The sequence below is a fragment of the Aristolochia californica genome, unplaced genomic scaffold (assembly GCF_029961685.1).
Source record: "Aristolochia californica isolate CCGP_79_NKW_82.1479 unplaced genomic scaffold, dmAriCali1.0.hap1 SCAF_12, whole genome shotgun sequence".
Taxonomy (NCBI): domain Eukaryota; kingdom Viridiplantae; phylum Streptophyta; class Magnoliopsida; order Piperales; family Aristolochiaceae; genus Aristolochia; species Aristolochia californica.
This window is the reverse complement of record NW_027181793.1, coordinates 21,937,836-22,009,346: the sequence shown is the minus strand read 5'-3', so window position 1 is coordinate 22,009,346 and position 71,511 is coordinate 21,937,836. Positions and strand designations below refer to the sequence as shown.

General features: G+C 36.6%; 5 protein-coding genes across 9 annotated transcripts; 1 reads left to right on the top strand and 4 right to left on the bottom strand.

Moving 5' to 3' along the window:
• Positions 1-263: 263 nt before the first annotated feature.
• On the bottom strand, positions 264-1,082 carry LOC137946966 (early nodulin-93-like). Its single transcript, XM_068793254.1, has 4 exons — positions 889-1,082; positions 726-787; positions 543-618; positions 264-463 (listed from the first exon to the last, which is right to left on the bottom strand). The coding sequence occupies exons 1-4, from the start codon at positions 1,010-1,012 to the stop codon at positions 363-365; spliced, it is 363 nt and encodes a 120-aa protein (XP_068649355.1). The 5' UTR covers positions 1,013-1,082; the 3' UTR covers positions 264-362.
• A 15,245-nt stretch (positions 1,083-16,327) lies between these two features.
• Positions 16,328-18,290, bottom strand: LOC137945412 (protein kinase PINOID 2-like). Its single transcript, XM_068791296.1, has 2 exons — positions 17,554-18,290; positions 16,328-17,381 (listed from the first exon to the last, which is right to left on the bottom strand). The coding sequence occupies exons 1-2, from the start codon at positions 18,120-18,122 to the stop codon at positions 16,508-16,510; spliced, it is 1,443 nt and encodes a 480-aa protein (XP_068647397.1). The 5' UTR covers positions 18,123-18,290; the 3' UTR covers positions 16,328-16,507.
• A 2,387-nt stretch (positions 18,291-20,677) lies between these two features.
• On the bottom strand, positions 20,678-41,166 carry LOC137946471 (uncharacterized). Of its 2 annotated transcripts, XM_068792779.1 has the most exons (11): positions 41,062-41,166; positions 40,833-40,951; positions 37,658-37,783; positions 37,339-37,426; positions 37,051-37,136; positions 36,683-36,865; positions 28,341-28,522; positions 21,600-21,758; positions 21,406-21,486; positions 21,256-21,310; positions 20,678-21,173 (listed from the first exon to the last, which is right to left on the bottom strand). In XM_068792779.1, exons 2-11 carry the CDS (start codon positions 40,941-40,943, stop codon positions 20,961-20,963), a joined length of 1,284 nt encoding a protein of 427 aa, XP_068648880.1. In that variant the 5' UTR covers positions 40,944-40,951; positions 41,062-41,166; the 3' UTR covers positions 20,678-20,960. The 2 variants fall into 2 exon arrangements, with proteins under 2 accessions (XP_068648880.1, XP_068648881.1); XM_068792780.1 differs by lacking the exons at positions 40,833-40,951; positions 41,062-41,166 and adding an exon at positions 40,625-40,693 and having other exon boundaries at positions 37,658-37,776.
• A 729-nt stretch (positions 41,167-41,895) lies between these two features.
• LOC137946718 (late embryogenesis abundant protein 7-like) lies at positions 41,896-48,538 on the bottom strand. The gene is made up of 6 exons (XM_068793032.1): positions 48,479-48,538; positions 48,335-48,403; positions 48,181-48,262; positions 47,317-47,456; positions 47,131-47,211; positions 41,896-42,018 (listed from the first exon to the last, which is right to left on the bottom strand). Exons 1-6 carry the CDS (start codon positions 48,536-48,538, stop codon positions 41,896-41,898), a joined length of 555 nt encoding a protein of 184 aa, XP_068649133.1.
• An 8,629-nt stretch (positions 48,539-57,167) lies between these two features.
• LOC137946536 (protein AGENET DOMAIN (AGD)-CONTAINING P1-like) lies at positions 57,168-59,997 on the top strand. Of its 4 annotated transcripts, none has more exons than XM_068792879.1 (4): positions 57,168-57,266; positions 58,325-58,749; positions 59,007-59,096; positions 59,176-59,997. In XM_068792879.1, exons 2-4 carry the CDS (start codon positions 58,360-58,362, stop codon positions 59,191-59,193), a joined length of 498 nt encoding a protein of 165 aa, XP_068648980.1. In that variant the 5' UTR covers positions 57,168-57,266; positions 58,325-58,359; the 3' UTR covers positions 59,194-59,997. The 4 variants fall into 4 exon arrangements, with proteins under 4 accessions (XP_068648980.1, XP_068648979.1, XP_068648978.1 ...); XM_068792878.1 differs by having other exon boundaries at positions 59,007-59,261; positions 59,512-59,997; XM_068792877.1 differs by having other exon boundaries at positions 59,010-59,997.
• The last annotated feature ends 11,514 nt before the right edge of the window (positions 59,998-71,511 follow it).

Genomic DNA, 71,511 nt, shown 5'->3' with positions numbered 1-71,511 from the left:
CCCTAGGAGTTGGGATACCCTCTAAAGCAACTCTGCATGACTTAAACCTATCCACATTGGGTCCAGTTCTATATCCAACTAACGATGCTCAGCAGGCTCTAAAGGTTATGTGAAGGAACATATCAGCCCGTTGGGCTTTTTGAAGCAATAGCCCACACAAGTGGGATGCGGCAAATGGTGATGAAATTAATGAACTCAAGAGTTGCTGCAAATGGTGATGAAATTAATGAACTCAAGAGTTGCTGCAAATGGTGATGAAATTTATTAATTTTTACATACAAGGTTATATAAAAAGTAAAACACAGTGGGTTTACATCAATCCTTCGTCTTTGATTCTTAAAAAGTGAACTAAAATCTATGCTTCAAACTTCAAAGCCAGAGGCGTCAATCTGCTTGAATGAATTCCTCCGGGCTGAGGCAAGGACTGTCTTGTCTGCAACTATGAAGTAAGCAGATCCAGCAACTGAAATTAACAAGAAGAAAACGTTACCACTACTACGAATAATAGTATAAGATTGTTCAGTATTGATAAAAATCTTAACCAGTGGAAATGATGAGCGCCTGAGCGGTGGGATTTAGGTAGGATCTTGCCCATGGAAGCATTCTTGCGCTAGCCACCTGCATAACGAAATGAAAGTTAATTGGAGAGTACGGGAAAGACATACATGTCAATATTTGTCGTAGGCAGAGAAGAAGAGGAAAAAGAAGAAAAAAAAAAGACTTACAGTCGGAATGGCAGAGGCCAATCCCGCGAGGACGGCAGCCTTCGCTCCAGCGACGACTCCCTCTGGTTTTTCTCAATAGAAGCACAAATCACTTGCAAGAAAATTATCAAACTGAAAAGGGACGTTACTACGTCTAAATTTAACACAGAGCAACCGATGGTACCATGTGAGCATCTCTTGGCGATGGCCAACTTCTGATCAAGGGAAGTCAGCCCGTTCCTCTCCATCGGCGAGGCCGCGACATTTTTCACCATTGAAGAGGAAGACGAAGCAGCCGCAGAAGCCATTGTCGATCTTGAAACAATGAAAATCAGACTGATCAAGGTGTACTTGGTCGAGATAGGTGTGTGAAACCAAATATTTATAAGCAGCTTGTTTGCAAGTTTGATCCCCGGCGGTTTTACAGAATTCCAAGGTTGGAGTCACCTGTTTTACAACTTTAGCTGCCGTGGGATCTGGTAAAAGTGAGCTTCTCAGCTCACTGTCCCTGGAATTGAACGCAAAACAGGAACAATTCTGCACAATAGAAGTGTAAATAGTGAAAGTGCGAAGGGGAGTTGTGGGTTGGTGGGTTATTTCATACTAACCTGACACATCTTGATCCCAGAGCAGAAAGAGTAGCCATTAGTGGTCGACAAGCCACTGGTATAGATAAAGGTTTGAGAAGAAACAGTGGGTACCGGTGAGGTTCTCACATCCTGACGATGTTGACACATTTCCAGAATCCAACGGTGCCATTATTCAATTGATTCTTTGATTCAGATCACTAGAAATGGATAAGAGATATCCGACGGGAGAGATTTTTCCGGTACAGTAATCTCACCGACCTAAATCCTTTTTGTCACTTTCAACGATTCTGCCAGTGAATTTGTTTTTTCCATATAGGAGGTGACTAGAGGTGGTATCGAATTGAACCGGTTTGCGAGTGGTTCGAGGTCAGCTCGGTTCTGGCTCGGTTCGATTCGATAGACTCGTTTAAATTAATGAGCAGAGCTCGACCGAACCAAGGTTCGGTTCGAAAGCTTGCGAGTCGGCTCGTTAATTTAATGAACAGCCCGAGATTCGGGGGATTTGAATTTCGGGGGAGTTGGGACTCAAGAGAAGAGTGTCGCATCGTGGGACTGTGGGAGGAAGGTTTCAATTTTCGTCCTCTTCAATTCCATCTCCTCTGGCATTGGCAATACGATTTTCTCACGGAAATCATGGATTAGAGATCAGAATCGTTGTTCGTTAGGCAATGATTCATCGAAAATGGGGGATTTGGGTCTTCATTTCCCTCGTTCTCCCTCTCCCTCTTCGATTCCTCACTCTCTATCTTAGTCATCTTCGATTTCTTCGTCTGCAATTTCTTCATCTTTTTTCTTCTTCTTCTTTGATTTCTTCATCCGAAGTTCTTCCTCGCCGAGCAAAGTGACGGTCCGACGGAAAGAGGTAAGATGTTTATTTAATCTTCTGTTTTTTTGGTCACCGACCTAACCCTTGATTTTTTTTTTTCATTTTTATCTTTTGTATTCCTTTATTTATTTTCGATTAAGTGCTTTTTATTAATGTTTTAACTCACCAACTCTCTCTCGCTCCTTTGATTCGTCACTGTGCATGTTTCTTCCGACCTTTTCCCAACAAATTAAAATGTTCGGAGAGCTCTTTCTCGAATCGTATTCTTTGAAGCTAAGATCAATCAAGACTTCGGTAAGAAACTCTTCCCTCCGTTCGATTTTTTTTTATTCCTATACTTTGAACTCTATGTTCTCTGAAATTTTCTGAAGTCAGTATTTCTATTCCTACTCTTCTCCCTTGAAATCCTATTTCTCTTTCTGAGAAGAGAAGACTAAGAGAAAAAGTGAGATTGAGAAGAAAGAAGAGGGAAAGGAGAAGTGTGTGCGTGTGAGAGAGAGAGACAAATTACTCTTTTTGAGAAGAGAAGACTAAGAGAAAAAGTGAGATTGAGAAGAAAGAAGAGGGAAAGGAGAAGTGTGTGCTTGTGAAAGAGAGAGAGAGAGAGAGAGAGAGAGGTGGATCAAGCATAATGAGATTGAAAAATAAATCATCCAGAAATAACAGAATAATGACTACCTGATATGATTTTTTTTAGAGATATAAGAATGTTAAAGGTCAGGGGTATTTGGGTAATTTTTTTTAGGATATTGTGTTATGAAGTTATAGTTAATGTAGATACCTCCCTAAGGAGGTACATACAAGTTCCTACTTCAGTAGTTTTGATAATCTTACTTTGTCTTTTCCTGTCAATGTCATTAAAGTGTTCCCTCTAGAATTGTTAATCTTTGTATGCATTGTTCTCCTTATTGCTGATAAGTATCTTAAATTATGTGGAAGATTTTTGTTGTTTAGATTGCTTTCTTTTCTTTATGTTTTTAATTTGTAATTATGTTTTTTTTTGTAGAAGTAAGAATATCAACACCTCCTCCTCAATTGACATCAATAATTAACATTAGTTCTAGTGTGGCCATAGATAGTGACTCAACTCCACTAGAGTCACTACCCTCTAGAACTATTAATGTAATAGAAGTGGGCCCAGATGAAAGTACCCTAAATGAGGATGAAGGTGACTCTACCCATATTTCAAAAAGACAAAAAAGGTCTCATGTGTGGTTGGAATTCAAAGAAGTCTCATTTAATGGTACAAAAAAGGCTCAATGTGTTCATTGTAAAATCAATTTGAGTGTTATTAGTAGTGGAGTGACCACACATATGAGTCGATATTTGAAACATTGTCCTAGTAGAAAAGGGACAATGAGAAAACAAAAAATCATAAACTTTCAACCAGTGGGAGTGGGGTCTAATGTTGATTAGAGTCCATCTAGACTTCCTTTTATGGATTTTGGAGGCAAATATGATCAAGCTAAAATGAGAGTACTCATTTCTCATTGGATTCTTATCCATGAGCATCCATTCATGATAGTAGAAAAGGAGAGATTTAATTTTGTAATGAAGATGGTGAATGTGAATTATGAGAAAATATCATGTAAGACCATTAAGAAGGAGTGTATGGAGAAGTACAAGGCAGAGAAAAAGAAATTGAAAATTTTATTAAAAGAGATTAACAAGATTAGTCTTACCACGGATCTTTGAAAGTTCCAAAATCAAAAGATTGAATACATGGTTATTATTGGACATTTTATTGACAGTAATTGGAAGCTACAAAAACGAGTTTTGAGTTTTGTGCATGTTCCTCCACCTCGTGGCGTTGATATAGCAGATGCTATTTACAAGTGTTTGAAAGGTTGGAAAATAAAAAATAAAGTATTTAGTATCTCAGTTGATAATACTGCATATAATGATGTTTGTATGAGAGTTTTGAAAGAAGATTTTTCAAGAAAAAAAAATTGGTCTGTGGTGGGAAGTTATTTCATGTGCGTTGTTATGCTCATATTCTGAACTTATTAGTCCAATATGGTCTTGTTCAGATTAAGGATATCATTGAGAATATGCGTGAGAGTGTCAAATTCATAAATCTGTCTGAGGTTTGACCTTCACACTTTTTTTGAAATTGTACAACAACTAGAACTAAGTGAAAAGAGGTTGGTTATTGATTGTCCAACTCGTTGTAACTCCACTCATGACATGTTATCTTCTGCATTAAAATTCAAAGATCCATTCTCTAGATTTAAAGTTAGAGAACCAACTTATGATTGTTTACCAAGTCTTGATGAATGGGAAAAGGTTGAAATCGTGTATGAGATTCTAGAAGTTTTTAATGTAGTTACTAATATAATTTCTGGGAGTGACTACACCACTTCTAATTTGTACCTTAGTGAGATATATAGGGTAGAAGAAGTTCTGAATTTTCATTCTACAAATGAAAATGTTTTCATTAGGATAATGGTTAGTAGAATGAAAGAGAAATTTGAGAAGTTCTGGGGTGAATGCAATTTATTGATAGTTGTTGTTTCAGTTTTGGATTCAAGGGTCAAATTAAGGTTGATCAAAATATGTTTTCCAGAGATATATTCTGAGGAGGAAGCTACAATGAAAATAAACTTAGTTTGACGCACCTTATATGAGATCTACGATGAATATGTATCCTAATATAATGTGGATATTAGAAATGAAGAGATTGCTTCAAGTACTAGCTCTATGGGTGTTTCCACAAGTCGTAGGTCATATTCTTCATCAAGTTCAGGTTGGTTAAAGTTAATGACTTATGTGAAAGAAGTGGAAGTAGTTAATTCACCAAGGTCAGAATTGGAAAATTATCTTGAAGAAGGTGTATATATTTATGAGGAAACTTCACAATATGATTTTGATGTTTTAGAATGGTGGAAAGTGAATCATATGAAATTTTGGGTATTATCTAAAATGACAACAGACATCCTTATAATTCCCATATCCATAGTAGCTTCAAAATCTACCTTTAGTGCTGGTGGTAGAGTAATAGACTCATATCGTTCTTCCTTGGCACCAAATATAGTTCAAGCTTTGAATTTCTTTGAATAATTATTTATTATGATATTTTTTAGTTTTATTTATTAAAATTTTGTTTTATGATTATAGCCTGAGAAGAAGATTGTAGAGATAAATGCTACCAGTTATATGATTTTTCATGTTTTTCTCATAATGGTAATTTTAATATTTTTCACTACATTAAGTAGCTAGTAGTGGAAGAGTATTTTTTTATCTGAAAATAATAAGTTTTATTTTTTTGTTTTTGTCATAGGTGGAGATTTTGCTCATGCAGGGACATATATTATTTTCTAGCATGAAGAGAAACAACTATAGTATATAAATTTATAATGGATTTATAATTTTTATTTGGGTGATTTTAAATTGATATTGATATTTCATTTCATTTTTTTGTGTTTGATTATTGTGTGGAGTTTATTCATAATATTATGCAGTGTATGGAGTGTTTAGACTATTTTATGGAGTATATGGAGTGTATAGACAATTTTATGGAGTGTTTATGGAGTATAGACAATTTTATGGAGTGTTTATGGAGTGTATAGACAATTTTATGCAGGTCTTATGTATATAGATTATGCCTAATTTTAAGTAGAGGTCATGCCTAATTTTATACAAGTATTATATACATAGGTTATGCCCAATTTTATGTGAAATGTATGCATAATTTTATATACAATTTATTTTATATGTATTTTTGAAAAGTTTTAAACGAATGTTGGAGCTCGAGCTCGGTTTAAATTATTGGGCTCGAGCTCGATAACAATTTTAGGCTCGAGGCTGGGCTGGGCTCGAGGTCGAGTTCGAAATATTAAATCAAGCTCGGCTTGAACATAGGCAGGTTCGGGCTCAGCTTGGCTCGATGCCACCCCTAGTGGTGACTTCTGGACCAATATGGTCTGGTTGAAGTAACGCTATGTGGACATTTTCGGTCTGATCCAATTTGCTCACACCCATTGCTAATTCAAGTTGACTCAGTTGAGTCATGGATCGACTCTCCAAGTTGGAACACTATGGTTCTACTAAGAGTAGCTATTTTGATATAGAGTACGTGCAATTAATAAAGTGTTAGTTTTGACGAGTTCAAGTGCACTGGAAAACAGATTACAGTGTTAGTGCCCCAAAATGAAAAATATGACATAAAGAAGAGAATGGGTAACTTTTTATAATATAATTAAATAGAACATATACCTAAACAGATAATTAACCAAAATAAACATGGTTACTACACTTATAAGTGATTTAATGTGTAGTATTAAAATATATTAATAAAATAATTAATGAAAGACTATATTATATTACTTAATGATTATAGTTTATTATAAATTAATATAATAATTATGTGTGACTAGAATAAATTATAAGAATAAATAAATAAATAGAACATATACTTAAACAGATAATTAACCAAAAAAAACATGGTTACTACACTTATAAGTGATTTAATGTGTAGTATTAAAATATATTAATAAACTAATTATTGAAAGACTATATTATATTACTTAATGATTGCAGTTTATTATAAATTAATATAATAATTACGTGTGACTAGAATAAATTATAAAAATAAAAAATAAAAGTAAAAAATAACAAAAGAAAATATAATAAATAAATAAATAAATAAATAAATAAATAAATATTTTTTTAATAGCATAAGATATTTTTTAACATTAAAAATTACAAATTTAATAAAATAGTAAATAAATAAATAAAATAAATATATTATTTTATAAATAACATAATATATATTTTTACGTATTATTAATTAATAATATATTGCCAAAAAATTTAAAACCATTGGTTTAATTAATTATAGCAATGGGATAATTAAACCAAATTTTTTTATAAAATATTTACTTTAAAAATATTTTAATTACGACTATTAAATCACTAATTTAATACACTAATTACAAAATGAATATACTGAATAAATAAAAATTATTATTTTATAAATAAAAAATATGAATTATTTTACAAAATAAATATAATGAAGTTATGACGTTGGTTTAATTTTTCCTATTAGGAAAAATTAAACCAATGTCGTCTTCCTCATGGCGCTGATGCGTTGTCTTCCTCACAGCACCGATAAGGGTGGGAGATAACGGCAGGCCAATAGGCAACATCGACGGAGGCGGCGCTTCGATGGTATGCCAAGAGGGAGGCCGAGAGGCTCTGCGATAGAGGCTCGGCCTCCTGTGCTCTGCGATGGCGGCTCTGCGACAAAGGCCGAGAGGGAGAAGATAGAGGGAAAAAAATTTGGGGGAGGAAGGCTGAGAAGGGAGAAAAGTTGATAGAGAGAAGAGAACGGGAGAAGCAGACAAGAGAGGGAAAAAGGAGAAGAAGCCGAGAGGAAGAAGAGAGCGGGAGAAAAAAAATTTGGGAGAGGAAGGCCGAGAGAGAGAATGAATAGACCGAAATGAGGAAAAAAAATTCATCGGGGGAGGGAGAGACGCGTCTCACGCAATCGCTTCATGTGAATGATTTGCAAAATAGGTATGAAACACGATTCCCCAATTTTTGCTTGAGAAAATCACTTGGCGTGATTCAAATGAAGATGCGCTCATTCACTGCTAACGACCTAATCGAATGAAATGAGTAATGCACATGTAATTCATCTCTGCTTCATTTTGGACTAACCCCCCCCCCCCCCCCCCCCCCCCCCCCCCCCCCCTGTTATAACTAGAGTAAAAGTAACCCCCTGTTATAACTAGAGTAAAAGTAAGTCCATCTCTGTCAACCTTATATTTGGAAAACATGGTATCTCTTTGGATAATATAAAAAATAGAGTAACAAGGAGCTATTTTTTCAAGATTATAAAAATTATATGTGTAACTAGAATGGTCACTAATTTGATTTATGGTCTATTAGAGAATGTTTTTCTGGAAATCTTAGAAAAATATTTCCAAAGGAGCAATATTAGGCTCTGTTAATGCCTTTTCCAAGAAAAATGTTAGAAATACATTTTTAGTAGAAATACAATTTTCGGGAGCATTAGTACCTCATGTTTACTTAAAACACTTTTCTAGCTAGAAATTCTTACCAGAAAAAATCATATAATTTTCCAGGTAAGATTTTTGGGCCAAGATGGGTCATTAAACTATATGAAATTTTTTTAAATAAGTATTTGACAAATGATACTATCATACTTTTAGCACAAGGCAATTTTGTGTTTGACAACTTATGTTACTGAAAATTTATGGGATAAATGTGGTAATGTATTTGATTGATTATTAATTTTTATTTATTTCCTAGAAAAAAAGCACTAACATGTCCATTTAATTTTCATTGATTTTTTTATAAATTTCATGAAATTTCCTTGTCAGGTACTAATAGGATTTTATCTGAAGGTTTCTTGGAAATGTGTACCGTAGAAAAAACATTTCAAGCTTTTCTTGGGATATAAATTTTCAATCAGGGGTGCTAACGCGGCCTTACAATTATCTCATTTCTTTGAAATACGTAGCTCCTTGGAAAATTTTGCTTGTAAAATAACACAGTTTTTCAGTAAGAGATTTCCAACTTGTAGATGCCGAAAATCCATCTCCTAAAAAGTCATTGGGAGAGGGTGTTCTTTGAAAAATCATCAGACAATATCGGTGGTGGTTTCTTCATTGTCCATACCAGAGCAAAAACAAGTGGGAGGATTAGGGGTGGGTACGAGTCAGGTCGGGAACTGGTTTCCCAGAACCCGAATTCGACCCTAACTCAATTCCCCCTTCCCTGTCCCATTCCTTTCCTAACCCCGCATTCTTGATCAATCCCCGTCTCATCCCCTCTCGGGCCATAAGATAATGGACCATTAATTTTTTTATAAGCTATAAAAATTATAAAAATTTTAATACACCATAAAAATCTCACAACAAGTTTATACCTCTAAGAAACTTATAAAATTACATCATTGTATTATAAAATATGTCATTGGTATACTTTAAAGGGTATTAGGGGTAATAAAACCATGCGGGTCGGGTTTGTCATAGGTCGGATTCAGGGAAACCCGTCCCAACCCGAAAATCGACGAAGTTTTTTTCCTGCTCCATCCTTGGCCCATGGGTTAAAATCTAAAACCCATCCCAGGGTTTTCAAGATGGGTCGGATGGGGTTCCTTGTGAAACCCAGCCTGGTGCCCACCCCTAGGGAAAAGGGCGTTAACTCTCCCTCCCCCTATTTTTATTTAGTGAAGGGGCCTCCACCTCTCATTGCTCGTGCATAAGGAGAGAACACCCCCCACCACGCTCCCTAGCCATCCCCACGTCGGCTCCCTCTATTCCTTCTACTTAGGTGGGAAGAAGATGTCCATTGTTTGAAAATTCCTTATGGCATAAAATATTTTTAAAAACATCTAGATACTATAAATATATTTTTATTAAAAGCTTTGATATTTTATAAAAAAATAATTATATTTTTACCTAAAAGTTATATTTAAAATTTTGAAATTTTATAATTTTTTTTGTTAAGTTATATTTTTGTATACTTCTATATATACTATAATAAGATTGGATGTCATATAATTTATAAAATTTTCTTATCCTATCTACACATTGCAACTAAGAATGAAGCACTTATGTTGAATTGAAACACTCACATTAACTTTGGAAAGACATATTATACTCGTTATCACTGTCCATATATTAACCATCATTGAAAATTCTTTAAACACATCTACTAATCTTTGTTTCTTAAAATAAATACTTGCATATGTTAGAGGATTTCAAATGTCAGAATGCATTAAATTTAAAACCTTTTTTTTTTTTTTGTGTGTGTGTGAAGCAGAAGCTCTAAAATGAATTCTAAGGCATTGACCTATCTATTAAAGAATATTCTACATCACTCAATGAATGGAACGATCTTATGTTATTAGGTTCATTATTTTAAAAGGAAGTTTCCTAACTTAGCTAACCATTTTGAGATGGATCTTGAGGCCAACTTTAATATTGTATTAGAGAATGTGTTTGTACATGTGTCTCCATCCAAATTCTATATGTGTATGAGCCACAAAGAGGATCCATGCATGAAAGAAAATGTTAAATAATAATCTCAAATGGATCAATGAGTAAAAATACCTTGAATTTTGTTAATTGACACAGAGACTCCTAATCTGGCTAGTCATTTTGGGATGAGTTTTGGACCTAACTTTATCCCTACCAATCTATTGAATTTCTGGAAAAGAAAAAAACTTCATTGACTTGTTGTAATTTTAGTACAATTAGTCTCTATTTACAACTAAACTACATTTGTCCTAGTTACACCCAAAATTATAAACTAAAAGATAAGTCCGAGAATAATTGAATAATTGAACATAGATAGAAGAGTAACTTAACTAAAACACTTTTAATGGAGACTCTTCTATGAGGCCTCCTCCCGTGAGACTCTTGTAGGACTCCACCATATTAATTCTTGCTCTGTGAGACTTCTTACTATGAGAATCATATAAGACTCTTCCATATCATATCTTTAACACTCTCCCTCAAGATAGAGTCTATAACTTCAACTTGCAATGAAAAAAATTATTTGTCTTCAACCTTTATTGGCTAAAAACTTTTTCATAGATGTCAAATCTTCATCATTTGTTCTCCCCCTTTCTTGAATATTTTGGTAACATAAAAATCACTACAACAAGTAGAACAAAATACTTATTGTTTGCACTTCTTCTACTTCTCCCCCTCAAGTTGGGGATAAAAAGGACATAGAGACTAACTTGGATAAAACACAATGGGGAGAAGAAAATCATTCCTAGCCATATGACAAAGCTTCATCCACCAGTCAAAACAGTCATAGTTTGAAGCACACTCCGCTCAATTTTAAAGGCAGAGAAACAACCCAACTTTAGGGTTTAATAAAGAGACTACTCACTTTTTAAGGGTATCTCAAATACAAATCACCTCTTAGGTGAAGAATAAAAGACTTGACTCAAGTTGGATGTAGGGCACACTCCTATATTTTTAGGTAATGGGTTTAGGCATTGATCTAAAGTGATGAAAACACAAAAATATAAACTAAAGTAATACTAAAGGACAACAATTTTAACTTGAAAGAGGCGACTATGCAACACTCTTACTTCCAATTAATCTAGAATATGACATTTAAAAAAAAATTAGGGGAAACTATAACGGTAGAACTTAATAAGTTTGGCCAAATATATATTTTTTTAAATGACCAAAATTTTGGAGTTGACAATGCGTAAGATACAACCAAGTAACAAGAACGCAAAACTTGAAAACAACATCGAAGTAGAATTTTTTTCCAAACCTTGAACAAGCACATCATGGAGTGATTAATGTTAGGAATTAGGCGCCCTAATTCCAAACTAACGAGAGCAATAATAATAAACGCAGAAGAAGGAAAAAAAAGGCACAAAAAAGACAACAAAATTTATATAGATTTGCCTCAAGGTGAGACTACGTCCTGTCTTTCACAGCTGCAGTAATCCACTATGAAGATGAAATAGTTTACAAGAGAGATCACCCACCCTTATAGGTGTTATTTTTTTCTCTAACTTCTCTCACCCGCAACTTATGCTCCTCGGATGATAAAACCCTAATAGCGGTGCTCCAAATATAAAGAGGAAACTAGGGCAACCGCGATACAAGAATAAAATTCCAAAACTGCCCTTAATGAAACAATAGTTAATATATCGTGGATTGGGCGGGGGCGTTGATTAGGCTCCACAACTTAACAATTAATTCAGACCAAAAACCCTTTGATTAGAAGAGAAATTTGGCTAAAAAATAGGATTCTCGTAGAAAATAAACTCAATTCACTTATATGCATGGAAAGAGAGCAGGAGAGAAAATAGGATAATGAGAAACTTTTGGTAGAACTGGCCTTTAGTACTTTTGATATCGATATCTCCAAAAATTTAGCTCAAAATCACAAAAGGTTTGTTGGTAATGAAAGTAGACTCAAAGAGATTTAAATTTATACCAAATTTGACATAAAAAGCTTCATTCTCAAATCTTTTATGACCTCTTAATTTGCTTCATTTTATAGCTTGACTTTTTCTAACTCCAATGCGAATATCTCCTTAAATATAGATCAGATTGACATAAAATTTTCTCCTAGTGAAACTAGAATTTGAATCTTTCATTCAAGTATATTTTCTTGTCATATCATATACTTATTGTGAGAGAAAGAATTTGATAGGTTTTTTATTTTGTAATGTGGCAAAACTGAGTACTCTTTCTTCTGTGGCCAGCATGACCATTGACTCTTCCAAAATCGATATCTCCCCCTAGAAAACTCAGATTGATAATTGGATGAATAGGTAAAAAAATGGACTTACAAATCTATCTTTTTCTATATAATTTTCCATATAAAATATCGTTCTTAATGGCATACAACACCTTGAAATTTGAAATTTTCTACTACTGATTGAACGTCTCTTGCAGTCTAACCTTCGTTGCTTTAAATATTGATTTTTATTTATATAAGACTCCGATTTCAAAAATTCTTTTTGTATTGAAAATTAGACTCAAGGATCTTTCCGTTAATATATAGTTTTCAATATGAAAATTTTTAGTATGGATGTGTGAAGGTTATGGAAACAACGGGTATTGGGATAAAAAAGAAAGAAAAAATATAGAAAACAAACTTAAACTACTAGAGATGATAAATCAGAAAAGAATCACATTATCTTAGTGGGTTGACCAAGTCAACTTATAGATCCCACTTTGAGTACAATGAACTTCTATTTATAATAGAGTAAACAAGTACAATCTAATTACAATTAAACTACCCTTATCCCAGTTACACCCAAAGTTAAACACTAAAAGATCCTCGAACAATTGAGCAACTGAACACAAATAGAAGAATAATAGAACTAAAATACCTTTAACTGGGACACTTATGTGAGATCTCATCTCACATAAATAAAAGACTAATATAACTAAAACACATTTAGCAGAGATTCTTCTAGAAAACATCCTCTTGTGAAACTCCCGTAAGACTCCACCATATTAATTTCGGCTTTGTGAAATTTCTTTCTGTGAGAGTCATATAAGCCTATTTCATACCTACTCTTCAACAGAATCTACATGTAATCATATATGTTCCAATATCTACTTTAAAAATTGAATAAAAACTACTTAATTCCCATATTTAGAGCTTTTAATTCTTAGTCACCTAGACCAGCCTTTTATGCCCTGTCTATAGAAATTTCATCTTTAGCTAATTTCATTTCATCCTTGTGCAATTTTTTTTTCATTTTTTATAAATTTTTATGTTATATGATATCTTTTTGGTAACCTTTACTTCTTAGTTACTATAGTAATTACTACAACCATTTTCATCTATCTACTCTGTTGAAATTTTTGTTATTGAAATTTTGCTAACGTGAATGTCTGAAATATGTCTCACATGAATTCGACAACCTGTTGGTACCCACAATTTCTTTAAAGCCTTACTACCCCTTTATCTTAAAATAGCTTTTAGACGACAAATTTTAAAAGATTACAAATCCCTCGCTAAAAAAAGTGCAAGAGAATTTAAATGTCTTGATCAAGTGATATGAAGATTTGAAAATTCATGAACACTACACAATCAAGTCTTTTTCAAAACCATCAATATTGACCATTAATGCACCAATTCTCAATATGTCCACTTCGTTGTGCCCAACAGAAAGATCAAAGCAATTTCAGACTTTAACATTATCATCTAAACTAATGTCAACATTGCCTGCCTACATAAGGTTTTATGACTCATACAACACCAAACACAACTTTCCAACTTCTAATCCTCACCACAACATTTTTTCTCAAATAATTTGGGGTAGGACTGTCTTACCTAGTCAAGACTTGACCCAATTGTTAAGATTGTTTGATTAAAATATACCCCAATGTAAATTGCCTCTGAATAGACAAATTTTAATAATCAAAGCACAAACCAATAGCTACATGAATCCTAAGTACCTATCCAATGTAAACAACAACTTAAAATAGTCTTCAATGACTTGATTTGAAAATATAGTTAACTAAAAATAATTCTCAATTACTTGATTTGAAAATTTAGGCTCAATGTAAATCTAACATTGGTTTTTCAAACTGTAGAATATACAGACAACAACTCAACGTAATGATTGATTTCAAATTATAGCCCACAAGTCGTGGTATGAGCTTTCTCCACAAAACAATGGTTGAACTATCTCAAAGTATGAACATGTAAATACTTGGGAAACTTTTTTAGCTGTTGTACATGTCGGTAAGTCATTAATTTTTTTGGGAACCTATAACTTTCAGATCTTGGTCTAATATTCTCAAATTTGAATTTTTGCAACATGGTTCGAATCATGTGCCATGAGTTCAACTTCTCTTGCTTCTACATCCTACAAGGATCAAATACTTTTTTTGTTCTAAAACTTTTTGTTGGGTAGAGTGGAATTTTTGCAGAAAACGGAAATGCCAGGATGCCCTTTGCTTGTATGGAACAGAGTCTTTCAGAAACTACCAGGGGTTTCTATTGCTTCCTGATGAGGTAGGTGGAACCATGACATCTTTTACACTCTTTTGTCAGGAAGAGAGATCTCCCTCTCATCTGGCTAATAGGGGTTTCCATTGCTTCAATCCCTTCTTGGTGGTAAAAATGCTATAGAATTTTTGCCTGTTGTGGTTACAATTTATCCGGTTAGTGAGGGTTTATAGGGTTGATTCCTCTTTCATTCCTATTCAAATTATTGGTAAGCCACATTGCAAAAGATCCAGACATCCCAGATATGATCGGCCGTCAAGAATCGACTCATTTCTAAAAAAATTATTTGCTATAATAATTTTAAAAGATTTTGTTTATCATAAAAGGAAAAACTAGGTTTGTGGGGGCTTCTCCATGCATGAGTAGGAATGAGTTGAAGGCACAAGCACCCCACCCCCACCCCCACCTATCTAAGCGTTCTTTGCTTCTACAAATTAGGTTCTATTTTGTTATCCATGTCCTCGTTGTAACTTGGACCCTTCTTTTATTATGTTTGATGGAGAAATTAAGTAGAAGCAAAAGAAAGCATTGGAAGTACTTCAAAAATCAAATGTGCCTCTAAAGCTACATGTAATCTCTCTGATTATGTATTGATTTGCTTGTTGCTTCTATAGTCATAAGTTTGAAAATTGAACACTGGTTGCTTTTTTCTCCTATGTCTTGAAGGTTTTTCTCAGCTCTATTGTAGTACAAATTGGTCCCATATTTAATCATGTTTGATGTACATGTGACTGTTGAGTCATGGATGACTACAGGTAACTTGAACCCAGGGAGGCTGATTCCTGCAATGATGTCAAGTGAACCTCATGTAAATATACCTAGTTCTATTCTGATCTTTGTAGAATAATGTTCATTAATGTATAACTTGATGTTTCAAACATATGATTCAGTTGCTAACATGGAAGGAGGCTACCTCTCCCATGTGTAGATGGACAGAGAGGAAGCCTCCCTTTGCCTTCTTATGAAAATTTTTGAATCTTTAATTATCACATCATGCTGATAGCAATATACCATATGAGTTGAATCGAACCCTACCACTGACAATCCTTGTTACTCCCAGAGGAAATTGAAATGATCGATGAACGAAAATTTGCTTATGTTATCATGTCCCTTCTAAGGAAAAACAAAAGTCATCTTCCTCGTGGGGGCAAAGATTTTTGGGCCAAGAAAACTTCCCTGGAAAAGCAGATCGAAAGGAGAAAGTTTCCCACTTTGCGACGACCACAAAGAAGCTGCCTGATCAAATCGGAGCTAGGAGGCGCCTTCAGAATGCCCTTACTTGTAAGTTACCGCCAGCTACTGCAATGGCGTTAAAGCACTTTGCAGCAAAGTGGAGAGTCTCGCGTGCGCCTGCGAGCAGAGCGGTGCAGATGGGGAAAAGGGTATTCTGCTGCCATTGAGAGAGACTGGCGAGTGGCAATTCATTCATCTTTCATCCAATAACGGACCTTTCTTTCTAACTTTTTGCCTCGTTCAGTTGACTCCTTTGGTCAGTCTTCATTATTGACAGAGTTGCCGGCATCATGAGCTCATACTATGAGAAATCATAAAGAATCTGTCTCTGCAACCACAGGAATTCCTTTTCTTCTTTCCATCTAATTTTATTATTTATTCATTCACCGTCAGATGAACAAGCTGGCTCTCCATTTTGAGCCAAATTCGCCACAGTGATAAGGTTTCACAAAACAGAAACAGAGTTTGATCTAATCTAACTGGTAACGGAGGAGCAGAAAATTGTTAACATTAATTAACAAGAAGAGCTACAGTATTCTGGGTAGTATTTCTTTTCATGGTTACAAAAGAAAGAAGAGGAAAAGGAGCTAAGTAATCTGTTCGATGTCATAACATGTTTTTTGCTCGCTTTCTCACTCTATCTATCCATGTGTTCACTTATTTACAGTCAGTTAGAAATACTCAAAATGCTGGGGGATCTCGTACGTTGCATCTCTCTCCAGCTTGTTTAGCTTACTAAGACTTGCTTTCCTCGTATTAATCTTCACTAAATCCCTGGGAGCCTCTGGTGGCCTCACCGATCTGATCAAAGCCCAATTTACGCCTTTGAAGAACTCGTGCCTCTTGATCTCCACTGATCCTTTGGAGCTCCCTAATCTCTTCTTCGGGTTCTTAACCAGAAGCTTGCTTATAAGATCTTGAGCTTTAGCCAGCTCTTCCGCATCCTTACTACTCTTCAAGGCGAGCTTGGGGAAGATCAATGGACGTTTAATGATGTTGATGAGAGTTTTTTCATTGTTCTCGCCTTTGAAAGGCGTAGTTCCATACAAGAGCTCGAACAAGAACACCCCGAGCGTCCACCAGTCCACGGCACTTCCGTGGCCGGAGCCAGCGATGACCTCCGGAGCGAGGTATTCGTGGGTACCCACGAAGGATTTGGACCTCGCACTGACGGGTTCTGCAACCAACTCAGGATCCATCTCTTGCAATTCACTCTTCATGGCTTCCACCGTCGCTTTCTTGTTGTTCCTCTTTCTGGTTTCTTTTGGGCCGAAAGAGAAGCAGGACAGGACCGGGGGAATGGGACCCACGCAGGACTGGGTGGTTCCCTTCTTAGACGAGGAGCTTCTGCCGGCGGCGTGAGGCTGCCCCGGACGTGTTCTCAGGAGCTTTGGGACAACGTCGCATTTGAAGCAGAGATCGAAATCGGATAGCATGATGTGGCCATCTTCTCGAACCAGCACGTTCTCTGGCTTCAAGTCTCTGTAAACCACTCCCATCATATGGAGGTATTCCAATGCCAAGAGGGTCTCTGCTGCGTAAAACCTGTCATTTTTGGACATGAATTGGTCATTTTAGGACTTCCGCAAAGTCCACAAAGCTGTAAATTCTTCAAGTAAACCCAACGGAGAATGAAAAGATAATTAAGTAGGAGAAACCGAAGAATACGATCAAAACACCCAACAACTGTGAATGGTCAGAGAAGAAGGAAACTTACTTGGCAGATGAAACCGTGAAACGCCGCCCAGGCTGGCGCTGACGGGCAGCATGCAAATCCCCACCTGGGCAAAACTCCATGACCAAGCAAGAGTAATGTGAGGCATCAAACTGCGCATACAGAGTAGGAAGAAACGGATGATCAAGCATGGCGATGATCTCCTTCTCCATCTCCGCTCTCATCAGTTTCTTTCTAACGGCTAACGCTTCTCTGTCCACAACCTTCATGGCATACAGACACTCGGGTAACCCCGGCAGTGTGTTCCTCAGCCGACACAAGTAAACGTTGCCGATATCCCCGCTCCCGAGCCTGCGCAAGAGGCGGAAGTTGTGGAGGCCGATGGAACCATTATCCCGGCGGAGGAGCCTAATCGCCTCCCAGTGCGCTTGATTGGCTTTGTGCGGCTTATAATTACTGTACGTGGAGAAGGTATCAGTGTAGGAGCAGACGGAGGCGGAGCTGGAGCTCCCGAAGCTGAAGTCACTAATCCAGCCATGGCTGGAGTCTCGCGTGGTGATGGACGAGCAGCTACTATCGTAGTCAGTCTCTTCTTTACTCGCCGGCGTCATGGTTGTCTCTCACATCTGAGGCACTACTGTTCCGTGAGGCGCATTATATATAGACAGCTGTGGCTAGTAAATGGCACCAGGCAAGAGAGAGAATTTATTATTACATAGATTGCTCCCAGTGAAACTACCAGTTAATCCTGGATCTTAATAAGTACTTATCTTTCTAATCCCAATTTTTGAAGTAGATCTTTAATGAAGGGCTGCTCAAAAGTGCCGAGAAACAGTTTAAGATCTGTCTATATATCAACTTAAATTCCGAAACTATTACCTAAAAATGATACAAAACGACCTAGTTTCCCTAATCTTATGCCTGAGTGATCCTTCTGCACTCTTCTTCATGGAGGTTTAAGGGAAAAGGATTGATCGGCAAAGAGGTAGGAGCCGTGGAAGATGATTCAGGTGTGGAGAAAAAAGGTTAGGGGTGCATGAACCACCCGTGCCACAATAAAGTGCACCTTCCCTTTTACAGTGAGCTCTCTTCGCATGTGACTCTTTCTGATTTCCGGCCATCTGCAGCAGTATATAGCCAGTAACAAGACCACGTCACCGTGTCACCTCACTGCAGTCGCCGATGTTTATCTTTTTATCGGTGGAGCTTCAGAACTCTACTCCTGAACTGTAAAATGTCCCGTGCTGTGTAGCAGTAAGTAATGGGCAGGTGAATTGAAGTCGGGCTTTTGCGGTCTTGTCTGTCTCCCTTCTTTGTGTGTTTACTCAAAATGTAAATGTATTAGAAAGGGAATGTTTGTCAGTTCTCATCTGTCAAATTGTAACTTTTTACTTCTACTTTTCGAGTTTTACAGTCTCAAATGGAGCTTCAGTACTGTAAATGGTGCACTTTTGGAACCTTGCAGCTCTCTCCGCCATTCCATGCATGTGAGACCCATTTATGCAACCTGCTCTGGACGGCACTTCTCGTTCTGGGTAAATCCTTTTTTAGCAGAATAGTAGCGGACGACAAATTTTCATCTCCTTTGTCTCGGTTTTTTGACCTTTTCTGAGACCTGGTAAATCTGGGAATTATTGAAGGAGGAAGAAGATCATATCAAATCTTCGGTCCTACTTGAGAAGATTTGAACATAGAGTCCAAATTCAAACTTTCGCATTGCTTTTCCATTTGGCTTTCATTCTTCGCTTCTTTCTCTGCAGAATCTTATCAATCTCCCTTTTGGTTGCAATTCAAGTAGCAGGCCAGCAACTACTGCAGAAATGCAGAGAGGCAAACGTATCGGGAAACCCAAAACTCCATCACTCGCCCACCACCAAGGAACTCTCCCCACCCATAATTTGTCGTCTAAATCAGCCATTAGTAATCTGGAAACTCAGAAACTTGAAATTCAAGTTAGTCAGTTCATCATAATCTACCTTGTTCAAAAGGATTCTCCTGAGATAGTGATTACAGGTTCAAATCACGTCCGAACAAGGGGAGCTAAATAAAGGAACAGATGCTGAAACGGGCAGTTTCATCCCCAACAGTCATATCCAAAATGCAGACGTCTCTCCCTTCAATTATAAATAATGGACAAAGATGGCTACCCTGACACCCCAGAACACAAAAAAAAACTAATAAAATAAGGATCCAGAAAGATTGATCTTCTATAAACAATAGAAAGCCGCATAAGTTTCAGTGAAGGGTCCATTCAAACGACCTTTATCAGCATTTACTCGAGAATTGCATCTAGTCTTCCTGCTTCATAATATGTAGGATTTGTCTGTGCAGGCATCCATCATGGGCAGTTCCAAACCATGGGTCCTAGTCACTAATTTATCTCCTACTAAGTGGTTTCGTTATATATTCAACTCGATCACGAGCCTTCTCGTGCTTGTATTTGTTGTTGAGGAGGCAAAGAAAAACCAAGTATACTACTCGGTCCTCCGAGGTTGGATCACTTCCAGAGACAGATCAAAATACAATAGAAATGTCAATGCAGTGTTCTTGATAAATGAAAAGGAAGCTCCTAGTTCCAACCACCACAGTCACCGGTTTTTTCTTTAATTGGCATTTGAATGAATGTTTCTCCTAGTCAAAGATGTCTGACTGATTAAGAAAGAAAATTTTCTTTTAGAACTCTGTTTCTTTTCCTTTTCTCCATGGCAACAGGAAGGAATTGTTGTTTTCAAAAAGCATATGTGGACTACTTTGTTCAGCTAACTATTATTCAGTCGGTAGGGAACAATCTGGAAGGAGAAAAGCTGCCTGAAATAAATATGAGATTAGATGCATTAGGGTCCAATGCTGCCAAACGCTTCAGGTAACATCTGCCAAATAACAAGGAACTCGAATCTTGTTCTATCAATTCTCGTCCATTCGTATCAATCAAAAGACAGGATCAAGACGTCTGGGTTAAACCAGATCAAAACTCCTTGAGATTGGATGCTCTGAGGAGAGGGGGGGCGGAAATAACGATGGAGGAAACAAAACATTCTTGAAACGGAACTACCTCAATCATTCAAAGGACCCAAGGAAAAACCCAGTTCTCAATTCCCCTATAATTTCTTTTAGGAGACATGATGGGATCCCTTCTTCAATTAGAAATATACAGGGAATTCTCATAAGAAAGATGAATATTTCTTCTCATTAAGAATTTAGTTTCATATGCTCTTGTATTTAATAAGAGAATAATATGGTAGAAGATGTTGGGACCCTTGACTTGCTTGATTTGTGGTCCGAAGCTACGAGATCTACGGATGTTAGTATTCTCTGGTAGTCAGATCCAGAGTATTTTTCAAGAGTAAAACAGACAAACCTATACAACCATAACAAAATTGTACCCAGTGCCCACAAGAAGCTATTAAAGACGGCCAGGCAAGAGGATGGCATCCCAGAATGCCAAAATATTAGGGAGCCTTCCTGCTCCAGCCAGCAGAACGTCTGGGACTCCTTATATTTGCTGAATCTGGTGAAGTAGAAGATTCTCTGTGACTGAATGTTGAACTGCCTCGAAATCCATGATGAGCTTGCATGTTTCGAGAAGACCCCAAAACAGTTTCATTGCCTCTGCTGATTGCTTCAGCCTCCAAAATCTTGGCTTCATCCAGAAGCATAGATAACTGCTTTACGAAAAATTTAAAAGTGAGTAGCAAATCTTTAAATACCAAAAAGAAACCAAAACTTATTGCCTTCATTAATTACCCTTGTTTCATTTTCCTTCACACGATCCTGAAGAACATTTATAGCCGGACTTAAACTGCACTTATAATAGATCACAATCCATACATTTAAGTATAAATTCAGGTCTCAGAAATGAATAAAAGAAAGGAAAAATCAAGAATTTGTCCTAACCAGTACTCAATCAACTTGCACATAGAAGCCTGGTATGTCGATGTGTGATGGATGAAAGCAAGTGGGTGTACCTTTCCATCTCTTCAAAAGAGAATAAGAACAAAGTCATATAGTAGAAGACAATTGAAAATATTGCATGATGAGACACTCAAAGACAATTTGTGTTTGTAAGGCCTGGTCATAGGTTACCCTACCGCATGTTTTGTGAAATGGCTTGATTGTAAGCAGCTCGCTCCTCCTCAAACAACACACGTTGCATCTCTGTATATGCTGTCAATGGACAGTCAAGCTTTAGCAGGGATCTAGTGGGCAATACTTGAAGAGGAATTTCCTTCCTGATATACTCTGCACCACTGACAATCAGGAAAGGTTATTAAAGAAGAAACTTTTGCTAGGAACTAGACAAGGAATTCTTTGAGTAATCAAGGAAGAGTGAAGATGACATCAGAGTCACTCATGTGCATGATTAACTCTGTCACAGATGCCGCAGCAATAATTCAACAATTTTTTGTCCTCTTATGGAATACTAAATTGTTAGCAAAAAAACAAAAATAGTTGTCACATTGCCACACCCCATTACCGTTAGTTTATCTACAGTAAATACAATTCAACAATTGTGTCTTTAATCTACATTGAACTACTAGCAATGTCAGCTATAGCTGTATACTTTGCTTCAACACTAAATGTAGTTAGCATAGTTTGTTTTTACTCTTCCAAGTAACCAGATTACCTCCTAAAAAAAATATAGTACCACTTATAGATCTTATGTCAACCTTCACTCCTACATATTCAGCATTAGAAAATCCCAAAATATCTAGGTGACATAATAAAAGCTTTGTTGACATCTAGTTGACCTTATTCAAAGCAACTGAATTAAAATTCTCATAGAACTCCACCTAGCCACTTGAGAAAAGTCTCAAATAATCTGCCCCACAAGTGTGGGCATAACCCTAGGGTACTAACCTGTCTTCGTACCACTCAATAGTCCCACCTGGATTATATTTGATTGTGTATACCGAAATATAGTCAGTCAACAATTTCCCAAACCAGCACTCATACATCTTTAAATACTGATTTATTATCCAAAACCAGAAAATTGCACCAAAAAGTCTCAAATTCAGAGACTTGTATAGCCAGCAGAGATGGATTCAGGAGGCAGGAATGAGCAGCACAAAAACTCAACATGATAGAGAACACAGTAGCATCTTATGCGTACTGCATAGCTACTTGACATCATCAACCTATAGGTTGTTGATGAGAAAGAAGACAAAACACTTTAAAGCCCTCTCAGACCAAAAAGATCAATGTTTCCCACAAAGAGGTCCTGCACAAGATGTGAAAAAAGAAAAAAGAAAGACCTTACTATAATCACTTGTCCTGTTTTGGGACCATTCAAAAAATAGGTGAATTTCAGAAGAAAGAAATTGAAGAGAAACAGTTGCCACAGAAAGGGAGAACGTTAGGGATTGGGCTTGACACTTTTCTCCCTTATAATCTTTACTTTAAATTAAAAAAAAAAGTAAAAGGACTATAATGCCCCTCTCAAAAAATATATAAACTAATTCTGAATACTTAAAGACAAACTAACTATAAGACACAAAGACTAAGGGGTGAGACATGTGAAAGGGACTGTTAACACTTATACCATTGAGAAGAAATGACTAAAATATCCCAGAACCACATTTCTTCACAAAAGATGTTCTCAAGCCTCCAAGGAGGGGCCCTTTGTACACATCCAAAAAATGAATATGTAACAATCCTCTTTGTTGAAAAAAATGTATACGGACATTTTGGTCATTTCATATTTGTGTGTCTCTCTAAGTGTTGCAGTAAGTTATCATCATAATAGGAATTTATGTTTCAAGTTTTAAGTTATTCTAATTAGTATTTAGGGAGTTATTGAGTTTTATGTAATGAGGGACACCGTTGTAATTTTTCTTTTTACTTAAGTGAGTTATTCTCGACTTTTTCAGCCCTAATTAGTGTTGCTGTAACAAACACTTCCATCTCTCTCTAGCCTCTTCTTCTTTTCTCCTTCTTCCTTCTTCTATTTCTCCACTTCTTTGATAATTTTCATGGTATCAAAGTAGTGAAGTGTGAGCTTGGGGAGTTCTATTCAGCCTTATTCTTCCTCTCTACAGGCCTGTGACTCTTACTTTGGAGATTATCACCAATTTCGCATATCAGGGTGAGAAAAGGTTCAATCTTTTACTCTTATTGTGCCCTAACCACTTGGTTGATGGCTTATGCTGCCTTTTGAGCAGTTCTTATGCATGTTTGTGCCCCTAGAGGGTTTATTCCTGCTTTGAACTGAAGCTGGGTTAGGCTTTTACCTGCACAGACTTGCAGAGTATGTGCCTTGTAGGCGCAGTTTCATGAATTGAAGGTTTGCCTTAGAGTCGGTGCCTAATTGATGTCGAATGAAGTTAGAAGTGCTGATTTGATGTACAAGAGTTTGCCCTATTTCAATTTTGTGTATGTGGGGCCCACTGTGGCACTAAGATTTGTGCTGCTCATCTTGAACCTTTATGGATTGTAATTAGTGGTGTTCAATATTGGTTAGTGTCATTGCTTGGCTGCATTAAGTGTTAAGTTATAGAGCCTAATTAACGCCCTACGATGAGTCGATATGCGGATCGACCTTTGTGGTAAGGTCGCCATGAGGGTTGGAAGGCAGATCCACGATATATTGACTACTGTTTCATTAAGGGTTTGGGGATTTCACACTTGTAATCCAGTTGCCCTAATTTTCTCTTTATATTTGGAGGCACCGCTATTGGGGTTTTGATCATCCGAAGAGCATCAATTGAGGCCGAGAGAGGTTAGAGAAAAACAACACCTGTAAGTGTGTGTGATACCTCTTGTAAACTAGTTCATCTTCATAATGGATTACTGCAATAGTGGAAGACAAGACGTAGTCTCACCTTGAAGCGAACCTGTATTTTTCATGTTAGCTTTTTCCTTCTTCAGCGTTTATTATTATTGATCTCGTTAGTTTGGAATTAGGGCATCAAAATCCTATCATTAAGATGACAAATTCTGAAGAGGTTATTATTCCAATTAACTCTTCTAGAAGCTCAGAAGGTAAGGATTTTCATTCGATTAGAGTACTCCAGTCAAATTGAATGGGAAGAATTATCTGAATTGCTAAAGGTCAATTCTTATGTTCTTGAAAGCAAAAAGAAACACAAAGTACCTTAAGAAGGACCCCCCTAGCCCAATGATAAAGGACACCCCAGTCATGACTTGGCTTGTTAACAATATGGAAACAAGATTCAGTGATCAGTTGATGAGTTGTGATATCTCTAAGGAGATTTGGATAATCTTGGAATCTATCTTGTCCCAGAAAAATAATCTTCCCCAGGTATATGATCTATATGCCAGATATTTTAGCATGCAACGAGGTATTCGGACTGTCACCAATTATTTTACTATGAAGCAAGGTATATTGTAGGAAATTAGTGTTTTTCGTTTGTTTACCACAAAAAGAGCAGCTTAAGGAAAGAAAAAATTCAAATTCAAGTAACGCAATTCTTATAAGGACTGGAACTAGAGTATGATACATAAAGAGCAGCTTAAGGAAAGAGAAAATTCAAATTCAAGTAGCGCAATTCTTATAAGGACTGGAACTAGAGTATGATACAATCCAAGCACAAATGTTAGCTGATGATGAAATAACTACCCTTGAGAAAACCTTTCATCTTCTGATTTGGGCTGAAAGCATAGTGGCGAATAAAAGTGAGAAAGAAACAGTACCAATTGAAGCATCAGCACTTAATCTAAATTCTACTCCTACCAAATCTGACATTCCTAGAAGTTGTAGGGGGTGGATGAGGTTGTTGTTGTGATAGTCCAGGTCATGGTCATGGCAATGGTGATAGGAATGATAGAAGATGAGTTTACTATGGACGAAGTAATCACTTTTCAGACAAATGCTATGATAAATTTGGAAAACTAGCATGGGCAAACTCTGGTTTGGCTACAAATGAGAAAGTTTCAAACATTGAAACTCACGGGGAAATTCAGCAGTTGCTTTAGTGCTTAAGTTAATTGACATCCATGTCATCATCCTCGACGAATTAGGACAGATCTTCATTTATAGCAAGTGCCACGAGGCCAAATTCAAGTATGATTGCATTACATGCGTCCTCTAGTCCATCCTGGATTATTGATTCAAGAGCATCCATACATAATTCAAGTATGCCCACTTTGTTCTCATCAGTTCTTCCTTCACAACCTTACCGCACTGTCACCTTGGTTAATGGGTCCTCCTCACAGGTCCATGGTGATGGTGTAGTCCAAACCACTGAATTTGTCTTATTAGTCCCTAAATTTCTAGTTAAACCTTTGAACTGTTCTGTAATTTTTTACCCTACTTCGTGTGTTTTTTAGAATTTGTAGACGAAGAAGACGATTGATTTCGGGCATGAGAAGAGTGAGCTCTATTTGCTAGATAACGTGAATGTTCCTAAAGATCCTGCCTTATCAACGCATACTTCACCATATTTTTGACACTTGCACTTGGGGCATCCATCTGCAACTAAGCTCTATCACTTCCTTCTACACCACCTAATCTGTCATTTGAGTGTGAATTCTATCAGCTCGGAAAGCTTCATAGATCACATTTCCCAGTTAGTTTGGGTCACAATACTAGTCCTTTTGAATTGGTTCATTCAAATGTAGAGACACCCATGTAGAGTCCTGAGTATCTTTGGTTTTAAATATTTTGTGTCCTTTATAGATTGCCTTAGTGTAGTGACTTGGGTGTATCTCCTTTAGGAGAAATTAGAATCTTTTTATGTATTTACTAAGTTTTTGACTGAAATAAAAACTCAATTCGTGACATCTATTCGCAAATTTTCTACTGATAATGGTTGGGAATTTCTTAATAAAAAATTCAAATCATTTGTGCATTGCATGGTATTCTACATCAAATTTCATGCGCATACACCCCTAAGCGAAATGGGGATGCTGAATGCAAAAATAAGCATCTACTCGAGGTCACATGTACTTTTTTATTTTAGATTAAATGTCTTTTTGTCACTTTGGGCCAATGTAGTTCTCACATCATGTTATTTAATCGTATGTCTTCCTTTGTCCTCCAGGGACGTGTTCCTCTTTTGGTTCTAAAACCTCAATGCAAGGTTTTTGATGTTTGTCCGCAAGTCTTTGGGTCTACTTGTTTTGTTCATTCTCTTGGTACTAATAGTCATAAATTGTCCCCCAGGTCCATTAAATGTGTTTTTCTTAGTTATTCTCATTATCAAAAAGAGTATGTGTTATAATCCTCTTACAAGGAAAACTTATATTTTTGCTAATGTCACATTTTTTAGAATATACCCAATTTTCATCATCAGATGCATCATCACTCCCTTTGGGTTCTATTAATGAAAAACTAGTTGTTGAAAATCCAGTTCCTACAATTGTTATAGACGACTCTGGTGCAGGTATGCCACAACTTACACCCCCCACCACCAACTTCACCTTTAAAGCCATTCTAGGTGTATCAACGCCATTGTGTACAACAACAAGTATCTCCTTCTCTAGTTTAAGAATCGGATTCTTCATCTGCAAATTCTCGACCTTCCAATTCAGCTCTACCTTATGGAGCACCTCGCAAAATACACTTGGAGGTTTCGCATAGAATTCTCAAATATCTCAAAGGTGCTCCGAGGAAAGGTTTGTTATATACCTCTCATGAGAAAATTGAAGTGCTCATGAGAAAATTAATGTGCTAGGCTATTTTGATGCAAATTATGCAGGGTGCAACATGGATGGCAGATCCACAATGGGTTATTGTTGCTTTGTTGGAAGTAATCTGGTTAGTTGGAGGAGAAAGAAACAAAGTGTAGTGGCTAGACCCAATATTAAAGCCGAGTATAGAGCAACGGCTCATACAGTGAGTGAGCTCATGTGGGTTAAATCTATTTTGGTTGAGTTAGGTTTCAACATCACAGAACCTATGTTTATGAAGTCTGACAATCAGGCAGTAATTTGTATTGCAAATAATCCAGTTTTTCATGAGGGAACCAAATATATTGAGGTAGGCTGTCATTTCATTAGAGATGTTGTAAAACTAAGGAAAGTTGTTACACCATATGTGAAATCATCTGACCAACTTAATGATATATTTACCAAATCTCTCGGAAGACGTGAACATCATTCATTCTATGACAAGCTGGGGCTATTTGATATTATGCTCCAGCTTGAGAAGTGTTGATACATGTATGAGGGCATTTTGATCATTTCCTATTTGTGTCTGTCTCCCTCTAAGTGTTGCAGTAAGTTAGTCATCATAATAGGAGTTATTGTTTCAAGTCACAAATTATTGTGATAAGTATTTAGGGAGTTATTGAGTTTTATGTAAGGAGGGACATATTGTACTTTGTCTTCTTTTTACGTAAATGAGTCACTAAATAGAGAGGGTTCGACTTTTTCAGCCCTAACAAGTGCTTCTTTAATGCACTCTTCCATCTCTCTCTTGCCTCTTGTTCCGTTCTCATTCTTCCTTCTATTTCTCTACTTCTTTGATAATTTTCACCCTTCAATGAAAACAAGATAGAAGAAACCTTGAGGATATAACTTCAATCCCCCCCTTAAATGACATAAATTTCAAGTGAAAATATACATCACAGAACTGACAACCCAAAAAGAGTATGCTGGACTAGTCTGGCTTACACAAACCCAATCATTCAACTGGTTCGGCCAGTCGGATCCAGCAGTTTTCACTAAAAAGTAGTTTTTCACTACATAAGAATAGAAAAGGACTGTAGTTCCAAGTCCACACACATTGAACTGGCCAGTACAATCTGGCTCTTATAGAACTGGTACCGAGGAACTCATAGAGCATAATATGCAATTTTCAGGGATAGAAAAAGTCATTCGAAAAGAAACAAATAGTAACAAACACCACATATTTATTTCTTGTAATGTACCTCATGTCCAAGTTCGAGCGGTGCATGGCTTCCTGCATACTCGCACTCATATCCATGGAGTCCATGGTGTTAGGCGAATTGTCATGGTGATACATCAAGGCCAGGGTAGCAGAGTCTTCTTCCCTTTTCTCCCTCACTATAGAGTTTGTGTCCGCATGAGCAAAAACTTCCTCTAATTCAGTCTAAAGCAAGAAAACAGTCAGAAATTCATCTATAAACACACATGCTGTGTGATGTAAAAAATATTCAGATGCATCATTACAGTCTTTTTCTAAAAATTATGCTCAGATATGTCACAGTAGCTTAGGCAATTGGCAATTCCAGGCACCTAAATTTGAGAAGTGTCATCTACAGTTACCAATGGTTGCCAATGTTACCAAACCGGAGTGGTCATTAAGCCAGAAAAGTAGCCTGTTTCAGGTCAAAATGGTCACCGGGTTATCCGGTTGAACCATTATGGCATCATTAATGGAATCCCTTGTAATATAATTACACAAGTTAAAGTATATAATAATATTAAGGATATTCTCACATGGCTCTAGGATATGAAAAATCTTGTGCTCATCACTTGGAAAGAGGCTTCCAAACTTCAGCTATATTTAGTTGTTGATGGGTGTATACAATTAAATATCATGTTGTTGGTCCAATAAAGAGGCATAAAGCACTTTTGGTACCAAAAATTACACCCAAACATATGAAGTAGATGTAATCAGTACATTTTCTCTAATTGCTAGACTAAGCTCAGTTTGTATCTTGATATCAGTTGTTGTCAATAAGAGGTGACCTCTAGATCAGCCAAACATAATATATATATCTTATATTTTTTTTTTATGAAGAAGTTTAAATAGAGTAACCTCTTAGGTATGTTTTTCAAAAGGAGATAAGAAAAATATGCAAAGTTGAGAAGAGGCTATCTATGGGCTGAAACAAAGCCCCAGGATGTGGTTTGATAAGTTCAATAAAATGGTGACTTCATTTCCAAGAGTCATTATCACCATTTCATGTTTGTTCCAAAGCAGTCATTAGGGATTGAAGTTTTGGTAGTTTACATGGATGACATAGTGCTATCTAGGAGTGATGGAAATTGAAGAGGTAAAGGAGTCTATGAAAATGCATTTCTAAATAAAAGATTTGGGACACCTTAAGTACTTTCTTGGTATTGAATTTGCTAGAAGGAAGACAAGAGTTGTGCTACCTCATAAGATGCAACTAAAATGTTACATGAGTATGGCTTGTTGTGTGCTAAGCCAATTAAGATACATAAGGAAGTGAATTCTAATCTTCATAATGGCAAAAGCACGAAACTAAAAGATAAAACTAAATAAAGGTGGTTAGTTGGAAAACTTATTTATGCGACTATCACTGGACGTAATATATTATTTTTCGACTATCACATGAGTCAATTTATGGAGAAACCACCAAAAATTGACCTTAAAGCAGCACACAGAATTTTGAGGTGCTTAAAAGGAGCTCCTAGAAAAGGTTTGATAAAGAAGCCTCATGAGCAATATGGGATCCCCATATAAAAATTATGCAAGCCCTAAGCCAGATTGAAAGACAACTACTGAAAATTTTAGGTTTGTAGGGGGGAATTTGGTGATTTGGAAAAGCAGGAAAAAAAAAATGTGGTGGCTAGTTCTAAAACAAAGGCAGAATACAAGATCATGGCACATACCACAAGCAAGCCCATGTGGGTGAAGTCAGTACTTGAAGAGTTAGAGCAGGAAATTAAAGATCCCATGATTATGAAGTGTGACAACTATGCACCCATCTTCATTACTAGTGATCTAGTATGATGTGATTCAGGTATAACTGTAGGCAAATGATGATGTGCCCACTCTTGTAAAAGCCTATACTATAGGGAGGGGTGAATGTGTTACTGCCCCTAAAGACGAAAAAATGTCAAAAAGTTCAAATGCCATTGCCCTGAATTTGAATTCCACACCCATTAGAGCTGACAACACTCGTGGAAGTGAAGGAGGTGGTCGAGAAAAAGGGCATGAAGGAGCTGATCATGGAAGAGGACATGGAGACAAGAAATGTGCCCATTGTGGAAGGTTGAACCATTACTCAAACAAGTGTTGGGGTAAGTATGGGAGGCCAGCATGGACTAATTCCAGTATGCCTAAAGGAAGTGAAGTGGTAGTTGGTGGTGATAGTGAGACTTCCATTCAAATCCTGGATGAAACTCAGAAGTTAATACAGAAGTTAGGACAGTTGGCATTTTCTTCCTCTTCAATAACCCAAGCCATCAGCCCTTCTTCCACTACCAACATCACCCCTACAAAGTCAAGTATGCCTGCACTTCATGTGTCCCCTAGTACTTATCATTGTGACTCTAGGGCCTCCACCCTTATTTCAGCTAGGTGATGTGTACCCTTTAGTTAAGAGTGATAGATTTATAAGATGTTTATGGTGAAATAGAAGAGAATAAGGAAGAAATACCTGAGATAAGGGTGGAGGCCCTAGGGTGTGGTTTTTACTTCATACTCAACCTTATATGTTTCAAAATTCTTTGTAAATCAGAAAACTTACAAAGTCATTGAATTGTTCAATCACCTTCTTACCTACTTCATGTGTTTCAGGACCTACAGATGAGGAAGAGAACTGGTGGAATGCATGAAAGAGATGGATCCACTACGTAGAAAATATAATTTAAGTAGAAGATCATACCACATCAATCCAAAACAATTCCTTACTAGTAGCACTTCCAATTGGGACACCCATCACCAGCCAAGTTTTATCAATTCATTCCGTCACTGCCTTTAGATCTTTCTTTGATTGTGAATCGTGTCAATTTAGGAAGCATCAAAAGAAGAATTTTCCATTAAGTAGGAGTCTTAATTCCTTTTGAGTTGGTGCATTCATGTGTATGGGGCCCATGTCAGGTCTCGAGTACTTTTGATTTTAAATATTTCTTATCTTTTATTGATTATTTCAATAGACTTGGGTGTATCTCCTTGGGGAGAAATTAAAGTTTTTTATGATTTTTCATATTAAAATTCTTCTTCATGTTGTGTTGTTTCACAAGGAGAACCCCCCCCCCCCAAGTAAATAGGGTTGCAGAAAGGAAGAAATTTACTTGGTGTGGCTTGTATATTATAGATGCATGTTACTAGATCACTTAAGGGAAAATGTTGTATTGATGTCGGGTTATTAAATTATTATATGTCTTTATCACTGTTAGAGGGGGTGTCACAATTCAAGTCTTAAAGCCTCATTGTAAATTGTTTGAAGTGTGCCGCCCTAGAGTCATTAGTTCCATTTGTTTTGTGCATTTTGTTGGTGCATCAGTGGATAAATTGTCTCCTAAATCATGTGAAACTAGTCTTTCTTTTATATTCTTGTCACTAGAAAGGGTACAAGTGTTATGATCCTCTAAACAAAAAGATGTAGGTTTCTACTAAAGTCATCTTCTTTGAGATTACCCCATATTTTTCCTCATCCGTTGAATCAGGTTCTATGGTTGAAAAGAGTTTGGATAATATATTACCTATTGTTGTGATGGATAAACCAAGTGCAGGTTCTACTCCACCACTAAAGAGGCCATTACAGGTGTATCAGCTTAGGAAATGAGCATCGAGCACAAGATAGTTGACATCAACTAAGGGACAGGATTCCTCTTCTACCTCACTACCATTTTCTTCACCTGATGCCACTAAATTAAATGAGTTGGACCTACTTATAGCTTTTCATAAAGGTAATCAGTCATGTACTCATCATTCTCTCTAAGTATGTGCCATTTGGCTTTCTATCTCCTATAATCAATTCCTTTGCTATGTAATTGTCATGTTCCTCTACTCCTAAACCAATGCAAGATGCTTTGAATTCTTTAGAGATGGGCTATGGATGAGAAAATGGAGGCCTTAGTTACGAGAGGAATGTGAACACTGTGTGGGGATGGAACCTAGACCCAACTTTAACATGTTACCGGAGTGGGTGCTCACACATGGGCTGGAGGTGGTTGTTTGGCATTTTTAAGCACTGAAAGTCACTTTCATTTGGTGCACAATGAAAGGTAGAATCTTAATAATTGATCAGCTGAATAATCATAGGTGTAACTTTGGAAGAGGAAATTGCTACCACCTCTTGCTTTATTGCAGCTTTTCATTCCAAGCTTGGGGTGCCCTATCGCATCAATTCAAATCACTTTCTAGAGCGTCAAGAAGGAAGCAACTAGAGAATTTTTTATGGAAAATTCCAAACATTAGGGGAGTTAACAAGCAAACAATTAACTATATTCTATTTTGGTCCCGCTAAATTCCCTGACCTCTCCATTATCAAAGAGACTTGGAATGAGATAGCCTTGTGCACATCCACTAGAATGTTTTTCCAACAACAATGGTCCCCTCCACAACATGGCTGGCTCAAGCTAAATTTTGATGACTGCTTTCACATTAATCCTATGCTTGCCGGTGGTGTTGGCCTAATCCATGATTAGGAGGACTGTATCCATCGGGTACACCATAACTTCATTGAGATAGAGTTTTGGGCACTTCTCACTAGACTTGATTTTTACACCAGCTCCTTCTCTAATCACATGGATATCCTCCAGGAAACCGCAGCCTTGGCGCCTCCTCTCTTACTATGAGATCTTGGATTTGTGTAGACATCTCACTGTATATTCGACCCGCATCCCCCATAATGGGCAACATATTGTTGACTCATTGACACTTTAGATCAGGATGGTGTTGCACAACAACACTTTGTTATGGCGGAAGTCTTTCCCTAAGGTTCATAATTTATTCATGATGGCTGGCTTTTATTTTTTCTTTTCTTGATTCCAATCAAGTATTTCTCCCTCTTCATGGAACCTTATCTTCTCATTGGTATGACTAACAGACCTTACTATCTTCTCAGTGTTATGACTAACAGACCTTACTATACACAAAAACAGCCTATTTGATGAAAAAACAATTAGGTAGCCTCAATCATCTTCACTATTACAAAAAGAAAATTAAAAGAAGGTAAAAGTTAAAAAATTGTAAATGTAAATCGCTCAGCCAATGAGCTGGCTGATATGTTTTGGTTAAAGAGGGAGTCGATCACCAATTTATTCAAATGTAAGTTCAATAGCATTGAGGAAGACATTTGCCACACTATTCAGCTAGTGTCCTCATGGTTTCACACAAGGAAAGAGTTCGACTATTTAACAGATGTCCTCTTCATACTAATTGGCGAGCAGTTGCACAAATGTCAGCCCCTCCCAAGATCCCTAAGATTGCTGATGGCAGCCTCCTCATCTGGGGACTCTCAAGTTTAATTTTGACAGAAGTGCATTTGGCAACACTAATAAAACTAGCTTCTCGGTGGTGTGTTTCATGATGCAGATGGCATTTCCTACTCTGGTCCTTTAGGAGTTATTAATTCCATTGTTGTTGAATTATCTGCCCTTCTACATGGGCTCATCATATATTGGGATCATCTCAGTAGCCCTCTTCACATTGAAGTAACTCCAAAGTGGTGATCAGCCAATGCTCCTCTCCTTCAGATCCGCCTTGACGCCATTGGAATATTTATTATGAAATTTCCAATATTGTATCTTCAATTTCTTGTAGTTGGTCTCATGTTCCTAGATCAATGAACTCTTTTGTTGATTTGCTTGCTAAGCAACGAGCCTCCCTACAATCTCTTGTTGTTAGGGTTTTGCTCCTTTGATCTTGTTTTGGGTTTTTGGTTGCAATATAAACATTACTCTTTTCAAAAAAAAAAAAAAAATATTTCCTCCAACAAATACATAATAACTAGTGGTAGACTTCCTATCAAGTTTAGAGCCAACATAATTTGTATCTAAATATCGCCCAACTCTGAGATGATAATGTGGAGTATATAGTAGACCTTTTCCTAGAGCCTTCTTCAAGTATCATAAAATTCTTAGTGCAACTTCAAGACGAATTTTACGCAGAAATTCCATAAACTGACTCATAACACTAACAGGAAAAGTAATATCAGGTCTCATGACAATTGCATACATCAACTACCCAACTAACTATCTATACATCGTCCTGCCTTTCAACAATGTGCTACTTTCATCCCATTAATTATGACCAACCTCCATATGAGTATTCACCGGTTTGGCTCCTAATAATCCATGCTCACATAATATGTCAGTGATATATTTCCTCTATGCAAGTACTACCCCTTGCTTACTCCTAGCAACCTCAATCCCTAAAAATTATTTAAGGACCCAAGATCATTGATTGGGAAGTGTCTACTCAGTTACTCTTTCACTTCCTTAATTTCCTTGTTGTCACTTCCAGACAACACAATGTCATCAATATACACCACAAGAATTACACTTCCAGATGCTCCATGCAAAACAAACAATGAATGATCACATTGGCTCCGCAAAAACCCAAAGGCTCTGACAACTTTACTAATTTTTTCAAACCACACCCTCAATCTTTGTTTTAAAGCATATATAGATTTATGGAGCTTGCAAACCTTCTCGTCCTCCCCTTCAGAAACATACCCAGGAAGTTACTCTATGTAAACTTCTTCCAGCAAATCACCATAGAGAAATGCATTTTTTATATCAAGTTGAAATAAAGGTCATTTCTTAGTAACTGCAACAGATATTAAAACTCTAACAGTACTCATATTTTAGGGGAAAAGTATCACACAAATCTGCACCATATATCTAGTTGTTACTTTTGGCTACCAAACGTGCTTTATATCTTTCAACTATTCCACTATATTTGATGATATAAACCCAATGACAACCAACCACTATAGCATCAATAGGGAATCCACCAAAGTCCAAGTCTTCCTACTTTGTAATGCAATCATTTCATCATCTATAGCTTTCTTCCATTCAGCCACACATAAGCAATCTTGCACATTGGTAGGTATAGAAATACTAGAAAACGAAGTAGCAAAGGACCTGGATGAAGGAGATAAACCATGGAAGGAAACATACTAGGAAATTGGATATCGAGTGCCTTTCTGTATGCCAATAGGAAGATGCAAATCATCAAAGATATGACATATAGACATGGAGGAAGATGATCCGACCATGTCAAGGGAGCCATATCAAGAGCTTGAGGCTGTATTTCAGACTTGGAATGTTGTCAGGGCACCTTTTGGCATCGATAAACCTGCATAGGTTTCTGTTGAATAGAAGTAGGAGGTATGGTGGGACTATCCATAACTGGAAGAGGAAGAGGAGGCTCATCAACCACAATAGGAGTAGACAACGATTCAAGAGTAGCACTATAGAAGGGGATAGACTCAACAAATGTTACATCTGCTGACATATATGTTCACTTGTTAACAAAATTATAACACTTGCATCCCTTCTGAGTACGAGGATAGCCCATAAAAATACACTCAATAGCACGAGGGGATAATTTATCGGTTTGATGACCAACTAAATAAACAAAACAAAGTGAATGCACCCTAGTGTGACATCAAACAAAGCAAACCAATCACCCTAGTGTGACATCAAACAAAGAACATTCTGCTTCGACACTTGCAAAGGATTTTTTCCCAAAACTAAAGATGGTATCCTATTGCTTAAGTAAGAAGATGTCAGAATTGCATCTCCCCAATACAGTTATGGGACATTCATTTGAAATAAAAGAGTGATTGCCACTTCCAATAAATGACAATTATTTCTTTTTGCAACTTTATTTTGTTATAGAGTGTATGCACATGGTGATTGATGAATGATCCCATGAAAAACACAAAAGGAATCAAACTTACGAATCACAAACTCAAGACCATTATCTGAACAGAAAGTGTGAATAGAAGCACCAAATTGAGTTTTTATTTCATTGAAAAACTGAAAAAATACATTAAAGACTTCAGATTTCTCCCAAAGGCTCTGCTCAATCATCTATGAAAATTAAAAAATACTAACAACCAAACAAATTAGAGTCCTATAACGACCACAGAGATCTGAATGTACTAACTCAAAAAGTATGACTGCTGCATGAGAAATTCAGTCTCTTTAAAAAATGACCATAAAACCCCTAACTTGAGGACTTGTACCCAAGTAAGTAAACAGTCTTCATAACCTAAAGAAATTATGTGATAACCACACCTCTTTAAACACTCAAACCTGGACCTTTCTGTCTAACAAATTACAGGTCCCCTCCCCCCCCCCCCCCCCTCCATGAGAAATTACTGAAATAGCCCTGACTCTTAACAAGTTTCAATGCCCTCAAAGCTTTGGTGACGAGGGTCACAATCATTTTTTCCCAAAAGAATCATTCATTGCATGAAGCTTTCTCTAACTCCAACTCCACACACTAAGGTTTGTCTTGTGAGTGGACGTGTCAAACTTTTTGCAGACTGTAGTCATTGAGAACAAGAATAAAAAAGATACATTTAATGCTGACCTTAACACATCCTATAGCTGCTCTTGAATCACCTGTGTCCTGGTCAATCCCTTCGCTACGTGCAGACCCAGATGTTGATGGCACATTCTCAGAGCTGTTGGTGAAAGGGGGTATAGCAGGTCTTGTTGCAGACCTCAGCTTCCCGTCCACAGATTGGAATGCAGTAACCTGGATTCTTCCAACCTGAGTAGTACAGAGATATGGAATTACATAAGTGCACAACATTTCGACAAGGTTTAAATCCGTAACTCAAGCTTAATGAAGTCACCTCAATGAGCCACATCCCAGTCTAAGTAACCCCAAAAAATTAAAGAAATTATGGTAACTATGCCATGTGCAGAGGTAAAGGATCTCAATTCTAGGCATACCTTGTAGGCATCTTCACTAAAACAAGAAAATATCAGCCCAATGAACCCAGAGTCGAGAAGTTGATACATTGTCTGAGTCCGCACATCTGTAAATAGTACGTCATAGGGATAATTCTCACTTCAGATAGGATTAGTCAGTAAATAGCCAAGATTCAATCAATAAAAAAACACATGGATACTAAGTGCCAAACCAGGATGTCGATTTTGAACTTTTATATAAAAGATAAAATTGAGAGAGGAATTGATGAGGAAAATATGCTTTAAATTGTGTAATACATCATATCTTACCAACATGAGAAGGAAGGACAGTAATGTGGGGATGTGAATGGTACCATCCAATTACCCTAGTCGTTCTTCCTGTTGTCTGTGTCATTTTGTGTTACAGAATCAAGGGTAACATCAAAATAACTACTGATATACAGGGCATGTATGCAAATATCATAACTGATATACAAAACAAATCCACACACACATCAAGATACCAGCCTAATATAGAGGACACTGAGACACATACAAACACTAGTGATTACATGATATAGGTTTAGTGAAAAAATAACTGTAATATTAAGATAAATAAGAACAAAAAGAACATAAGTTTGCAGGATATTTCAGCCTGAGCTGATGCAGCAGCCAACTGCTCAGGATTAGTCTCAACGCGGTCCTTCCTACGATCAGATCGTGTCTGAGGCGAGGCACCCCATATCAATGCAACAGCACCCCCATTACCTAAATACTGAAACTTCAGAACATCAGCACAAATACATGAAATATTCCTTTTGATTATATTTGCAATCTCATATTGCAACAAAAAAAAAATGAAGAAAAGCGCATATAAAGAATCTAATCGGGTAAAAATTTACATTAGTTGCTTCTTACCTAATATCCAACTCAAAAAGGGTTAATTGTTCATTTTTTAAAATTCTTTTATTCTTTTTTCAATTCAATAGCATCCCTGCCTACACACCGACGCATGTACAGCCAATGACATAGCAACAAATGCCTACATACCCTTGGTATTACATGTGGGACCCACTGTTCTGGACCCATAGTAGGCAGGGGGCAGGGAAGCTCCCCCTGATGCCCACCTGACGGGCATCGGGAGGCCTACCTTCCATGAAACCAGTATTAGGCCTCTCTGATGCCCACCTGACAGGCCTACCTACCATGAAACCAGTATTAGGCCTCCCTGCTGCCCACCCTGAACCTACCTAGGTCCCATCCCCAGGAGAACATCCACACAAAAGCAACATAGAACATACACAAACCACAAACTGAAATATAAAAACTTGGGTGTACTCTATTACCATGCTTAACTCGAGTTATAGCACATCCAAAATGACAAGCCACAGTGGCTACTTCTCAACAAATAAGATCAAAATCTTTCCACAGGACTATTCTCCCATAACAACTCTTATTCTCAAACAACAAGCCTAAGAAGTGTAGTGATGAACAACAACAGCATCTTTTTGCCCACCAACAAAAAAATTTGAGGAAACTAACCAACCAAACTAGATCTCAGTTTTCACTCTATTGCACTGGGAAAAGAAAAAAAGGCCTAAAAGATTAATCAAAATGATATTAATTTGACAGACCAGCCCTCTAAAGGGTAATCAACATTCCACTAGTCAATATCAGAGTTACCCTCCTTACCTCTCAAACACAAAACTGTTCCATCTTCTCAACACCAACAAGAGGCTACATCAATCCAATTGCCCATAGAGAAGAAAATACATTGTCTGATAGTTGAACCAACTTCAACATACAAATTATGTTCAATAGATACAACTGAACAAGGTGTTCACCCTTATGACATGAACTAAAAACCATCATGCTCAGAAAGAAGGCAAATTTAGTTAAAGAAAGCCGAACCGAAAAATCTAAAACCAAACCAAGTTCAAGAAAAGTGCAATCATTTTAGCATTAAATAAGACCCCCACAGGAAAGATTGAAAGACATGCAAAAAGAAAGAAAGTTAGGAATCAATGTCAAAGAAAGTTCCTCATTCTGTCAATTCATTTTGAAGAACATACCTCATCTATAACTAAAACCTCACGTGTCACATAAAATCCAATAAACCTGTCAAAATCTTAATAAAAAAGTACAATATCCTACATTCTAACGGACCCAATTTCACAGGATAAAATACCCAAAAGAGATTAAACCAAAAAGAGAAAAAAATAACACTTAAAAAAAACATAATACCATTAACATAATAACCGAAACTCTTCCTACTCCAACTGGCAACAAATGTCACCTCTATAAAAGTAAAGAAGCCATTGAGACTCTAATAGGAGAATGCTCTTCTAAAGCAACTTCCCAAAACTCTGCTCTTATTCCACCATCAGGGTACAGAAAACTGAACCAAAATTTGCAGAAGTCATAAAAATAAAGAAGAGAAAGAAATCCAAAAGCTATTAGCACATGGAAAGGGGTTATCCCGTGTCAAAAGGAAATTTAACCATCACAAACCCCCCACGGAAGTAAAAGTTTTCTACAGTCCTGAAGAAACAGAACCATCACAACTCAAACATTGAATATTCACAGAAACCTGTGAAAAAATTCTTCAATAAAGACTTACCACACTTCGTTTTTTCTTTTTCTTTTTTGGAAAAAAATCACCAATAACCTTCTAAACTTCACAAACTGAAGAAAAACACGTGAAAAATGATAGAAAGCGAATGGACCAACAGGTCAGACTGAAAACACACATCAACTGCTCATCTACACAAGCAAGGTCATGGCAAAAATTCCTCACAACAACCTGCATAACTGATCTTGAACAAGCGAAAATCTGTCAGCAGTTACCAAATCACTACAAAAAAAAGACAAAGAACTGAAATAGCTTTGTACATTAATACCCAAAATCAGAAAGAACTAGAATACATATGTAAATTAATAACCCATAAAAAATAGTTCAATTAAAAAGTACTGTGGTACCCTGTATAAATTTTGCAATAACAAAAATACTCATTTCATAAAGAAAAATAAACTCAAAACTTCCCTATTCACAAAAAAGAAAGTGACACAAAAGAGCGAGAGAGCGAGAGAAAGAGAGAGAGAGATGATTAAATATCTGAAACTAATGTAGTAAATGGATTTGGAACTTTTTAAAAGACTAGTAAATGGAAGTGGAACTTTTTAAAAGGACACAAATGAAGGAACTATAGCCTTTCCAGAGGAACGCAATTCAAATTTAAAAACAGCTTTTGTGTGCAAATAACAGCTTCTCTTGAATGCCAGAGACCCTGTTCAAAAACAATTCGAAGTTCAAACTCTCGTGTGGAAAAAAATAAAAGTATAAAAACCATAAATGCTTCATTAAGCTACAAATATCTCGCTGAACAACTCAGTTTTACCTCAATCAGCATAGTAGTGCCCCAATAATCACAGCCACCAATTCACTGAGAAAGATTGCAACTGAACATAGCAATGTATACAGCTCCAACTCAGGGTATGATTAATTCCTAAAACACGCTTAACCGAAATCCTTAAGTTTAATGTGTAAAAGTACTTCTCGAAGATGCAGACGAATAACATCCCAGAGTTCAATTAAGGAACGTTAAAATACCCATACCAAAAACCTTCCCGAACAAGTTGTTCACCAACGAGACAACGACAGGCAGCTCCATATAATTCCGAACGACCGACAATTAGCATTAAAAATAACAAGAGAAATAACAGCATTCAGCAAAACCAACTATCGATGACAAAAATGTGATGAAACTCAAAACGAAAACAATACCGAAAAGTAAACCAACAGAATCAAAGATAATTGGAATCACCTGAATGTCACCAAGCAGAAGACCCATAATCTCTTCAGTCTCTGTAGTCAATGCATGGTTGAGGCAAGTGAGCCAAACATCCTCCGACATTTTGACATTCGTTAAGGACATCTCCTCTTCTGAATTTACCGGAATGGAAGCCCTTTACAATCTCACGAAAAACGAGTCCAGGAAAAAGAAAGAAAGAAGCCGATCCAAGTGATCTCGAAGATTTCTCTTGGAAATTTACCGATGGTGCTTTTCGTTCAGTCTTCAACAGCGCATTGCGCGCGGAAGTAAGGACTGTATCGACACAGGCGCGTTCAGCATTTGTCACTGATGCAGAAATTACCAGAATCCACCCACCGTTTAATTGTCCTCCTTGGCTCCTTCCCTGGCTAATAAGACTCGTAGGGCAGGAAATGCATCGGATTGTCCGCGATCCGAACCGCTCTCCAGAACAGTAAAATTATGATATCATCCCCAAATAAATTGACTATATTAAAATAAATGAGCCGCATCTGTGAATGTATTATAAATAATATTTGACCCAAATTGATCTAATCTATAAATTAAAATGATCATAATGGATTAAAAAAATGTAAACCCAACTCGACCAGTGGATACTCAAAACCAATACGCCAGTAATTTATTATAAATATTATAATGTAAATAAAAAAAGAATTGATTATATACCATGAGAATCGATTTATTCTTTTGCTTTCTAAACTCTGGAAGATCATACTAATTGATCTAAATTGCTTTTGACGAATCCAAAAACCTCATAACCACAACATTAAGCTTCTAAAACCAAGCTTATGGGCTAGATTATCTTGAATGAGGATTTGAATAGAAGGCAGTGTTTAGGTGTAAAAATACTTAAAAAGAGGTAACAAGATGGAATTAATTGATCAAAAGGAAATGTTCATTGATAAAATAATCAGACGACTGAGAAGAGCCAACTGCTCTACTTTGTAGGAATGACTCAAAATAACAAAACTACCTCACACAAGAGGAGCTAAACGAATTACACTGAAGCAAAAAAAAACAACTAAACGGACCACCGATGCCGCAAAACATCTTCTCATTTCCTGGTAGTGGTGGTAGTGGAGCTGGTGGAGCTGCCGGTGTTCTGTTCGCCCATGCCCAGGGTGTTCTTCACAGCATCAGCCGCTCCTTGTGCCATCGCCTTCACTTGATCTCCAGTCTGCAACAACCCAAACAAGTTATTACAGAGTCCCAACTAGAGATGGCGAGGATTTAAGAAAATCTAAGTAACCTGCTGGAGGAAATTGCCAGCCTCCTGGGCTTTGTCCGATGCTTTGTCCTTCATATCATCCGTCTTCTCCTGTAAAAAACCAGAAACGGAAATCTGAGATCAAAGAAAAACAAACAAAAAAAAAAAAAGGAAGAAGCTCTTCACGACCTGAGCATGGCCTAGAGTCTTGCCGGCCTGGTATCGGATATCCTGCTGGTTGCTGGCCATTGTTTTTCTAACGAGACGATAAAACAAACGCGAAAGTCTTAGTGAATTGGTTGCTCTGAGGCTTTGCTGCTACTGAATGAAACTGCACTCCGATGGCAGGAATTTATAGTACCGGGAAGCTTCAGGATTGCTGCCACGCGTTGCCGTTTTTATGGGCAACGGAAGCTTTCGATCCGTTTGACGAGGGAAATCAGCCCCAGAGAAGTGATCCAGTAAGGTTTCGACTCAACAGCTTCGGATGAACCGCGGAGAGTCATCTTCCAACGCAGTTCGTAAATTCAAAAGTAATCACCTAAGAATTAGCCCGTCCCGCAAACATAGTTTACGATATATCCGCATGTAAATTCAGTTAAAATTATCAACCAAATTATCGAGATATAATTTCTTATGAGCCAAGAGCATTATTTAGTTGCCAAAGAATGACTCTCTACCAGAGATCTCTAGCAACATATTTGAAAAAACCCTACTAGAGAGAATACTCTCTACTAGTAAATTTATGAATTCACTACAAGAGAGTGTCTTCATGAAGGACGAGATGATCTTCAACCGCATAACGCCCTTCAACACTTGAAGTCGTTAGTGGAAAACAGATGAAGCTTCATCTGGATGTAGGGGATGAAGGAGTCTTTCATATCGAAGAAGGCCTTGTTTGATCTTCTTTGAGTTGAAGGACGCACGACGTTGGCTTTTTCCCCTCTCTCTCCTCGCACCCCCCTCCCCCCCTCGCGCGTCGTCATTTCTCATTTTTTCTTCCTCTCTCCCGCACTCCCTCTCTCGTCTCCCTACACCCCCGACGTCGTTGCTACCATAAAATCAATCGGATTTTCGTCTCTGGCCACCGTCTCAGCTCCCTCTCGTTTCCGGCCTCATCTCTCGGTCTTCTCTCGACCTCGCCCTCTCTCTCGCACCCCCTCTCGTCTCCGTAACTCCCTCTCTTCTCTCGGACTCGCTCTCTCTCGCTTCTCTCTCTCTCTTATCCCTCCCGACCTCCCTTTCTTCTCTGTCTTCTCCCTCTCTTCTCCCTTTCTTCTCTGTCTTCTCCCTCTCTTCTCCCTTTCGGTCTTCCACTCCCTTCTCTCTCTGGCTATTCTCCTTTCCCCTGAAAATACTTGATTTTGTTCGATTTTCCCATTTCGATTTTCTTCGATTTTGGACATTTGGGCATCGATTACTTAATTTCTACTTCGATTAGGCATCGATTTCACCCTTCAGCTTCGGTTTTCCCCAAATTTCAGAAGGTATGCCTAAACCCTAATTGTTTTTCATTAAATTAGTGTTTTATTTGATTTAAATTTATTTTCAGTGCCTAATTGGGGGTTATTTGTGCATTATTGTGGGATTTAGGGTTACGGTTTATAGTCTAAATTCATGATTCGTGTATGGATTATTTTTAGGGTTTGTTGCTCGGTATTTAAGGGTCCTGTAATTAGGGTTTAGGGTTTATGGTTAAGGATTTAGGGTATTTTAGGGATTAGGGTTTTTAAGGTTCTGTGGGTTTTGTGTTTTTAAGCTCTAGGGTTTTTTGGGGTAGGGTTTGGAATTAGGGTGTAGGGGGTTTAGGGTTTAGGGCTTTTAAGGTATTGAGTTCTGGAATTAGTGTTTAGGGTTTAGAATTTAGTAGGTGATAGGGTTTAAGGTTTGATGATTTAGGTTTTTTTTTTTTTATGGTTTGTTTTTCCGTGACGGGTCAAGGTTTTCCGATAAAGTTTTTTCCATGAGGACCAATTTAGATTTAGATTATACATGGCTGCAAGAAGGCAACCAAGTGGTCGACCATATGACATTTGATTTTTGAAGACAATAGGAAAATGCTCGATCTCTTGGTCGAGCAGGTTAATTTAGGGAACAAGTTGCCTAACGGGGTATGGAAGCATGAGGTATATATGGTTTAGGGTTTAGGGTTTCACTTTAGGGTTTGATGGTTATGCTTTAGGTTTTATTAGGGGTTTTTAGTCCAATTCAAACAAGGTTGAGTCGCCTATACGGGCGACCATTAGCCAACGAAACCCGATCCCCATCACTGACGAGGTATAGTTCATAATGACTGCGAAGTTATATGGGGCTCTACCAGGGGTCTTTGATGAATTTGGACTTGATGTGTGTGTGTTATCATTGTTTAGTATATATGCAGTAGTGAAAATAATTTAATTAATTTTAAAATGTGTGAGAATGTTGTTGAGAATTTTTGAAGTGCTATGGAATGTTTTTGCTATGTGGTGAGGAGATTCGGGTATTATACATATCCACCACATGGTATTTTTTTTTTAAGGTTTGTGTTTCCGTGATGAGTAAAGGTTGTCTGATAAAGTTTTTTTTTTCGTGAGGATCGTCTCGAATTTAGATTATACTTGGTTGCAAGAAGACAACCAAGTGGTTGAACATATGATATTTGGAAATTCGATGATGATAGCAAAATACTCGATCTCTTGGTCGAGCAGGTTAATCTAGGGAACAAGCTGCTTAACGGGGTGTGGAAGCATGAGGTATACATGGACTATGTAAATAAGTTCAATGAAGACGCAGTCATGAAAAAAACTGTTGAGCAGGTGAAGAATCGAACAAGAGCATGGAAGAAAACATACCAAACAGTAACGAGTTGTATCAACACTAGTGGGTTTGGTTGGGATGCAACCACACAACGAGTTATTGCATGTAATTCTGTATGGCTTAACTACATAAAGGTCAGTAAATCATGATGTACTATAAAATATTTTTTATGTTTTCCGCGTTAGTATAACTCTATTCCAAGACGTCTAAATGATGTTTTATTCTTGTAGGAGCATAAAGATGCTGAGAAGTACAGAAGTAAAGGCTGCCCCCTGTACGACAAATTAGTTGTGGTGGTGGAAAACACAATAGCGGTAGGTTCAGGAGGTGCAACCTTTGTAGATCAGGGCGATGAGGTGATCCGTGAATCGGAACATGTCCCGATGGATGAGCCAAAGGATAGTTAGGGATACTCCATCACCATTATTAAGCATAGATGAGTCTCTAGGTAATCAATCTGAAAGAAGTAAGCGGTCATATTCAAGTCATCGTAGAAAGAGAACCGAAATGCACGATGATGACACTAGAAGATTCTTTGATGCAATGGATCGAATTGCTAAGACATTTGAGAATTTCATGATGAAAGACGTTATTGAAAGAGATTGAGTCAAAACCCTCAGGGAAATCTCGGACTTGCCTACAGAATTGAAGTTTCGCGCTCCTTCATGGTTGGATACACCAAGTAAGAAGGTCATGTTTACGGAGATGACAGTGGAAGAGCGGGTCGAGTTGCTTAAATTTTGTTTTGAAAACTAATTGTAATGCATTATAAATACACTATTCTTTTGGAATATTGTTATATATTAGGTATGATATATTAATTATGATGTTGCAAGACTTATTAGTATGGTTTGTATTTAAATTTGATATGTTGTTGTGTTTATATATTGCATGGATGAATATGGTAGATGAGTATGGATGTGGACAATTAAATGTATATGGTTCATAGGGATGTGATTGAATGTAGGATGTGGGAATGTGGATGAATATGGTTGTTTATAGGTGTGATTGCAAATAGGTTATGATTGAATATTGATGTTTACTTGTGTTTATGACTTTTAGGCGATTGAATTAGTGGATTTCCATGGATACTATGACAGACGATGAAAAGGTTGCAACTATGGTTGCATTCACAACTTTGTTTATCGCCATGAGAATATACTATCTGTACCATTGCAACAGACGTGTACCACATTCTTGTGGGATGAATGGTCCATTGTATTTGCAAAAGGCACTAGACAAATAACCAATTAAATTTCGAAAAGTTTACAGGATGAACCAACTGGTATTTCACAAATTGGCAGATATACTTACTAGTAAAAGGTTTTTATCAACCACAAAGACCATCTCAGTTGAAGAACAACTTGCATATTTCCTCCTAACTGTTGGTCAAGGACAAGCGTATAGTGTCACAATAGAGATGTTTGATAGATCAAACTGGACCATAAGTAAGTATTTCAACAAGGTGTTAGACGCAAACCTCAAACTTCAATCTAATTACGTCAAACGACCTTCAGAATGCAGACACTCGAAGATTTTAACCAATTCAATGTTTTATCCCTACTTCAAGGTAACATCACTTCCTATAACTAAATAATTTTATATTAATATTCAAAGTTAGTCAATATTAATTGATTAGGATTGTATGGGAGCTATTGATAGAACTCATATCAAAGCCAACATTCCACTTGAAGATCAACCAAGGTTTTGGAATAGAAAAGGTTATCTCTCACAAAATGTGATGGCAGCATGTTCATTTGATATGCAATTCACTTATGTACTTGCTGGATGGGAGGGGTCAACAGCTGATTCCCGTGTACTGAAGGACGCATTGACTTGTCGAGATAAAATCTTTGTTCCTGAAGGTAAGTAATATATTTTTATGCAGTCATTTTTTTATCCATTTTATCTTCAATTATTTTATGTGGTATATAATTTCTATTATAGGAAAATATTATCTAGTCGATGCTGGTTATGCAAATCTTCCAGGATTTTTGGCTCCATATCGAGGAACCCGATATGAACTAGCTCATGCTTGACTAGCCAAGCGAATAAACGACCCAGCATCTTCTTGATCTCTCCCACATTTGTATGAGTATTTCAAATTGCCGATGAAATTTATGAAGATTGACCCACTACTTGTTATCCTGGACAACACAAAAGCATCATGCCTTTCCTTCATTCTTTCAAATACTAGGGGATTTCACTTGGAAAAGAAATTTTTCCTATTAACGGATTCGGGTCCATAACCATGGGTTCCAATGCTCGAGATCTTGCAGCACTTACCAATGAGGCCCTATCGATTAGCATTACACAGAAGAAATCCATTTCTACATATGCATCATCCAAAGCAATGATTTTTATCAGCTGTAGCAAAGAAAGACTTCATAGAGGCCAAAACATGAAGAAATAGGTATGGCCTATATACTAGATTCCATGGATAAAAGATCTAATTTAATACATGCTTTTTACTTGGCTACCCACATCCTCAAGATCATCGCAATCGTCACTGTCTGTATCATCCATTGCACCTAATTGGACCGCAACACCTCCTCCACTGAGCTCACCACCCAAATCATCATCTTCATCTTCAAATATATCATCATAATCTTCTGCACGAAACTTGTAACTTCCATATGGAACGATAAATGATGGTTGTATCTTATTACTTTTGAACATGCGTCATTTATATGTACTAAACTTGTAACTTGTTGATTTTAATATTAAAGGCACGAACTTGTTATTTGAATAATTTTTCTTAGGTTATTAATAAAGTTGTATATGTATTTATTTATTATTTTTTTCAATTTTATTAATATATTAAACTTCATATTTAAGTCTCTGGTAAATAAAATATAATTAAAGTATACATTTGATTAATTAATTACTTTTAATTTTGTCAAAATATATTATAAATTAATACCGTGCAAAAAATCTATCTTATGTTATTAATATAATACCTTTTATTCATTAATCATATTTATTTTTTATTTACTCTATTGTATTAGTGATTTAATAGTGGTAATTAAAATATAGTTAACTCAAATTAACTTATTTTTATAATTAATAAAATCAATGTTTCGATGATGAAGACGAAGATTGTCCACACAAACACCCTATTTCGAAGATTTCGAAAAGTTGGTCCACACTAACACCCATTTAGAAGATGAAAGAGATCAAATTTCCAGTTTGTTGACTCAAAATAACAAAACTACCTCCAACAAGAGGAGCTAAACGAATTGCACTGAAGCAAAAAAAAACAACTAAACGGACCACGGATGCCGCAAACATCTTCTCATTTCCTGGTAGTGGTGGTAGTGGTGGTGGTCGAGCTGCCGGTGTTCTGCTCGCCCATGCCCAGGGTGTTCTTCACAGCATCAGCCGCTCCTTGTGCCATCGCCTTCACTTGATCTCCAGTCTGCAACAACCCAAACAAGTTATTACACAGTCCCAACTAGAGATGGCGAGGATTTAAGAAAATCTAAGTAACCTGCTGGAGGAAATTGCCAGCCTCCTGGGCTTTGTCCGATGCTTTGTCCTTCATATCATCCGTCTTCTCCTGTAAAAAACCAGAAACGGAAATCTGAGATCAAAGAAAAACAAAAAAAAAAAAAAGGTAGAAGCTCTTTATGACCTGAGCATGGCCAAGAGTCTTGCCGGCCTGGTATCGGATATCCTGCTGGTTGCTGGCCATTGTTTTTCTAACGAGACGAAAAAAACAAACGCGAAAGTCTTAGTGAATTGGTTGCTCTGAGGCTTTGCTGCTACTGAATGAAACTGCACTCCGATGGCAGGAATTTATAGTACCGGGAAGCTTCAGGATTGCTGCCACGCGTTGCCTTTTTTATGGGCAACGGAAGCTTTCGATCCGTTTGACGAGGGAAATCAGCCCCAGAGAAGTGATCCAGCTCAACAGCTTCGGATGAACCGCGGAGAGTCATCTTCCAACGCAGTTCGTAAATTCAAAAGCAATCACCTAAGAATTAACCCGAACCGCAAACATAGTTTACGATATATCCGCATGTAAATTCAGTTAAAATTATCAACCAAATTATCGATATATAATTTCTTATGAGCCAAGGAGCATTATTTAGTTGCCAAAGAGTGACTCTCTACCAGCGATCTCTAGCAACATATTTGAAAAAAACGTTACTAGAGAGAATAATCTCTACTAGTAAATTTACAAATTCGCTACAAGAGAGTGTCTTCTTGAAGGACGAGATGATCTTCAACCGCATAACGCCCTTCAACACTTGAAGTTATTAGTGGAGCGCAGATGAAGCTTCATCTCGATGCAGGGGATGAAGGGGTCCTTCACCTCCACGGTTTAATTTCCTTCATCTCGAAGAAGGCCTTGTTTGATCTTCTTTGAGTTGAAGGACGTGCGACGCAGACTTTTTCCCCTCTCTCTCCTCACACCCCCCCCTCCACCTCGCGCGTCGTCATTTCTCGTTTTTTCTTCCTCTCTCCCGCACTCCCTCTCTCGTCTCCCTGCGCCCCCGACGTCGTTGCTGCCATAAAATCGATCGGATTTTCGTCTCCGACCACTGTGTCAGCTCCCTCTCGTCTCCGGCCTCATCTCTCGGTCTTCTCTCGGTCTCGCCCTCTCTCTCGCATCCCCTCTCTCGTCTTCGTGACTCCCTCTCTTCTCTCGGACTCACTCTCTCTCGCTTCTCTCTCTCTTATCCCTCCCGACTTCCCTTTTCTTCTCTGTCTTCTCCCTTTCGGCTTCCCACTCCCTTCTCTCTCAGGCTATTCTCCTTTCCCCCGAAAATACCTTCCGATTTGGTTTGATTTTCCCATTTCCATTTCGATTTTCTTCGATTTTGGACATTTGGGCATCAATTGCTTAATTTCTACTTCGATTAGGCATCGATTTCACCCTTCAGCTTCGGTTTTCCCCAAATTTCAGAAGGTATGCCTAAACCCTAATTTGTTTTCATTAAATTTATATTTTATTTGATTTAAATTTATTTTCAGTGCCTAATTGGAAGTTATTTGTGCATTATTGTGGGATTTAGGGTTACGGTTTATAATCTAAATTCTTGATTCGTGTATGGATTATTTTTAGGGTTTGCTACTCGGTATTTAAGGGTCCTGTAATTAGGGTTTAGGGTTTATTGTTAAGGATTTAGGGTATTTTAGGGATTAGGGTTTTTAAGGTTTAGGGGTTTAGGGTTTTTAAGGTTTTGGGGGTTTTGTGTTTGTAAGCTCTAGGGTTTTTTGGGTTTAGGGTTTAGGGTTGAGTGCTTTTAAGGTATTAAGTTCTGGAATTAGTGTTTAGGGTTTAGAGTTTAGGTGATAGGGTTTAGGGTTTGATGGTTTAGGTTTTTTTTTATGGTTTCAGTTTCCGTGACGAGTAAAAGTTTTTCGATAAAGTTTTTTCCATGAGGACCATCTCGGATTTAGATTATACATGGCTGCAAGAAGGCAACCAAGTGGTCGACCACATGACATTTGGACCTTCGAAGACGATAGAAAAATGCTCGATCTCTTGGTCAAGCAGGTTAATTTAGGGAACAAGTTGCCTAACAGGGTATGGAAGCATGAGGTATATATGGTTTAGGGTTTAGAGTTTACGGTTTCACTTTAGGGTTTGATGGTTATGCTTTAGGTTTTATTAGGGATTTTTAGTCCAATTCGAACAAAATTGAGTCGCCTACACGAGCGTCCATTAGCCAACGAAACCCGACCCCCATCACTGACGAGGTATAGTTCATAGTGATTGCGAAGTTATATGGGGCTCTACCAAGGGTCTTTGGTGAATTTGGACTTGATGTGTGTGTGTTCTCATTGTTTAGTGCGTATGTAGTAGTGAAAATAATTTAATTAATTTTGAAATGTGTAAGAATGTTGTTGAGAATTTTTTAAGTACTATGGAATGTTTTTGCCATGTGGTGAGGAGATTCGGGTATTATACATATCCACCACATGGTATTTTTTTATGGTTTGTGTTTCCGTGACGAGTAAAGGTTATCTTATAAAGTTTTTTTCTGTGAGGACCGTCTTGGATTTAGATTATACGTGACTGCAAGAAGACAACCAAGTGGTCGAACATATGATATTTGGACATTCGATGATGATAGCCAAATGCTCGATCTCTTGGTCGAGCAGGTCAATCTAGGGAACAAGTTGCCAAAAGGGGTGTGGAAGCATGAGGTATACATGGACTGTGTAAATAAGTTCAATAAAGACGCAGTCATGAAAAAAACTGTTGAGCAGGTGAAGAATCAAACAAGAGCATGGAAGAAAACATACCAAACGGTAACGAGCTGTATCAACACTAGTGGGTTTGGTTGGGATGCAACCACACAACGAGTTACTACATGTAATTCTGTGTGGCTTGACTACATAAAGGTCAGTAAATCATGATGTACTATAAATTATATTTTATGTTTTTCACGTTAGTATAACTCTATTCTAAGACGTCTAAATGATGTTTTATTCTTGTAGGAGCATAAAGATGCTGAGAACTACTGACGTGAAGGCTGCCCCCTGTACGACAAATTAGCTATGGTGGTGGGAAACGCAATATCGGTAGGGTCAAGAGGTGCAACCTTTGTAGATCAGGGCGATGAGGTGATCCGTGAATCGGAACATGTCCCGATGGATGAGCCAGAGGATGTTGATATAGTTAGGGATACTCCATCACCATTATTAAGCATGGATGAGTCTCTAGGTAATCAATCTGAAAGAAGTAAGTGGACGTAGAAAAAGAACCGAAATGCCCGATGATGACACTAGAAGATTCTTTGATGCAATGGATCGAATTGCTAAGACATGTGAGAATTTCATGATGAAAGACGTTATTGAAAGAGATTGGGTCAAAACCCTCAGGGAAATCCCGGACTTGCCTACAGAATTGAAGTTTCACGCTCCTTCATGGTTGGATACGCCAAGTAAGAATGTTATGTTTACGGAGATGACAGTGGAAGAGCGAGTCGAGTTGCTTAAATTTTGTTTTGAAAACTAATTGTAATGCGTTATAAATACACTATTCTTTTGGAATATTGTTATGTATTAGGTATGATATTTGAATTATGACGTTGCAAGACTTATTAGTATGGTTTGTATTTAAATTTGATATGTTGTTGTGTTTATATATTGCATGGATGAATATGGTAGATGAGTATGGATGTAGACAATTAAATGAATATGGTTGCATAGGGATGTGATTGAATGTAGGATGTGGGAATGTGGATGAATATAATTGTTTATAAGTGTGATTGCAAATAGGTTATGATTGAAGATTGATGTTTACTTGTGTTTATGACTTTTAGGTGATTGAATTTGTGGATTTCCATGGATACTATGACAGACGATGAAAAGGTTGCAACTATGGTTGCACTCACAACTTTGTCTATCGCCATGGGAAGATATTATTTGTACCATTGCAACAGACGTGTACCACGTTCTTGTGGGATGAATGGTCTATTGTATTTGCAAAAGGCACTAGACAAATCACCAGTTAAATTTTGGAAAGTTAACAGGATGAACCAACTGGTATTTCACAAATTGGCAGATATACTTACTAGTAAAGGGTTTTTATCAGCCACAAAGACCATCTCAATTGAAGAACAACTTGCATATTTCCTCCTAACTATTGGTCAAGGACAAGCGTATAGTGTCACAATAGAGATGTTTGATAGATCAAACTGGACCATAAGTAAGTATTTCAACAAGGTGTTAGATGCAATCCTTAAACTTCACTCTGATTACGTCAAACGGCCTTCAGAACGCACACACTCGAAGATTTTAACCAATTCAATGTTTTATCCCTACTTCAAGGTAACATCACTTCCTATAACTAAATAAATTTAGATTAATATTCAAAGTTAGTCAATATTAATTGATTAGGATTGTATTGGAGCTATTGATAGAACTCATATCAAAGCCAACATTCCACTTAAAAATGAACCAAGGTTTTGGAATAGAAAAGACTTTCTCTCACAAAATGTGATGGCAGCATGTTCATTTGATATGCAATTCACTTATGTACTTGCTGGATGGGAGGGGTCAGCAGCTGATTCCTATGTATGAAGAACGCATTGACTCGTCGAGATAAAATCTTTATACCTGAAGGTAAGTAATATATTTTTATGCAATCATTTTTTATCCATTTTATCTTCAATTATTTTATGTGGTATATAATTTCTATTATAGGAAAATATTATCTAGTTAATGCTGGTTATGCAAATCTTCCGGGATTTTTGGCTCCATATCAAGGAACCCGATATCATCTGTAAGAATTTGGAGATAATATTCCTAGAAATGAAAAAGAATTATTCAACTGAAGACATTCATCTTTATGGAATATTATTGATCGAACTTTTGGTGCTTTAAAAACTCGATTTCAAATGTTAAAAGGCACTCCTCCATTTTCTTTTAAGATCTAGGTGAAAATTGTATATGCTTGTTGCATATTGCACAATTATATACGTCCAAAAGATTATGATGATATATTTTAAGATGAAGATGATGATTCGGGTGGCGAGCTCGGTGGAGGAGGTGATGCGGTCCTATTAGGTGCAATGGATGATACAGACAACGACGATTGCGATGATATTGAGGATGTGGGTAGCTAAGTAACAAGCATTCGGAGGCAGAGTGCATTACAATCCACAAGAGCCGCACAATTTCGAGATGCCATAACGACTTCCATGTGGAACGATAAATGATGATTGTATCTTATTACTTTTGAACATGCGTCATTTATATGTACTCAACTTGTAACTTGATTTTAATATTAAAGGCACGAACTCGTTATTTGAATAATTTTTTTAGGTTATTAATAAAGTTGTATATATATTTATTTATTATTTTTTAAATTTTATTACTATATTAAACTTCATATTTAAGTCTCTGGTAAATAAAATATAATTAAAGTATACATTTGATTAATTAATTACTTTTAATTTTCTCAAAATATATTATTAATTAATAATGTGCAAAAAATCTATCTTATGTTATTAATATAATATTTTTTATTCATTAATCATATTTATTTTTTATTTACTCTATTATATTAGTGATTTAATAGTGGCAATTAAAATATTATTAACTCAAATTAACTTATTTTTATAATTAATAAAATCAATGTTTTGAAGATGAAGATGAAAATTGTCCACACCCTATTTCGAAGATTTGGAAAAGTTATCCACACTAATACCCATTTCGAAGATGAAGATCATGTAGAGATCAAATTTCCAGTTTGTTGATTCAAAATAACAAAACTACCTCGCAACAAGAGGAGCTAAACGAATTACACTGAAGCAAAAAAAACAACTAAAAGGACCACCGATGCCGCAAACATCTTCTCATTTCCTGGTAGTGGTGGTAGTGGTGGTGGTCGAGCTGCCGGTGTTCTGCTCGCCCATGCCCAGGGTGTTCTTCACAGCATCAGCCGCTCCTTGTGCCATCGCCTTCACTTGATCTCCAGTCTGCAACAACCCAAACAAGTTATTACACAGTCCCAACTAGAGATGGCGAGGATTTAAGAAAATCTAAGTAACCTGCTGGAGGAAATTGCCAGCCTCCTGGGCTTTGTCCGATGCTTTGTCCTTCATATCATCCGTCTTCTCCTGTAAAAAACCAGAAACGGAAATCTTAGATCAACGAAAAACAAAAAACAAAAAAAAAAAAACAAAGGTAGAAGCTCTTCACGACCTGAGCATGGCCAAGAGTCTTGCCGGCCTGGTATCGGATATCCTGCTGGTTGCTGGCCATTGTTTTTCTAACGAGACGATAAAACAAACGCGAAAGTCTTAGTGAATTGGTTGCTCTGAGGCTTTGCTGCTACTGAATGAAACTGCACTCCGATGGCAGGAATTTGTAGTACCGGGAAGCTTCAGGATTGCTGCCACGCGTTGCCGTGTTTATGGGAAGCGGAAGCTTTCGATCCGTTTGACGAGGGAAATCAGCCCCAGAGAAGTGATCAAGGTTTCAACTCAACAGCTTCAGATGAACCGCGGAGAGTCATCTTCCAACGCAGTTCGTAAATTCAAAAGTAATCACCTAAGAATTAACCCGAACCGCAAACATAGTTTACGATATATCCGCATGTAAATTCAGTTAAAATTATCAACCAAATTATCGATATATAATTTCTTATGAGCCAAGGAGCATTATTTAGTTGCCAAAGAGTGACTCTCTTCCAGCGATCTCTAGCAACATATTTGAAAAAACGTTACTAGAGAGAATACTCTCTACTAGTAAATTTACATTTTGGCTACAAGAGAGTGTCTTCTCTACCAGGGAGTGTACTAGTTTGCTCACAGAGATAGGGGTGGGCACAAGTTGGGTCGGGTTGTTGGGTTTACCAAAACATAAACCTGGACCCTTTTCCATGACCCTGAAACCCTATCACCATCCTTGTAAACCTGACTTAAACCCGACCCGTCTCTGTCCCCGTCCCAATCCCCGCTCCATCCTCGTAAAACATGACCTGTATCAACCCTTTTTATATCTCTGTCTCATATGTGGGTCGAGTTTGGGTTGGGTTTGGAAAAACCCATCCTCGATAGGTTTTTCCCCACCTAGTCCTCGACCCGGGGAGTGAAATTAAAAATCCGAACCAAGGTTTTTTGGGTAGGATCGGATCGGATCGGGTTCCCTGTAAAAACCCAACCCGGTGCCCACCCCTAGACAGAGACAACACTTTCTCCCAACGAATATATAAATTCACCAAAGGTTTAAATTCTCTAGCAGTGAATTAGTAAATTTGTTGGTAGAGATTTCAACTTATGACAATGAATATACAAATTCACTGGCAGAAGTTCTATCAGAACAAATGCAAAAGTGAATTCTTCCAACGACTTTTTCACTTGGAGAACTTCTCTTAGTGAGTTTTGCACTTTCACTAGTGAAAAAAATCGTTGACATAAGTTCATTTTCTTGTAGTGCTACTGCCTACAACCTTCAATAGGGAGGAGAATGGAAGACAAGAAGAAGGATATCAGAAGAGGAATAATGAGGACATGAACGTAGAGGTTGGCCATTAGGGTTACAAATTCTTTGACAGTAGGGATCCATGGGGGTAGGCACTCCAATTGAATAGGGAAAGAGATGGAGGGAACGAAGAATTTACGATTTTACTAATTTTTATTCTTTTTTAAAAAAATTTACTATATTACTACTACATGTAATTAGGTGGCCAATGATTTGTTACATTTAATAAATGATAAAGGAGTAATCAGGTAAAATTGGTTGAATACCTAATTAGGCAAGAGTTCTTGTTCCATTCAAAAAATAGTAAGTAGAAAATTAGGTAAATATTAGGAACTTAAAGTTATAAGAATATTTACTATTATAATCCGGATTTGGGAGTATTTGATATGTCCAAAGGAGAGTGTAATAATAATGAGGTAAAGTAAAGGTTGACTTGGATAGTTATTTGTTCCATTTTTGTTCTAGTTTGGCTATCTTTCATCAAGGCATATCTATTGGTCTCTTCAAGATGTTTATCTGAAGCTAAATGTACATTTTAACTCTAATACAATATTTGATATTTTTCTCATGTTGGGGCACTAACATTGGAAACTATTTACCAGTGCACATAAAGTCGTCTACACTAACACCAAGTTCGAAGATGAAGTTCATGTAGATAAATGAAATGAATTTGAATCAGGAGATGAAGATGAACTTCAAATTTTCGTTTTGTTGACTAACCTTGTTCACAAGTCTGAACCACGTGAAGTAATGAACACAACAAATCCACTCAATACTCACAAATTTGGAATCTGTTAAGGGCACCCACCCACCCAATTTTAGCTACAAAAAAATGACTATATACTTTATGTCAATAAAAGTGTTGTTGTTTGATATCATAACTTATCTTCATTAGGTCTAGATGTAATAACTTATCTTCATTTTATCTTATTTAATTTTGCTAAACCTAGGGTATTTTTTGTAATTTTAATATAAATTATTATTATAAATAAATTATAATTAAGTGTTATAATATTTAATTTTAATAGTCAAATATATAATTTTAATAACATTTATAAAAATCCAATATAATGAATCATATTATTTGTGAAAAATGTTACATTTATGTGTTATAAGAAAATAAAAAAGGAAGACATGGTGCATGTACCCCATGGCGTATTTTTATTTTCTAATATAATAATCTCCGATTAAACTTGGACAACAAGAAACGGTTACGATTGCCTCCCGTGTCGCTGTGAGTCTGTGACCTGCACCCTCCCGGTGCGAAATACCTACCCGGCGCATTTTAACGCTTTATTTAATTAAAGAGACTCCCAACGACGCTATGAGACTCAAACCCACCCACCAAGCTAATAACGCCTGACCTCTTCATAGCCTCTCTAGTCCCCCTTCCTGAAACATAAGCCTTGTTGTTACGGTTCTTCTCCCTGTAATCGGAACTCAGAGGGGTGAAAGGCGGAATTCTTTTCCCAAAGGTTAGTTAATTTTTTCTTTGAATTCTTGTTTTCGTTTAATTGTTATTTAGTGTCCGATTGTTCTGATCCTGTCTCTTATGGTTTCAGTGTATTGTTTTTTCCGATGGGATGATAGATGATTTTGTGTTTTTTTCCTATTCCTAATATCTTCTGATTTATGATACGTTAGGGAAAGATTTCGTTTCTTTTGTAGTGCTAATTGTATTCTTTAATGGTTATCGCTGGGCGTTCAATTTTTTCTAGCTTTTTTCTTTTTCCTTTTCCTTCTTAGGTTTCTGTCTCTGAACTTTCTCTGGTTTATAGTGAATTTACAATCTAATTTTCTATTTCTTGTTAGTGAGGTCATCCACTTTTATACGCTACAAAAAGCTCTACGGTTTGAGTTGGTTTCTTTTTTCCTTTTTTCCCATTATTTTATTAGTTCTTGCGTTCCTTTTTATGATTTTTTTAGTTTTACTATAACTTAAATTAATTTAGTTAGTGCGTTGGTTATTTTACGGAGAGATTTTTTTCGAAACTTTGTTCGTAATTTCCTAAAATTATTCTCTCGCTCTCTATGTATATGGGAAAAAAGAGGACATCAGTCAACATAAACTATGCTTGTCTATTTCTTTTTTCTTGAATTCCCATTTATTTTTAATCTACCCATCCGATTAGAATCTAATTTATTTGATTTTATTTCTTCGTGTTCTATATTTATTTCCTTTTTCTCTACGTTCATGTTTGATATCTGTTTGAGTTTTTTCCTTCAGTTTTCTCATATTTGAGTGGTATATGAACATCATGATATATATAAATACATATGTATATGTATGTATTTATATCTGTATATAGGAGTAATGGTAATCTTGTAACTATCATGGCTATTTAGACACTGGAGGTCCAGACCTCCTTATTAACATTTTTGCTCAACGCTTGATTCAAATTTTTAAATTTGCATCTTCTGATTGTTTTAGCCAAAACAACTTTCAACTTGTTGTTCATATTCATTGTGGTTGTTCCTTATTATTTATTTTATCTCAGAGCCGGTTCCAATTTTTGTATGTCTTGTTTAACAGGTTTCAAAGATTGAAGTTTTTTTTGTTCAGCTACCATGAGATTTAGGAAGGGAAGTAAAGTTGAAGTGTTGAAGAGGACTGAGGTGCCTTCAGGCTGTTGGTATTGCGCTGAAATAATATCTCGAAATGGTCACAATTACAATATTAGGTACCAAAATTTTCCTGATGTTGTAACCGTAGAAAGACTTTCTCGGAATGCCATTAGACCTTTGCCTCCTCCTTCAGGTGGTGCAGAGAATTGGGTCCCTAGTGATATTGTCGAGGTGTTTGACAATAATTCATGGAAGATTGCAGAAGTGTCTAAAGTAATGGGTGGACACTACTTTGTTAGACTCCTTGGATCTGCCCAACAGTTCCGGGTGCACAAATTGAACCTGCGGGTTAGGCAGTCATGGCAGGATAATCAGTGGGTTGTGATTGGAAAGGTAATTTCAACTCTTGCTGCAGTATCTATGCTAGTTTCGTACCTTTTATCACGATATAGAGATTAGCTGGAGGAGTGGAATCTATTCTATGCTAGTGGCTCATTACAAATGAATCATTCTTTCACTTTGACTTGCTCATTGCACTCATCTTCCTCTCTTACACACTACTGGATGATAACAAAATGTTCCTTTTTAGGTTTGAAGTGTTTTCAAATTTGACGCTTCTTGACTCAATTTTTTTTTCTTTTTTGGTGCAGAAGTCAAACTGCCGGCTATCTGGCATGAACATGAAGGCTACCATTACACAACATGTGCTAGAACAGGATGCTGGCTTCCAGGCGGATAAGGTGCGGAATATGGCTCTCTCTGTAAGAAGTGTGAAGAGAAGTCGGGAAGTTTTCTCCTCTCATTTGGGTGAAAATGCAGGACCTGATCAGAAACTAAGAGCAATCAAAAAGGATGGTAGGCTCCAGCAATCTGTGACAGGATGCCAGTCCCATCTGCTGGAAAAGGTAGATGCTGTTGCTTCCCCACAAATTGTGTTGGGTGAAAAATACATGCATGCTTCCTTTAACAACAGAACCACTCATTTTTCTGAAATAGACACAGAGGAGAGCAGAAATTTTAATGCTGAAGTTGGATGTTTTTTTCCAAGAAGCTTAGAACCTATTGATGATGCTGAGGCTAGTACATGTTCAATTGCTAGTTGTAGTAGCAGCACCCGTGATAATCCATACAAACTATCTTGTCTTTATATCACAGGTCCTAATCAAGCTTCTGGTAGTGGTGGGTGGGTAGATCAGAGAGAGTCCTCCCCTTCGGAAAATGATGAATTGGCAGCTGAAATTCATAAATTAGAGTTGCATGCTTATCGGTCCACCATGGAGGCATTATATGCTTCTGGTCCCTTAAGTTGGGAACAGGAAGAAATGATGACAAATCTTCGCCTTTCACTCAACATTTCAAACGATGAACACTTGTTGGAGTTAAGGCACTTAGTTTCTGCAGAGTGTTAAAATCATTTCCCTTTAATTAATTCAAAAGCAACTCCCAGTGTTATAAAGGATTTTTTTTTCTTCATGTTTTAGGTCTTTCCTGAAGTGTACATGTTCTCACAATTGGAAGGAGTGGATGAAATTTTTAAGATTTGTAGCATCTCTTTTTGGGTATTCAATCTGTAAGAGGTTTAGAAAGTGACTGTATGAGATATTTGTATCATAAACTCTTCAAAAGAAAGGCAATGGAAAGTTTTTGGCCATGATTATAGTTGGATCTCTCTAATGTTAATTTGTTTCCCCTCTATCCTTTTTATGTGGAATCGTAATGTTTTATTCATTGTGAACACTTTGCTATATATTTGTAGGTTTAATTATGCTGCTTTAATGTCTGATGTAACACATTTCTTTCATGGTTGATGAAAGTTTTTATCATGGAAAATATATATGGTGCTGCTTCCTTAGAAAATTGTACGTGTAATTTTATCGCTTCAGAAATGTTCTTCAATGTGGTGGTTGAATACTAGTATCTTGGTTCAGCCTCTTTTGTAAGCTTCCTTTCTTTGTAGATCAGACTTCATCATGTACAAAAGATTATGCCAATGGGAAGCATTGAGATGTAAGAGTTGGTTAATTATGAGGAGTTAAAAGTGCTGTGTGTCGTCAAGATGCATTTATTGAGCCAATGCACCATTAATCATGTTCTTTGTCTTGTCAGTCGGTTTCTTGATAGAGACAGAATTACCTTAGACACTTCTGAAATCTTCCACGAGTTATTGTCAAACACCTCAACAATATCACCAGGGGCCCAATTCTCTGCACCACCTGAAGGAGGAGGCAAAGGTCTAATGGCCTTCTGAGAAAATCTTTCTACAATCACAACATCAGGAAAATTTTGGTACCTAATATGGTAATTGTGACCATTTCCAGATATAATTTCAGCACAACACAAGGATCCTGAAGGCACCTCAGTCACCTTCTTCTCACGAAAGTCAGTATAGCAAATACTTGCATCCCGACCTCTTGCTTCCCTGCATTTTCCAGCGCTGAAGTTGGAGTCTTGTACATCTTTCTTCCAAAGGCCTAAAGATGATACTTGGGGTTTGTCACCTTCTTCTCACGAAAGCCAGTGTGGCAAATACTTGCATGCTGGCTCCTTGCAAAACTCCTTGCAAATAAACTCATTTTTTCCTTCCTGTTTCAGGCTAGCCGCAAGCCTGTAAAGCCTGCTGCATTCAATGCAGGAAAACTTGATCTTTGTGAAAGATCTGCTCTCCAATACTTGACACATAAAAGCATGAAGGTTTATAATTTAAGTTTGTTTTATCTTTTCTATATTTTTATGACATTATTTACTTATTCATCTTCTTTTTCGGTAGATAACATGTATTTGAGTGGCTTCATCACATAGAACTATGGGATATGTAAGTATATTGATACTACTAATCAGGAGGTCTTCCTCTGAATGATTGGAGCTAACTAGATTATGAAATGCGTGGTTTTAAGACCCATGTGTAATCAGTAAACAAAGATTTTTTTAGGATATGACATTTGTGATAAACATGTGCTCTCATATTGCTCTAACAATATACATGGTAATCATTTCTCAAAAAACATCCTTTTTTGTATTTTAAAAATCATTTAAAAAAATGATAGGATAATCACTCTAGCTGCAGCAGGCAAGTGCAGTCAGATACTCTATCTGTGTATTATGCATTTAATACATTATCTAGTTTGTAGCTTCTGCTAGACTGTTAACTTTTTTCGTTTTTGAAGTTTTGAAGTTACCGAAGCATGGACTGAATTTCACATGATTGGTGGTGTAGTGATCAGGTTTTACTGAAGTATCATGCTTTAACCTACTTCTGGGATTTAGATTCTTGAGATTATGTCCAGCAGATGGGATTTGTGTCTTGTCACAAGTTGGTGGAGCCTACCCATTTTTCTGACGGTTCTTAATTTCTGATTGGGTCCTGCATGTTCTCCAAAATGAGAGGAGGAAATTTCCAAATCTCTCTTGACACTTCTACCAGAGGGAGCCATATTTTGCACCTTCTCCTCCTTGAAGTTAGCAACCTCCACTTGTAAATGTTGTTTCTTTCACGTTTGTGTCAGGTAGCTAGTACTTTTGATTTCTGATCATACCTTGCTGTAGATGATTTACTAGGATTTTCATCACTAGAATTTCATGAATAAAGTCCAATCACTAAAATTTATGCCCAAAAAAAAAAAAGTACTGTTGTGTTAATTTTTTTGAGAAAGACTCAGGAACTGGTGCTTGGATGATGCATGAGCCTCAATAGATGTTCAATTAATTATTTCTTGACCTTTATTTAATTGCTGTCCTCAACCATCAACTTAAGTCTGTTAGTGGTAATGAGTTTACCATTTTTCCTTTTTTCATCTGTCTCCACTAGTGGGAGGCTCAAAATTGTTGCAGCAAATTGCAATGACAATTGTTCTGTTGTTTTTTTCTCATTTGAACATTCATTTTTCTGTTCAGCTTGTTTTTTTGTGGGTGTGCTACACAGTTTTGAGACTGGAGAAGGCTGATATCATCTCACTGACTTGAATTAGTTGGCTTGTCATGTTTGAACCCTTGTTTTGAAATCGGTGGCTTTAAACAGCTCAACAGTTCAAACCAGCCAAATCAATTGTACTGATTGATAATGTAAAGAAAAAAGAAATGAAAACTTCATGTTAGCCATGTGATTTTTCAAGAAGGATTTTACCCACTTTTACCTAAAGCAAGAGTGTTGGCCATTCATTGTTCATTCAATGTTCTCAATTGTATAGTATCTTCATTTCACGTGAGAGTGTTGGCCCTAAACTTTAAACTCTTAAACCCTTTAAGAAGTAAATGATTTTGCCATTTGAGATTAAAGTTGGAAATGTATCTGGCAACTTAGCATTTATTTAATCTTCAAACAGGCCCTAATACTTTTTGGAAATGACTAACAACTAAAACTTGAATCTCATCCTCCGAGAAGATCCAAATACCATCCTTATCTCTACATTTTTTTAATGTTTGTGTAATCTAGTTGTTATTTATTTATTTATGCATGACAAATCTAGAAGTTTCATCCTCATAAGCTAAGAACATGACAAAATCAGAGATGTCTCGTCTTTGACCACTTGGCTGAGTTCTATTATAAAAAATTTGAAATCTTGGAATGTTGAGCTGGTCCGGATGAGTGGAAAGAATTTTTGCAAGCCTGAAGAAAGGTCGAGAGATAACTTGAGAGAGGGTTTGAGGAAACTTGACTACAGTTGGGTGAAGGAATAAGTTTGACTCATGTTGGTGGTGGAGTGGACTAGAGGTGTTACACATTTTGCTTCTTTTACAACCTTTGGTTCTTCTAATGCTCATTTCTCCCATGAGAAGTTGTTTCTTGCTTTAGAAAATAGGTTGAAAGGGTTCTTTTGACAAGTGTAATTTATAATATAAAATGGAATATTGATGGAAAGAAATCCAAGAAAACTTAGCACTAATATCACTGTCAAGAACTTATATATCCTGACTAGAAAAAGAAAAAAGTGAAAAACTACTTCTCTCCCTTGTGAAACCTAACAACTATTTTCTTTAATGTTTTAACTCCTACATTAGTTACTATGATGATTTGTGTTTAGAATAGAACATCCACTCAAAGAATTTCTAACCCCTTACGTTCATGTCCTCGTAATTAATTGAAACTCTATTGAGGCTCATGCATCATCCAAGCACCAGTTCCTGAGTCCTTCTCAAAACAAATGAACACAACAGTACTTTTTTTTTTTTTTTGGCATAAATTTTAGTGATGACAATTTAAGTAAATCATCTACAGCAAGGCATGATCAGAATTCAAAACTGCTAGCTACCTGATATGAACGTGGAGGAAACAACATTTACAAGTGGAGGTTGCTGGCTGACTTCAAGGAGGAGAAGGTGCAAAATATGGCTCCCTCTGGAAGAAGTGTCAAGAGAGGTTTGGAAATTTCCTCCTCTCATTTTGGAGAAAATGCAGGACCCAATCAGAAAGTAAGAACCGTAAAAAAAATGGGTAGGCTCCACCAACTTGTGACAGGACACGAGTCCTATCTGCTGGACATAATCTCAAGAATTTCAATTCCAGAAGTAGGTTAAAGCATGATACTTCAGTAAAACCTGATCACTACACCACCAATCATGTGAAATTCAGTCCATGCTTTAGTAACTTCAAAACTTCAAAAACGAACAAAACTAACAGTCTAGCAGAAGCTACAAACTAGATAATGTATTAAATGCATAATACCCAGATAGATAATGTATTAAATGCATAATACCCAGAGTGAGTATCTGACTGCACTTGCCTGCTGCAGCTAGACTGATTATTATTCTACCATTTTTTTAAATGATTTTTAAAATACATAAAAGGATTTTTTTGAGAAATGATTACCATGTATATTGTTAGACCAATATGAGAGCACATGTTTATCACAAATGTCATATCCTAAAAAATTCTTTGTTTACTGATTCCACATGGGTTTTAAAACCACGCATTTCATAATCTAGTTAGCTCTAAATCATTCAGAGGAAGACCTCTTAGTATCATCAATATACTTACATATCCCATAGTTCTATGTGATGGAGCCACTCAAATACATGTTATCTACCGAAAAAGAAGATGAATAAGTAAATAATGTAACATAAAAATATAGAAAAGATAAACCTTCATGCTTTTATGTATCAAGTATTGGAGAGCAGATCTTTGACAAGGATCAAGTTTTCCTGCATTGAATGCAGCAGGCTTTACAGGCTTGTGGCAAGCCTGAAATAGGAAGGAAAAAATGAGTTTATTTGCAAGGAGTCAGCATGCAAGTATTTGCCACACTGACTTTCGTGAGAAGAAGGTGACAAACCCCAAGTATCATCTTTAGGCCTTTGGAAGAAAGATGTACAAGAATCCAACTTCAGCGTGAGAAGAAGGTGCCTTCAGGTTCCTGGTGTTGTGCTGAATTATATCTGGAAATGGTCACAATTACCATATTAGGTACCAAAATTTTGTTGATGTTGCGACTGTAGAAAGATTTTCTCAGAAGGCCATTAGACCTTTGCCTCGTCCTTCAGGGGGTGCAGAGAATTCGATCCTTGGTGATATTGTTGAGGTGTTTGACAATAACTCGTGTAAGATTGTAGAAGTGTCTAAAGTAATTTTGTCTCTATCAAGAAACTGACAAGACAAAGAACTGAAGAAATGCATCTCGACGACACACACCACTTTTAACTCCTCATAATTAACCAGCTCTAACATCTCAATGCTTCCCATTGATTCTAATACAGACCCATAATCTTTTGTACATGATGAAGTCTGACCTACAAAGAAAGGAAGCTTACAAAAGAGGTAGAACCAAGATACTAGTATTCAACCACCACATTGAAGAACATTTCTGAAGTGATAAAATTACACGTACAATTTTCTAAGGAAGCAGCACCATATATATTTTCCATGATAAAAACTTTCATCAACCATGAAAGAAATGTGTTACATCATACATTAAAGCGGCATAATTAAACCTACAAATATATAGCAAAGTGTTCACAATGAATAAAACATTACAATTCCACAAAAAAAGGATAGAGGGGAAACAAATTAACAGTAGAGAGATCCAACTATAATCATGGCCAAAAACTTTCCATTGCCTTTCTTTTGAAGAGTTTATGATACAAATATCTCATACAGTCACTTTCTAAACCTCTTACAGATTGAATACCCAAAAAGAGATGCTACAAATCTTAAAAATTTCATCCACTCCTTCCAATTGTGAGAACATGTACACTTCAGGAAAGACCTAAAACATGAAGAAAAAAAAATCCTTTATAACACTGGGAGTTGCTTTTGAATTAATTAAAGGGAAATGATTTTAGCACTCTGCAGAAACTAAGTGCCTTAACTCCAACAAGTGTTCATCGTTTGAAATGTTGAGTGAAAGGCGAAGATTTGTCATCATTTCTTCCTGTTCGCAACTTAAGGGACCAGAAGCATATAATGCCTCCATGGTGGACCGATAAGCATGCAACTCTAATTTATGAATTTCAGCTGCCAAGTCATCATTTTCCGAAGGGGAGGACTCTCTCCGATCTACCCACCCACCACTACTCGAAGCTTGATTAGGACCTGTGATATAAAGACAAGATCGTTTGTATGGATTATCACGGGTGCTGCTACTGCAACTAGCAATTGAACATGTACTAGCCTCAGCATCATCAATAGGTTCTAAGCTTCTTGGAAAAAAACATCCAACTTCAGCATTAAAATTTCTGCTCTCCTCTGTGTCTATTTCAGAAAAATGAGTGGTTCTGTTGTAAAGGAAGCATGCATGTATTTTTCACCCAACACAATTTGTGGGGAAGCAACAGCATCTACCTTTTCCAGCAGATGGGACTGGCATCCTGTCACAGATTGCTGGAGCCTACCATCCTTTTTGATTGCTCTTAGTTTCTGATCAGGTCCTGCATTTTCACCCAAATGAGAGGAGAAAACTTCCCGACTTCTCTTCAAACTTCTTACAGAGAGAGCCATATTCCGCACCTTATCTGCCTGGAAGCCAGCATCCTGTTCTAGCACATGTTGTGTAATGGTAGCCTTCATGTTCATGCCAGATAGCCGGTAGTTTGACTTCTGCACCAAAAAAAAAAAAAAAAATTGAGCCAGGTAGTTTGACTTCTGCACCAAAAAAGAAAAAAAAATTGAGTCAAGAAGCGTCAAATTTGAAAACACTTCAAACCTAAAAAGGAACATTTTGTTATCATCCAGTAGTGTGTAAAAGAGGAAGAGTGCAATGAGCAAGTCAAAGTGAAAGAATGTTTCATTCGTAATGAGCCACTAGTATAGAATAGATTCCACTCCTCCAGCTAATCTCTATATCGTTATAAAAGGTATGGAGCTAGCATAGATACTGCAGCAAGAGTTGAAATTACCTTTCCAATCACAACCCACTGATTATCCTGCCATGATTTCTTAACTTTCAGGTTCAATTTGTGCACTTGGATCTCTTAGGTGGATCCAAGGAGTCTAACAAAAGTGTCCACCCATTACTTGAGACATTTTTGTTTTATTAAGGGTAGTTTGAGAATTTTAGTTGTCCTATTTTTCTCTTTATATTTTGGGGCGCCGCTATTAGTGTTTAATTGTTCGAATGAGCATCATCAGTTGTGGCTGTGAGAGGATAGAGAAAAATACCTATAAGTGTGTATGAATTCTCTTGTAAATTTTTTCATCTTTATAGTGAATTATTGTAGCGGCGAAAGATAAGACGTAGTCTCACCTTGAGGTGAATTAGTATAAATCTTATGTGTTTTCGTGCTTGATTTTTCTTTCTTCTGCGATTATTATTATTGCTTTCGTTAGTTTAAAATTAGGGCGTCTAATTTTTAACATTTTTTATTCAAAAAATCATTATGTGTAGTCTAAAATAAGGTAGACTAGTGTTTGATAACTGAAAGAAAGACACTTATATATGTTTTATGTCCTATTCCTGCACGATTTTGATATTGAATTTGGAGTCGAAACACACTAGCATTTGGACATGATCCCAAACAAGCTACTTAAACCAGGTTCGATCGGACATGATCCCTTATTAATGTAAGCAATGAAGCAAATTTGTTTTCATAAAGGGTTTGAAATTATAGTTTTTGTGGTTAGTGTATGTATGTTAGGTCCTGGAAGGTACAAAACTAGAGGGAAGAAAGAAAGGGGGAATAGGTTTGTATGTGCTATTTAAAACTATAACTCATTTTTGTTAAACCATGTATAATTTAGCTTTTGATGAGAGAGTACATGTATAATTTAGTGTAAGTTGAGAGTTCAAATTGAATTGTACAAGAAACACTTACACGTTATGCATGATTAAATTAAAAGGTAGGATAGATGCAGTTCATATTAACATCAATTCTTCAATTGAAGAGGTCTAACATCATCATGACTCTCTTCAAGAAATCCCAACTCAGATGCATATATTGTAAGTTTTTTGAATATCTAACTTGACACTACATAGACATATTTCCTAGTATTAATTTAAACTGTATGGATTCCATGAGTTTTGAATATGAGCTTGATAGAACACTCTTAAGGATTCATTTGATATAAATCTTCCCAACCCTACTTTTACTCTAAACCTAATGACTATTTTTCACTTGTGTATAAAATAGAACATCCCCAATGTCAACCTCTACTTTCTCTAGTTATTATTAAACTATCCTTTTAACATATCAAATACTCCCAAATTCTCTATTTATAATATTAAAGATTATTATACCCTTAAGTTCCTAACATTTACCTAACTTTCTGCTTTTTGTTACACATTAGAATACAATTTCAAAATTCGCCGGAAAAAAAGTTTACTTTTTGGCAAGACAATGAACTAAGTGTAAAACTTTAATTTTGCCTGGAACACTTTTAGCAACGAATTTAAAAATTTGCAAGTAAAATTGTCTTTTTGGTAGCAAAATTTGAAGTTTGCTACTAAAAATGTCTTGGGAAAATAAAATTTTCATACTTTTAACAATGAATTTTAAAATTTATTGATAAAGGTATTTTTCACGTGCAAGAAAATTTTCTCCAAAACCCTTTTGTTAAATTTATAGAAAAGATAAATACTTTATTAACATCAATAACTCGTTGTAATCAGAGTACATGAACCTCTATTTATAATAGAGGAAAGTAGTAGAGTCCAATTACAATAAAACTACCCTTGTCCTAATTACACCCAAACTCTAACATTAAAAGATAAGTTCTAGCATAATTAAATAACCCAATATAAATAGAAGACTAACATAACCAAAACTAAAACTCTTTTTGATCGTGACCCTAAGATAAAGATACTTTTGTGAGTCTTTATTGATTTTCCAACTGATGTGATAAGGATGCCAACTCATGGTAATCATTGTAGGTCCTACTTCTTATGGGTTTGGGCCCATCTTGTAGGCTTTCCTTGGTCATGTGACCCATCTTATAATAATCTTAGATATGTGGGCATTCCTTGGTCGTGTGGGCTTGAGCTTATCTTCCAACACCTTTCACTAGTGAATTTAAAAATTCACTGGTAGAGGTTAATCAATGGCAATAAACTTGAAATTCAATAGTAAAAGTATTATTTTTACCAATGAATTTCTAAATTTATTGGAATAGCAAATTTCAATTCGTCGACAGAAGTATTTGTTTGCATAAATCCATTTTTTTGTAGTATAGGTATGTTCAGTTATTTTCATAAAAAAATAGCTTTAAGGAGGGCACCAATGTAGTGGTGCAATACCTCTCCTAATTTCCAATAAGAGAGATGTTTTTCATCGATCTTTGGTTTTAAAATAAGATTTTTCCTCCTCCAAAAGTACGGGGTGCAAGGTCGAGAAAAGCTTGCCTTTTTTGTATTTGTTTTATTTTATTTTTCTATTTTCATATTTGTTATTACCTATGAACCCTTGTTGTAGTGATACGTAAGTGTATAGTTGAAAAAATAAATTATTTCTTATTGTCATATTTTTTACAAAATAAATTATTTCATATTGACATAGCTTTTTTCTTCTGCTATTATGGGTTTCTTCTGTATAATTTTTACAAAATAATTTACTCCCATTATGGGTTTTTTCTTCTTGTTTTTGTTGTCTAATTGTGATATCCAATATCCAATATTGATTCAATAAGTTTCTACTAATTTAATTAGTTGTATATGATGGCTATGTTTTATTATCATTTTTATATATTTTAAAATAATTTATTGACTATTCCATTATTTGCCTGAGTTCTCATTTTTATTATTTATTAAACAGATATGTAAACAATATACAAAATAAAATATAACCAATACATGGAATATATTATACGTAAATGTAATAATATATGAAATAAATTATTTTATTCAACTTTTATACCGTTTATACCCCTAAGAAAATCTAAAAATTCTTTATACTCTTACATGTGAGGTAAGCTAAAGTCTCTATTTACCTGAAAACAACAAGAAAATAATCAAAATCCTTTAGGGCTTGTTTGGAACCCACATAATAAAATGGGAGAGAGTTATTTTTTGTTGTTTGGCAGTAGAGAATCATTGAGAGAAAAGAAAATAAGAGGAAAAATCACTTTCTCTCTTAGTTAACAAACTTTCTCTCACAAAAGGATGAAATTTGGGAAGAAAATAAAAAATATACAAACTTAAAAGAAAATTTAAATCATCAAAAATTTAAAAAATTATTAATTTTATTTTTTTCCCATTTTTTTCATGTATCTAAACAAACGATATTTCTTTTCCATTTTCTCTTTCATTTTCCACATGCATCCAAACAAGATAAAATAAACCTATTTTTTTTTCTTTTCTCACAACTCTAAATGGTATATTCGTAGGGGTATAAATAGTATATAAAAGATCAGAATATAATTTCATATATCTCTTATTTACTTATAAGAATAATAATAAAATGACAAAATTTTATGAAACCATAATATATAAAAAAATATATTACCATATTACACATAAGTCTAAGAACAATTTCATTTAATGTATAAAAAACTAAAAAAAATAAATTTTTATCTCAAATAAAAGGTTATCAAATTGCTCTTATATATATAATCAGGTTATCGGTTAAATGGGTACAAAATAACCCTCACCTATTTTTGTTCCATTTGATAAACGGTAACAAAAAAAATTATTCACATGCCTAATCGGGCAAGAATTTTTGTTCCATTTTTATTTTTTTGGTAATCTGATGCTGAAAATCTAGCTATAATAACGGTGAACATGGTTTGTAACTCAGAATCAGTATCTGAGTGGATCCTGATTTTTCAATGGGATTGGGCGAGTCAAACTGGGACTCGTTAATGCAGTGGTGGGGCTCAGTTGGAGAACTCGCTTCGCTACTCTGTCCTCAAAGTGGTAATTACAAGTGTTATGAATAAAACTTGCATTTCGTCAGTATTTCTTCTTTCCAGCTTTCCCTCCAATCAAACGAGGGGAAAATTATCTTACAATCCTGTCCTTTCTCTCTTCTCTTCCCATAATGAACAGGCTTGAATTTCTGTCACTCACCATGACTAAGTTTTCATGAACTTTTGAGCTGATTATCATAAGCAAAAATAGGCATTGGGAAAGGGTGAAAGAATTGATCAGAAGACTCCGCTTTGTGTCGAAGCTAGAGCAAATCTACAGGTCAAAACTAGAAGCAAGAAAATAAAAAAAAAAGAGTTCTCACAAGTCCAAATTTACCTGGCCTCTTCTACACTTAGAGAGACGAGAATTATCAAAAGCGTGCTCCGGATGGATTAACACCTCGACAACTGGAGAACATTTTGTTTTCTCAAGAACGTGGAAATCTAACTGCGGAAAGCAAGAGCTGAGAAAAGGAAAAAAACGATGAAAAGGAGTATCCAGAGAAAGAACCTTTCCATAATGCGGAATTATGCAGCAAAATTTATTGCTGTTCACTCCATAAGAAAGACTTGACATTCAAGAGATCCAAGTCATGAATTTTGAATCACATAAATCATTTCAGACATACAGGAGCAAGACTATTCATTCTCTTCAAATCTTGTCCATTGAGATAAGCTGCTTTAATATCAAAGATTATCTGAATTTTATTGACGAAATAACCCTACATTCTCTTGCTACATCAACTACTCATATGGTATTGGTTGTCAAAGAAGCATAAGCAACTCCAATGAGTCATCTCAAACAGGAAACAAAAGCCTTCACTCACGAAAACGATAAGAATAGCTTGAGATCGATGGCTTCCACTTGAGGACTTGCCGCCTAGACCTCA

Excerpts from the sequence above, each read along its gene's own strand:
- LOC137946966 (XM_068793254.1), bottom strand. The coding sequence starts at position 1,012 with ATGGCTTCTGCGGCTGCTTCGTCTTCCTCTTCAATGGTGAAAAATGTC. Across the intron at positions 619-725 it reads TGGCCTCTGCCATTCCGACT|GTGGCTAGCGCAAGAATGCT; the intron begins GTAAGTCTTTTT and ends TTCGTTATGCAG. Across the intron at positions 464-542 it reads GGCGCTCATCATTTCCACTG|TTGCTGGATCTGCTTACTTC; the intron begins GTTAAGATTTTT and ends TGTTAATTTCAG.
- LOC137946718 (XM_068793032.1), bottom strand. The coding sequence starts at position 48,538 with ATGGCCAGCAACCAGCAGGATATCCGATACCAGGCCGGCAAGACTCTT. Across the intron at positions 48,263-48,334 it reads CTGGCAATTTCCTCCAGCAG|ACTGGAGATCAAGTGAAGGC; the intron begins GTTACTTAGATT and ends GGGTTGTTGCAG. Across the intron at positions 47,457-48,180 it reads CATGGGCGAGCAGAACACCG|AAGATTATGATGATATATTT; the intron begins GCAGCTCGACCA and ends AGTTTCGTGCAG.
- LOC137946471 (XM_068792779.1), bottom strand. The coding sequence starts at position 40,943 with ATGTCCTTAACGAATGTCAAAATGTCGGAGGATGTTTGGCTCACTTGC. Across the intron at positions 21,759-28,340 it reads CGCTCGAACTTGGACATGAG|TGGTGCAGAGTATATCAGGA; the intron begins GTACATTACAAG and ends CCTGATTGTCAG. Across the intron at positions 21,487-21,599 it reads GCCATTTCACAAAACATGCG|AGATGGAAAGGTACACCCAC; the intron begins GTAGGGTAACCT and ends TCTCTTTTGAAG.
- LOC137945412 (XM_068791296.1), bottom strand. The coding sequence starts at position 18,122 with ATGACGCCGGCGAGTAAAGAAGAGACTGACTACGATAGTAGCTGCTCG. Across the intron at positions 17,382-17,553 it reads TTCACGGTTTCATCTGCCAA|GTTTTACGCAGCAGAGACCC; the intron begins GTAAGTTTCCTT and ends CAAAAATGACAG.
- LOC137946536 (XM_068792876.1), top strand. The coding sequence starts at position 58,360 with ATGAGATTTAGGAAGGGAAGTAAAGTTGAAGTGTTGAAGAGGACTGAG. Across the intron at positions 58,750-59,006 it reads AGTGGGTTGTGATTGGAAAG|AAGTCAAACTGCCGGCTATC; the intron begins GTAATTTCAACT and ends TTTTTGGTGCAG.